This window comes from Mytilus galloprovincialis, chromosome 1 (assembly GCF_965363235.1).
Source record: "Mytilus galloprovincialis chromosome 1, xbMytGall1.hap1.1, whole genome shotgun sequence".
Taxonomy (NCBI): domain Eukaryota; kingdom Metazoa; phylum Mollusca; class Bivalvia; order Mytilida; family Mytilidae; genus Mytilus; species Mytilus galloprovincialis.
Genome location: NC_134838.1, coordinates 93,373,022 through 93,433,684, shown reverse-complemented (window position 1 = coordinate 93,433,684; position 60,663 = coordinate 93,373,022). Strand labels below are relative to the sequence as shown.

Here is a 60,663-nt window from a genome sequence, read left to right as displayed (position 1 = left end):
TTTCTATTTATCAAATGATTTTTTAATGATTCACAATTAAAAATAGATAGTTTCTCGGTCTCAACCGATTATTTACATTTCATAGATATCCTGTTTGTTACGTAACATAATTATTTATCTTTTTGTGTCCATGTAACCCGTAGATCCGACTGATTTTTCTTACATATCTAATGAGAAGATCTTTTGAATGATGTTTAATATCTTATTTTTTTATTATACAATAATGTCGTGAACTCTTGGTTATAATTGGTTCGTTTTAACAGCGGATGACCGTGAGGGCATCCCAGCGGTATTGCTATCGCCTAGATATCCATTACTTAATATTCGTTTTGGGTTTTTAACCGATCTATAAACAGATAGACATGATGAATACGTAGACAGCATCAAGTGCAAACTGACATTCCTTATTGCTTTTTAAAGAAGATAAATTATTAATATTAAAATGTTTTGTTATGCGTATATACATATGAGTAAAAAATCATTAACATCGATGCACACGCATGCAGTAGAATATCTCGAGAACCTTTGCAATTTAAAGGAACGATAACATAGCATGGATGATTAAACATTTTTTGTGGGAAAATACGAATGCCTTCTCAAATCCATTCTATTAGAAAAATCGAATTATTACAGAAGAGTGACGTGTCCACCATGCAGTTTCACTGCACTTTTATTAATATAGTAGAATAGAATGATATACAAAAGCATGAAAATTATATATAAATATAACTGTAATATACTGATTTGTATCACTACAATAAAAAGTCATTAATGTGAGGATGAATTCCCTGTCATTGATTTATCATCCACGCACGAACTTGTTATAGATTTTTTTTTTTATATCTGTACATTAATCTCACTTTCAGGTATAGAGATGTGATTTCTTTTCTCAGACAAGAGCTTGTAGGACAATCCACAAGAACTTGCGGTCATCCGATGTTCAGTACTTTAGTACTTTGAATATTCTCTTTCTATTATATATAGTCGACTACTTTAGTGTGTGTCCGAGAACAGTTCCTTTACAACAGTGGCTATCTTTAGGTATTTTTTGTTGTTTTGTCAGTTTCCTTCTCGGGTGTTCTATTGGATGTTTATGTGGTATTTATAATTTAAGATGACCCTTAGCTAGTCATATGCCAGAATTGTCCTATATATATTTAAAGATTATGCAGTGTCGTTGGGTAACTAATTTCATGTTTCTCTGATATTTTCAACTGCACATGTGTAAATGTGTAATTGAATTAATTTTTTTTTGTTTTACTATTTTTCTCATTTGCCCGATTCAGATTGCCAATTGATATAAAAGCTTGTCTTTATAGTATATTGTAGTTGAAAACGGTTTGTTGACTGCTATATATCTATATTGGTTTAATTGTGTTGTTTGGTTGTTGAGTCATTGATAGTAAACCTGCAACTTCTTTTACAAAAGCAGCTGGTAGTTCCATTTTACTGATATATTGTTAAAGATGTTTTTATACATTGTATATAGAATCATTTTCATAACAGCATGGACAACCAGAATACTTATGTTGGTAATTATACTGAATCGGTTACCTTTCACGGGTAAGTCATCGGCTATCGATAACAGTGATTTAACACTCACTCAGTCTGTCAGAGGCGTTCCAGTGCGGATTTGATTATTAAAAAAGAGTAAAGTACATGGAGGTGCACGAGACGAAAAAAAAAAGAAAGTTAAAGTTTTCAACATTTTAACCATCACACAAGGTTTAGTTCTTTGCTAATAATTCGTTATATTTGATTTAGGCGTTTAGAACCTATGGCGTCTCACCAGTTAAAATTTTCACAACACGAACGATGTGAGCGTTACAGACGAACGTTCACCTAATCTGATCCAGTCAATTGATAATCTGAGCCGGCAAAGAAATAGTCTTTTCAACGCTGTTATGAAAATGATTCTATTTTTCATGACATATAAATGAGATTTCATATCTTTACTTACTTGGTGTCAGTAAGCCATAGAATGCTATAGTTATCAAGACACTTATACTGTTATTAATCTCAAATAATATCCACAGTAGTTTTATGTACCATGGCATTTGATCTTTATTATCTGGAAAAAAAGATTTTGAACATAGGAGTTACAGACTTATATCGACCTGTAGAATCATGTAAGAAGAAGAAATGTGAGATAAATTGACGAATTGAATTGATTTCAATAAAATACTTAAGAATAACTATCGAATGAGCAGGAGGCTGCTTTGATGACCTGCTCTGAAACAGCAAATTGAAATATTTCAAACTATAAGGTACACGATGTCTTTATCTAACAAATATCCACCGGAAGACTATTTAGAATCCTGTTAGTTGTTTTTGGTGCCTATTCTCTTATCTAGAGTAGCAGAGTCCTTGTTTTTATATCAAGGAATCTCTAATATAATTTTGAACAAAAAATGATATAAGAGGTGTACAACGCCATACGGTTTATACTGGAAGTTTTTTTGGAATCAAATAACTTGTTTAAGATGAATTCAAGATATAAAGTGTGAGCAGAGGAACGTGTGCTTGTTTAAACCACTGAAATATCTACCACGTCCGGTCATTGAACATTCACTGATTTAGTATTTAATTAGCCATTTTTTTTGTTTTCCCAATGGCAAAATATGGCACAGGGGGGGGGATAAGACGAATGCTTTTTTTTTTTTTTAATTTCTCCATTCATATTTGTAACGTTTTCGCATGTATTTATCAATATAATTGTAATAAATCGAGCCTGTTTAGTCAAGAAAATTCAAACAATTGACAGAATCCTGCTTTCCTGTCTGTGACTATTTTAATTCGTATAAAATGGTGTCAAACTATTTAGCTACATATTTTATTGGTTTTATATGATTGTTTTAATAATTATAACAGCAATAAAAACCTACCTGACTTAGGAGATAAATGTACAATATCAGATCTCCTCACATGGACATATAAAGTAACAATAAAATCCACTAGATTATAAAATCCCACCAGCATATAGCCCCAGTTTGTCAAATATATGAAGTAATATGGATCACCGTCTCCACCATTTCTGTATGCATTGTACGGATCAAAAGAAAACCATACAATATGCCATACTAACCAAAATCCACTCCATATAGGATATAAGATTCGAGGACCGCACTATCAATGAAAAGAAAAAGATACACACATTGCATAAATTATCAATTTTTTTAATATTCTTTAATATATATTTTTTAATATTCTTTAATATGTATTTTTTTAACTTGGCCCCTGAAATGGAATAATAGAAACAAATTCAACGCTTTCAAAATTGTGTCTTAATTGAAATGTTAAACTTTGAATAGGTATTGTACAACAAAATTGGTAAGACTATATATCATCAATAAAATTAAACGAAAATGCTCACACATTTACATCTTTGTATATTTCATTGCGTGGTAGAATACATTTTAAAGTATAAGAATAATGTTTCATTTAATCATATTGGAAGACAGTACACTGATTTAAAGTTTGTATTTGTGATGTCTTTAAAAGAACTATGTTCGATTTATAAAATGAAAACTTAAATCTTTGTGGTCGTAATTTGCAAGTAGAAAGTAGAAGATTTTGGTGTCTTACATTTCTTGCAATAATAATCTATAAAAACAAAGGTCTATCCCTCGAGATAGACTGTAATACACACGAAGAAAAACAATGACTATTATTCTGAATCAGAGTACGTGGAGAACATATAAAATGTGTAAGGCCGATGTAATAGAGACTAATAATACGGAACCAATAGACGTTTGGCCTCAATGGTTATGTGACCGGAAAAACGAATGTGTATTTGAGGATTTTCAGGTCAATTTTCTAGTTTAGATATTAAACTATGTTTGCATCATCTATAATACACTATTTATAATTTTATAATGACACGATGATAAACTAAAATTAGCTTTTGCATTGAAGAACATGATATATAAATACATATGGATGGAGAGTTGTCTCATTGGCACTCATACCACATCTTCCTATATCTAACATAAAATAGATAAGTAACTACATACCTCTGCTAGAACAAACAGTTTAGGGGAATCATGATCAAATACAAAATTGCTACATTGAAATTCCTTCTTCAGATCGTCACATCTTGTCATCTTACTGAATAACCAAACCTGTAAAATACATGTACTTATGTACTTGCAAGGTTTATAAAACGATTTTTTAATATAGGTCAGGAATTTAAATGGTCAAAGAACGCTTCTACACCATGCATAAGTTGATCTTATCCAATTACATTCCATCTAAATAAAGTAATGAACTATTTAATACCGATATACTGATCAATAATTTTTTTACAAGATGGTCAATAAATTAATTTTGATCTTCCTTAAGACAAAAACTCATTTAAAAAAAATGACTTAGTTAGAAATTTCATTTTTGCGAAAAAGCGTACTTACAACTAGTGTAGCCTGTATTGAGTTGTTCGTTGCATTTATGTTTTTATTTATATAAGCTTTTAAAATTTGTACGTACATTTTGATTGCTGTATCTTTGACGCATATATATCCAATATCTGAATGTTCTGTTAGTTTGTTCTAAACATACAGAAGATATACTCCACTAAGCATCAAGAAACAGCAATCGATCAATCGAGCGTTTTATTCACCTGAGGAGCCTTAACAATGGACAATAAAATCAAAATGACTAAATAATTAAATCTCAACTATACAAAACATCTACAATGGAAAAAAACTAACTATACAGTACCAATATATAAAACAGTTAAAATGAAGGTATCTGTATAACACACTTTTCATATAACTTAACCAAAAGACACGCAATGTACGTCAAATTTCACACTCTTTCTTTCTTATTACAGCTTTCTTCATTTAGTATACACTTTCAAGGCTCCATTTTCTACGATGCCCTTTCTCTTTGTGATACCCAGCCAATGTATGTAAGTGAAAATGTTGAAATAAAAGGAAACATAACGTTCGTGTCTATTTCAATCAACTTGTAGAGTGACCCCCCCCCCCCTCCCCTTCCAAAAAACCTCAACCCAAAACAATGGATAACATCAATAATTGAAACATGCCCCTAAAAATAACGCAGCTGCACAAACGTGGCATGCGGAGTATTCAATATTAGTGTTATGCATAATGGAAAAAATAGTATTAACTTAAATATTATGTTTACATACCTAAAGTTCAATATAGTCGTTTAAAAATGCTATACTTATACATAATATTTTTTATAAATGAAAGTTTAATTGTTTGCAATCTCTTTCGAGGGAGAATTTGAGAACAGCTATTAGTATCAACGGTGTAAAAATTGGTATTTAACAATAAGAAATTTAAAAATTATGCGAATTGTTTCCTCTAAATGTGCAGCGATATATGATTACAGAGTATTTTGTACGTTATATAAATTATGCATATTACTTCGGAATTTATTATTTTATAATAAAAATAAACTATTGACAAACAGAAAGGTCTCACCTGTATGTTATAAAATGCAAAAGTCGAAAAATAGCAGTACTTTAACATGGAAAATATACAAAATCAAGGAAAATAAACCATGACTGAAGGTACAGGGCCAAGTAATTTTCTAGGTAATCATGTTATGTCGTTGTAATACAACTTCATACTAAATATAAAATGGTTTCCTTTAAACTGAGCTTTTCACAAACTTTAACATGTATTCGCAAAAGTTTTAAAGTCAATAAAACAGGACTGTGGGGGACAAGACCAACTTATCGCAATGTAAATAAGATGCGTTTAAGCTTTTACAACTCACAAATAATACCATTTACTTTTCATTGGTGGCTTTTCTTAAACTGACTTAATCACAAATTTTAATACTTTACTTAAAGCAATTTTAGCTTTAAGGTAAACAGACAATCAATAATGAAGTGGGGTCACATAATCTCGATGGAAATTATATGTCCCAATACTTATACAACTCCAAACCATAACCCAAAACTCAATCACGACCTTCTTTTATGGGCATGGAACCTTGTGATACAATTTCACAGAGGTCCATACACTTAAACACAAATTATTGTCCTTGTTCTTGATCCCTTTTCTTAAACGGTCAGGACAATAACCTCAATCCCAAACTCCATTATAGTAGGATAGAAATTGATTGTACAATCTAATTGAGATCCATATCCTCTTAATGAAGTTATTGTCTGAAAAACAAATGTTTTAGCACGACAACATCATACCATTATACGACCGCAAACACTAGAAACAGCACGCCAATGTTTCTTGAATCCGTCAATGTGAGACAAAACTAGCACCAAATTCTTATCATAACTTAGTTTAATTCTTCATTCTTGCAAAGTATTTTTACTATAGAATTTGCATCCTTTTCCATTTTACGTCTTTTATACAGCACCTATTGAGTAATAATAGAAAAGAATGCATATTCAAGGTGGTTGAAATATGTTTCTAGTATGCATGTTTCAGCAACCATTCATTTGAGCACTTCTAGAATTTATAAGATAGTTCAGATGAATAGTAATCCCCCCTGTCAACGCAAGTTTTTATACCTAACCTTGTCGCGCATCAATTACGCATATAATTTCTTACCATCAAAAACGAGGCTGGTACATTAAAAATACTCAAAAGTACAAAGCACATAGACAACTATAAGATACGAAACATAAAAATAAAAAGAAACAGATCTGTATTGCTCTATTTAGTGCTATGATACATGTAACTGTTCTAAACGACTGATTTCTAGTTGGGGATATTTATAACATTGGAAATAGTACGAGTCTATAACAGATATCTTTTATCGTTCTTTGTTTCTCTGTTTGGTTTACCAGACTGCATAACAATGTCAAAGTGTTTGTCGTTAGTTAATTCATCAAAATATATACCCATAAGCATATTAAAAAGTAAAATAACCGCGAAAATACCGAACTCCAATGAAAATTAAAAACGGAATGTCCCTTTTCAAATGGCAAAATCAAAAGCTAGAAAATGGTAGATAAAACCTGGTTGTATAGCTTGCTAAACCGCTCACTTGTATGACAGTCGCATATAAATCTTTCATATTGACAACAATGTGTGAGCAAAACAAACAGACATGATAGGCAAAAAATGTCAAAAATAGAGGTATAGCATGCAGCCAACATTGTGTTATTATCTTAAACACAATATCAACTAATAACTGTGTCAACAAAATAAAATAAAATGGCATAATAAAGACACTCTATAGACAAGACACATGAGAAAAATGAAAGACAAGAATACAAAAAATGACCATAGCACAATAACACAATAGCGGGAGTGTATACAAACCGAGCCACGCTTTAATGATATTAGACGTGTTAGGAAAGTTGACACTACTGCTGGCGCTCGTGTTGGATGGAAGATGAATACAATATGACGTGTGGACCATCTCAAAAAGTACAAAACAAAATATTTGTGTTACCTGTATAGATAGGAGTGTTTGATACCTCTGAGATTAATCTTAAATAATCATAGTTACTTAAGTACGCAGGAGAAGATCAAAATAAAAAATATATTTTAAGAACCAGTAATGGTTTAACGGATACTTTTTTGAATAATTAATATTAACTTTTAAATAATTTATCTTGATCTAATGTTTTGTAAACAAATAGTAAAAGGGTGTAGTTGTATAACTACGAAAGCCATAAAGGAACACTAAAAAAAATTACCCGTGATTTTTTGATTGACAATCCGTGATCTTAGATTGCTAATCTGTTATCTCGGATTGAAAATCCGTGATCTCGGATTGAAATTCGTGATCTCAGATTATTAATAGGTGATCTCGGATTGATAATCGGTGATCTCGGATTGATAATCTGGATTCATGAATTGCTCATCTGTGTTCATGAATTGCTAATCTGTGATCTCGGCGTGGTAATCCTGAACTGAATAACTATGACAATTGAATCATTTTTTTATACGACTTCCATTTACCGAAAGCTAGCTAAAAGTCATTTTAACAAACTATAAATAATTCAAGGTACATTAAAACAGTCGGATGAGGTTGGTATTTACTTTACGCTAGCGTTCAGTAACTGCAAGACTGAGTACTCTAATATCAGTACGTTGTGTCGACTTAAGAAATAAAAAGATATCAAGACATTCAAAATTAAAGAAGAAAAATAACTTTAGATTCAGTTGACATTGTTTCCCGCAGCTACAATAGTATACCCTATAACGGGCTTTCATCTATGTAAATACATTAAATTCGCCCTCTCCCACACACCCACATTGCCCAACCCCCATTGCTATCATGTTAAATAACATGTTCCTGCATTTTCGATTCAAATGGTTATTATGTTCTCGCTAACAAAATTGGAGGGGATCTTGTAACGATACCGTCTGTCTGTCCGTTTGTCAACTTTCGTCCGTAGCACCCTTGTTAACACTTTATATTCAATCGTTCCAGGATTTTGATCAAACTTGCTAATACTTAGTCCATATGAATATCTAGAATCCTATAAATTTTTGAGGTCAAACGTCAGGGATACTGTTAGACTTGTAATTTATTTTAACACTCTAGACTCGATTTTGACTTAACTTGGCATATACTTTGCCCTTATGACTATGATATTGAACCCAATTCATTTTCAAGTTCAGCCGGCAAAAGTCAATTGACCACAAATTGTTACACCATATAAGAGACATCAATTAAGGCACACACGCCGAGCGAACAAAATTTAGATAAAGGAACATCAGAGTTTCGTGTGTATGTTGAACACGTAATGAGACGTTTCAAGATAAACAGGGTCGTTTGGAACTTTTTGGAGACATGAAAGGAACGAACTAAATCAAATAGTTGAAATGTGTACCGGACTTGTCGAGATATGTTTTCGTATACAACCAATGCAACTGAATGCTGATGATAATAGGCACGTGACCAAATAATCCCAATTTGCATTTTAGAATAAATCATAGAGCATTCATCTTGTGTAAAAGGGGGAACTTGTATCTAGTTTCCAAAATATATTGTTTTATTCTTATTTTTATTTTTTAATCGTTCTAGAATGATAGTAAAACGATGGTTTATTTCCAATTCGCGGGGATAAGGCGGGACAAAAAACGTGTTCCTTTTTATTTTGCAGGAATTTGTTGATTTTGAAACTAGAATAAATATATATCCCCCCTTTTTCTCCACAAAAGGAAAAAAATTGCCTAATTGTTGTATCATATTTTGCATTCTTTAACCAAATAATTACAGTTACATAACTTGTTTTGTATGGTTATAATTATCTCTTCAATACTAGTACCCCACGTAATTTATTTAAAAATTCACATTTAGTTATTAATGTTGGGTCTTTAAAAAATGATTGAGTTGCTCACTATAAATAAAGTAATTCAGTGGTCATACAGGTAATAAAAAACTATATAGTATTTATACTTTTGGAGATGACCCCCACATCATATTGTATTCATCTTCCATCGAACACGAGCGCCAGCAGTAGTGTTGACTTTCCTAACACGTCTATTACAAACAATGGGGTAAATAAGCCAAAGCTAAAGACCGGTATAGATATTTCTGTTTAATTCTATTGTTATCTTACCACAATGTTAATTGTATCCCGATTATTAACCCTTTCAATGTAAATGAATATAAATAAAGACAAATATTAGTAAAGAACATCACTATCCTTATTTTCATAAAGAAAATAAATCTAAAAGGTACGTATTTCTTTATTTTGTTGTATAATATTTCCGACACGTCTGTCGCACCTATCAGAAGCCCCTATTTTTGTTTTTTAAATAACATAAATATCATCAATACCAGGAAAAATGTAGTATGTACTTACATGAGTTTCATTAATATCGGATATTCCTTATTCTAGTTAGAGTACTTTGCAGCTATCGTATACTAAGGTTATTCAAAGTATTCTAGATCACAAGTACAAAATATCACTATGTTTATAAAATTTCACAATTATGATAATAGATTTTAATCGGCTTTTATACATATCCTCGTTATAATCATATTACTACTTCATAACCATATAGAGTTTATGATCTTACTGATAACCACTGTCACCTGGGAAAACTTTTTAATTTATCGATTTATACAGTTAAAATGGGAGAGATCCGTTTGCGCCAAAAATGCGTCCTTTTGCGCCACAACTTTTTTTGTCCAATGCTACGTTTGCGCCACCTGTTTTAAAATTACATGGTATCATTTGCGCCAAAAATAAAACATACGATTGCGCCATTTATAGAAGAAAAATCACTTCCCTCCTCCTTTATTCGGACTTGGAACCGGCAGTTTACACGGCAAATATTTCCTTTTCTGAAACATACTTTCTTCTTACCGCCTTACTACTTCCCAATTTAATGTATGTAGTAGCTTGTAACTTCACTTTATTGTCCAAAAAGACAAACATTTAAAGATGAAATACATAAAACAGTTCATAATAATTCCTGTGGAATACTTCTGTTCTATTACTGATAGATAGAGTTTCAGCCCAAACGGATGGTGGGATCACAGCACTGTGTCATCAACATATGTGCATGGCTAAAAAAATTATCAGCAAAAGCTTCTATTTTCTTCTCTTTTTTTTGGCATATCTTGTATTAAATATTCAGCAAAGCAATAATGTTTCTTCTCTCTCTGTACATGGACTGTCTAATGCACTTCAAGTCTCCAGAAGCTCATTTTCATGGTGAAATATATCTCCGAACATATAATACTTTTTAAGCCAAACATAAGAATAAATATTAATCATTAATATTTATGATATACATGTGTACAGGTAAAGTGGCGCAAATGAGTTCCGAATATTGGCGCAATTGATACATTTGGAAAACAAAATTTTGGCGCAAATGATACCCCTGAAAAACGGTAATTGGCGCAAAAGGAGTGTTGCCGTTAAAATGTCCCATAAGAAACATAAACGATTAAACCTGCACTTTTTAAAGACTAAAAAATGGTGAATGACTAAGTGTTCAAAGATGACTTTGTCGTCAAGCCTTTTGCTCTGTCTGATAACTTTTATCTGAGGTGTAAAAAATAGAAAAATGTTTACTTTATCAAGTATCAAAAATATTTGTTGTTAAATGAAAACCAGCTTGGTTTCAAAAAGGGCTATTCCACTATACACAGTATATTTACTCTGCATATTTTATTTGAATTACTGAGACAAAAAAGAAAAAAACTTGTTTGTGCTTTTATTGATTTTACTAAAGCTTTCGATACAGTTTGAAGATCTGGTCTTTGGTCAAAACTCAGTATACATACAGGGAATTGGAAGATGTATAGACAACAACTGTTGAGCGATCTATTACCCCTATTTCGAGCCGAGTACAGATACAGCCGATATTTAAAGACACTAAACAGTTATTGTCTTTATCCTGCAATTAATTCTGTATTTTTTTTGTGTATTTTGAATGACACAAAATCTCACATTTTTTGCATTTATTTTCGATTTGAAATCTCTTGAAGCCCGCGTAGTAATATTAAAATCACACATTCAGCAAAAAAAAAAAAAAGAATTTCTAATGGTCAACAATAATACATCGCTCAAGGTGAATAATTATCTATTATAACATCACAACTTATTTCAACAGTAAACCATTGTCCAATTTGAAACAGAAGTGTTCGAGTTGTCCTACGCTTCCGCATTTTGAACTGAACTTTGCATTAACTTAATTAACATGCATGCTGAAATTGACATGGTTGATTTTGTTACACATTCATACACATTCAAGTTTTGAAATCGATGATTGTCGTCGTAGAAAATACTGCTGTTCATGTACTCGTCAACAGCAATACTCAAACGTAGTCCGGCAGTAAGCGGAGTTTTAAAGCGATATCTGTATAGTATACAGATACAGCATATCTGTATAGTATACAGATACAGCATATCTGTAGGGCTGTATCTGCATAGTAGTACACCCAATTGCAGGATAAATAACACTATTTTTAATATCATGTATACAAATGTGAAATCACGAATTTTTAGTGATGGGGAATATTCATACTACTTTCCATGTAATGTAGGTGTAAGACAGGGAGAAGATTTATCTCCCATATTTTTTTTTCTATTGATTTAAATGATTTAGAAAGCTTTTTTCAGAACAAAAATATAAATGGTTTGAAATCTTTATCTGATCAATTAGAGAACGAGCTAAATATGTATTTAAAACTGTTTGTTGTATTGTACGCAGACGACAGTGTACTTAAGTCAGAAACACAAGCAGATCTACAAAAACAATTAGCCGCTTTAAAGGAATAGTATGATTGATACATGGAAATTAAAAGTCAATGTTCCTAAAAGCAAAATAGTATTTTTTTTCAAAAGGTAGACCACTACAAAATGTTAGTTAGATATGCTGGTATTGAGTTAGATATTATTGAAGCATTTACACATATTGGTGTATTATTTTCTAGAACAGGAAGTTCACAAAAGTAAAAAAGGCGCACAAGTTGATAAAGCAACAAGGGCTATGTACGATATTCTAAAAAAGGGGAGATTACCCAACCTCACAAACATGTTTAACCCCGCCGCATTTTTGCATTTTTGTCCCAAGTCAGGAGCCTCTGGCCTTTGTTAGTCTTGTATTATTTTAATTTTAGTTTCTTGTGTACAATTTGGAAATTAGTATGGCGTTCATTATCACTGAACTAGTATATATTTGTTTAGGGGCCAGTTGAAGGACGCCTCCGGGTGCGGGAATTTCGCGCTACATTGAAGACCTGTTGGTGACCTTCTGCTGCTGTTTTTTCCTATGGTCGGGTTGTTGTCTCTTTGGCACATTCCCCATTTCCATTCTCAATTTTATTTTTTACAGAGTTTGTCTTTAGTGCCGTGTGGAGGCAGTAGAGTGCCTCCCCGTGCTTCAGGTTTATGCTCTTATAATATACTAGATTATGGAGTGTGTGTCCGAGCGAGAACTGCTCTAGTTCATTACTTTAAGAATATTCATCAAAAAGTAGTATTTCAATATTCAGCCCCATTCTACTATTTAGTCAGCCATCAGTCCTACCCTGATATACCCTATCTTTTTCGGGTAATTAATACTGATAGCGTTTGACATTTTTAGCCGAACAGATTTATCAATTTTACATAACTTAAATTATTGTATGCTGGTTCATATTCTGGACGCCAGTCTTTGCTCCTTTATAATATAATTCACTAACAAAAAAACAATTATGAAGCTTAGAAATGGAAAAATATTAAATACTAAACTTGTTCAAAGGGTATCTACACGTCTCAATCTTCAAAATCGGTTATCTAAAAATACTACCATCGCTAACATTTTTAACAATAAAAATCGTGGTTACCTTTCTATCGATAAGTGTCATGCCAAAAAATGACTTACATGTCCCCGTCTTTCCACCAACAATACGGTTAGGTCCACGTTTAATGGTCGCACATTTTCTTTGAATTTTGAAACTGATATAACTTGAAAAACAAACAGTATTATTTATTTACTCACATGAAACAAACCGGGATGTGGTATTCAGTACGTAGGAGAAACTGGACGATATTTATCTAAACGCACTCAAGAACATCTGTATCGTTTTAAAAGACCCAATAAATTCAAAAGTATCATTAACCAACACCTTAAGAAGCACAACCATCCTTTTAAATATTTAGCAGTTCAACCTTTAGAAGTAGTAAATAAGCAGCCTGGTGAATCTCATTCAAGGTTTGTACGATCACGGAAAATAATTGAATTAAATTGGATTAAAAAATTACAGACAGTCTACCCTATCGTCTTAATGATAATATCATGGGAATTGGTAATATATCTAGAACCGATTCCGTTAACATTTTGGATATAGTTTCTAAAACTGTTCGTAAAAACCGTTCTCACGGTCGTAGGACAAATCGCAATCAAAGAAAATTTCGGACCAATCATACCAATATTTCGGACCTAATTTCTATTTCAAAAAACAACGGCAGACATTATCTGTTAACAAAACTCTGTTCATTACCGGTTAATAAGTTAAATAAAATTTTGGAGGATTGCAACACAATTTCATATAGCAGTCCTAAGTATGAAATTGTTCAAATTATTATGGCATATTGTTATTCTAAACTATTTCCCAAAATTGATCGCCCTGAAGATCATAAAAAACATTTTATTAGAATAATGTATGTCAATAAAGGTTTTGATTTTGTAAATATTGCCGGTATATTTAACGACCATTCTGTTAAAGAACAAATTCCTGGATATTTTGACAATACTGAGCTACCTCTTATTTGTTATATTTACAAGAAATCTACCCGGAAATTTGTGTTTAATTATAGTCAAATGTGTAAAGATGTTAATATCAGTGAAAATACACCTACTTCATGTAATTGTAGTACCTCCGAATATATTTATGGACCCATTTCCCATGTTATAACAGGAGATCTTAACATCGTTCAAGACCGAGAGTTAAAATCATTCCTCAGTAAAGGACCTAAATATCGTCCCCCGTCAATTATTAATTGGAATGAGTGTCGTAATATCATCCACGACTCACTCCATACTTACTGTATGAAATGGATAAAACGGGGAAAAGCTGACAAAAAATCTTTGGACTCTTTTTTTAATTCAGTAATGAAGATAGTTGATATACGTATTCAACATTTTACTATTAACAATAACCACAAAAAACCTATTTCTTGTATCAAACATAAACTAAAAGAACTAGCCAAGAAATTTGTTTTTGTCCCAGCCGATAAAGCTGCTAATAATAATATTATTGTTAGACGTAAATTTTACATTGAGGTTCTGAAAAAAGAAATCATCAATTCACCAACATTCCAACTGACTCCATTTTCAGAAAACGACATCTGTAACAAACATAAACTTTTAGCTACCGCTTTACAAGCAGAGCCAAATACAATGAAAGTCCCAACTATGTACTGGCTTCCGAAGCTACACAAAACACCTTACAAATATAGATTTATTTCGTCTTCAAGCCATTGTTCCACTACTAAATTGTCTATTCTTCTTACCAGCACACTTGGTACAATTAAAAACCTGATAATAAATTGTTCAAATAAGGCCTTCGAAAATAGTGGAATTAATTACTTTTGGAGTGTCAAGAACTCGTTGGAAGTACTTGATAAATTGCATGCTTATATTGGTGATTTTAAATCTGTTCAAAGTTTTGATTTTTCTACCCTGTATACCACATTGCCTCACATTCTCATTAAGAAAAAATTCACACACCTAATTAAATGGGCATTTAAAAAGTCAGAATGTGAATATATATGTTCAAACTCTTTTAGGTCATTTTTTAGTAACAATAAACAAAAAAACTATGTCAATTGGACATGCTTTGATACTATATATGCCCTTGAATTTTTACTAGATAACATTTTTGTTCGCTTTGGGGATTCCGTATATCGTCAGATTATCGGAATTCCAATGGGGACTAACTGTGCACCACTTATTGCGGACCTGTTTTTGTATTGCTATGAGTTACAATTTATGACAAAAATAAGCAAAGACCCATCGAAACAACATCTGATAAACATATTTAATAATACTTTTAGATATTTGGATGATATTTTGGCTCTCAATAATGACGACTTCAGTATGTATATTAAAGAAATTTATCCTGTTGAACTTACTTTGAATAAAGCTAATACTAACAATGACCACTGCCCTTTCCTCGAACTTGATATCTATATCACTAACGGAAAGCTGAATACTAAAATTTATAATAAAAGAGATGATTTTTCATTTCCTATCGTTAATTATCCATTTTTAGATGGTGACGTTCCCTTGTCACCATCTTACGGTGTTTATATATCTCAACTTGTACGATTCGCTCGTGTATGTAACAATGTTTTAGATTTTAACGAGAGAAATTTATGTATTACTGAAAAATTATTACACCAGGGTTTTCGATATCACAAACTAGTCATAACATTTACTAAATTTTATCATCGGTATAAGGACATCATTCGTAAATATAGCTCAACATGCAGACTTCTTATACGTTCAGGTATTTCACATCCAATTTTTTATGAAAATATTCTTTATAAAGCACAAAGGTGTCAGTATTCACCTCAAAAACTAACAAAACCTTTGAATAGACTTATTAAGAAGGGATATAGTTACGATACTGTTGTCATGTCATTAAAGATTGCATATTTTGGCGTTAATATTGATTCACTTATAGGGTCTTTGCATCGGAACTAAACACATTTATTCAAAAACCAGTTGTTGGCATGACACGGGTTATGTTCTTCTCATATATGTTATGATGGTATCATACTAAACCCCTAACGGGAAGGATTGTGCCTGATGTTCATATGATGAAATCATAATCTTTCAGTCAGTTTAATTGAAGTCTGGAGCTGGTATGTCAGTTAACTGCTAGTAGTCTGTTGTTATTTATGTATTATTGTCATTTTGTTTATTTTCTTTGGTTACATCTTCTGACATCAGACTCGGACTTCTCTTGAAATGAATTTTAATGTGCGTATTGTTATACGTTTACTTTTCTACATTGGCTAGAGATATAGGGGGAGGGTTGAGATCTCACAAACATGTTTAACCCCGCCGCATTTTTGCGCCTGTCCTAAGTCAGGAGCCTCTGGCCTTTGTTAGTCTTGTATTATTTTAATATAAGTTTCTTGTGTACAATTTGGAAATTAGTATGGCGTTCATTATCACTGAACTAGTATATATTTGTTTAGGGGTCAGTTGAAGGACGCCTCCGGGTGCGGTAATTTCTCGCTACATTGAAGACCTGTTGGTGACCTTCTGCTGTTGTTTTTTTCTATGGTCTGGTTGTTGTCTCTTTGGCACATTCCCCATTTCCATTCTCAATTTTAAATATTAAATGTCAACTAGAATTATTTGACAAAGTAGTTAAGCCTATGTTATTATAGGGGTGTGAAGTCTGGGGAATGGGTAACACCTCTGTTATAGAATGTATTCATCTTAAATTTTGTAAATTACTGTTTAATCTTAAAAAATCCACGCCTGATTATATGATATATGGGGAACTTATAGACATGGTATGCCACTGTACAGAATTCTTCAAAAGCTCTAAATTATAAATTATTCAAAAATAGTATAAATTTCGAAACCTACTTTGATATTTTAGATGATAAAAATATTGCTTCTTTTTGTAGATTTCGAACTTTGAACACAAAAATTTCTATCGAAATTGGTAGATGGCAAAACTTTCAGAGAGAAAATCGTATTTGTACTTTATGCAATTCCAGTGATATTGGCGACGAGTTCCATTATATATTAGAATGCTCGGCAATAGACGATAGTAGACAACTGCTACTAAAGCATCATTTTAAAAACAGACCAAATATTTTAAAATTGCAAGGTTTAATGAATAGTAGCAACCCATCTGAACTAAGCAATCTGTGTAAGTTTATAAGAATTATAATTATTAAATTCCTAGAATCTCCTGGGTAAACACTTAATGTCTCTACATTTGTAGTTAAAATTTATACTATGTTAATTTATTTGTATATCACTCTGTACCATTGTACTTTTTTTTACGAGAATCCAAAGCTCAATCAAGTACAAACACGTTTATTTTACTCCAAGTTTCCTAAGAAATTTAGAAATGCCAAATTGTATGTGTGCAAGTCATGTTGACATATTTTTTTTGTGTTGTCTTTATGCATTTTAATTTCGGTCAAAAGTTGTTCCGCGATTGTGTTGTAAATTTTTATGAACGCTGAATCAAAATTAAATGTTCTTATCTTATCTCATTCAATACAGAATCAAAAATAAATATTAAAATTATTACCACAGAGTGATTAAACCCAGCTTTCTCCTGTTTGGTGCCTGATTTTACTGGTAAGATCAATAGTCAAATTGAAAGTGACAGTTTTCTCAAAAGTTCACATACATGTTTGAGTGACCTCATAGGATATAACAATGCCGGCCTAATTAACTTACAGTAAAGATAATCCAAATTCAATAATTATGCGCTTACATGACACTCTGTTTTAATTATTTTAGCTTAATTATTTAATTACAAATAATAAAATCGCATGACCTGTTTTTTACAATTTCTTTTTGTTCGAAGGAAATCAATATTTAAACATATTAATTTAAAATATAATGAAGAAATTTTTAAAGCCAATGTTTAAAAAAAAGACTTCTATTTTAACAAAATTATTTTTGTCTTAAGTTTTATTGGCAATTCACAATTTTACTATGACAATACAAAAACAGATGTGGTATAATTGGCAATAAGACAACTATTCACAAGAGACCAAAATGACACAGATATCTAAAACTATAAAGATCATTGTACGGCCTTCAAAAGTGAGCAAAGCCCATATCGCATTGTCAGCTATAAGAGAACCCGAAAGGAGTAGTCCGGTAAGGGCCAATTTTGGCATCAAATTTCACGTATCAAGACCTCTAAGTATGGAAACAGGATACATTAATAATGATTCATTTATTCAATCAACCAAACATCTTTGGAATAATCTTGATGATTCAACTCGTGTTGTTGAATCAATTAATAAATTAAAAACTGAACTTAAATACCGTTATCATCAGAGTAACATGTTTGTACCGAAGCAATATGGATTCGGAATTCGAAAACTGACCCAACTTCGTTGTTTTGCATCATCCTTACACTATGATCTATATAGGGTCAATATTATTTCTGATTCTTCTTGCCGCTGTGGTGTTAATCGTGAAGATACCTATATCATTTCTTTTTTAAATGTAACCTCGGGTAGTTGTCTTCTTTCTCTAGAGCAAAACCAGACCATTTTCAAAAATGTCTTCGAGTTTATTCAAAGTTCGGAAAGATTTCAAATTGTCTAGATAACAAACCATGATCGCACACACATCATCATCTAAGTAAAAGTAAAATTCTTCACCCTTTTTTTGTCCTTTCTTACGTTTTTTTTTTTTAATTTGTATTTTATTTTTTGTGTTTTTGTTTTCTAAATATTCATTTATTTACTTTTAATTTTCTCTGTATTATTGATTTCTTTCTCTCTCCAATTTTCCGTCTTTTGACATAAATCCATATTTATATATTATCTTTATATATTAAATTATATAAATATACCATTCTATACATGCATGCTCATAACAATATTTTTGTATTATATTTCTATACGTGTTAAATCTTTTAAACATTTTTTGATTCGAGCGTCACTGATGAGTTTTTTTGTAGAAGAAACGCACGTCTGGCGTTAATATAAAAATTTAATCCTGGTATCTATGATGAGTTTTCTTACATGCAAAAAAGTACCACATTATTAGCTAGACATACACATATTGTACTATAATTCTCTTGCAATGGTCAGTTTTCTCACTATATGACTTATAGTTAATGACTACATGTACGTGGTTATTGGATGGTAAAAAAGTGTGAAACAATATAGACAACTTCAAATACAAAAAGCTACTCCAGCAAAAAAAAAAAAAAAAACAAACACAAAAACACAAAAAAGACCCACAACACAAAATACAAAAACACAAAATGACAAAAACACAAGTAAATATTACAAAAATATTAGATCGTCGTTGTGATACTATGTTTGCAATTATAAACGAATACCCCTGATATTTTGAATTTGTGATATTTATCGTTTAGCTACTATTCCTAATTTCCAATTTATCGTCCATGGATGCACCTTCTCGTAGTCTATATCACAAATGAAAAATTTGTTTTTTTCTTCGCCCTTATTAAACTCTTGATCAACTTGCTGAGAATTTAGTTCTGAGATTTCTTTCACTCCACCAATTTCAGATTTTAGTACACTGTTACTGCGGCCTTCACTATTAACTTCGGTATTTGTTTCAGCGACACCATCAGAAACTGTTGATATGTTGGTTTCATTACCGATACTGTCATCGTCATCTGAATCAGTAGGTTTGTCTGAGATTTCACTCCCAATGTCCAGGTGGTACAAGTTTTTTACTTTTCGTTTTCTGCAGATCTTCATATGAATTATAGTTTTCGTAACATAAAATACATACAGTAATACATGTATCAGAGGTACTATAATTGCTGCAGTAACAAATAGTGCTGCAATAGTTTGACTTTCTCCGTTCCAGTCTAATTCTGAATATATTGCAGCATTGTTTGCCATTGGCTGATACACGACTGTAAATAATATGTAAATTCCAGCAAAAGACATAGGATATATTAAATGAAGTACTCGCACTGGTTTGGCACTTACAAATAGGTTGAGTACTACATAAACAGTATTAATTACATGGAACTCAATACTTGGAGCATCGTTAGCTACAAAACAATACAACTTTATATAATTCTATACATTAACGAAATGTTAGCTTGACTTCATATATCGTGGCTTCATATACCAGCATTACATGTTGTTTAAGAAAGTATATATAATCAACCATCGCAATGTACTGACACCATTTTTAACCAACCAATCTTAATAAATAATCCATTAAAACTATTCAAAATATCTACAAACATCCAATTATCATGTATACAAAAAATAAGTACAGTATGATAGGGTTGAGGAAAGCTTGATCAATCAGATTGACAAAAGGCCACAAAATAACTTGAAAAAAACCATAGACACAAAGTACCAATTTATGTATACTGGCAATGTATTGTAAATGATACCGCACCTTTTATAGATTGCAGTGATATATACATGTATTTTAATGTATTGGAAATGATATCGCACTTTTTTTTTTTTTTTTAACTATTTTGAAAAATGATATTGCTTGACAGCACACATACACACAAAACACAATTACAGCAACAAAAATTTTGTTCCTTTGCTTTCTGTGTGTTTTTTGCTGTTCATGTACTGATTTTGTGTCATCCATGATATCTTTGTTTTGTTCTATAATACAAATTTAATATAATTGCTCATCCAAGTTTGACGGTAGGAAAAACATCAAGGATAACTTGAGCACCTCAACTTTCTCTTATAAAGACCACTAGACGTCTTTTTGTGGTGTAAATTTGCTGTCTTTATGGCGTTAACTAAATAACTGATAAGATATACATTTTTAACACAAAAGTAAGTTAATTATAAGGCTTACTTGGTATTTGAATGCTGTAAAGTCCTATAGTAACTGTTATAGCGATTGTGTTACTAGTCTCGAAAAGAAACCAGCTAAACCGTATATACCAAGGCAGCCTATCATCTAAAATAAACAAATTAAACATAACCATGATTTCTTTAAATATCGTTTTCCTGGTCTATTCTGATATTGAAATAGTCCAGGGGAACATTTATCAGTTATTACAGTAATGAATTTTAATAATAACCAAAACACTAACTTTTTCTTTCCAGTAATCGCTTATAACATTAAATGAAGCATAGTTAAAAATGACTTGATTTTTCAACTGATGTTTATAGTTCGTTTTTTGAACCGTTATACAACTGTCCAGGTTAGGGGGAGGGTTGGGATCCCGCTAACATGTTTAACCCCGCCACATTATTTATGTATGTGCCTGTCCCAAGTCAGGAGCCTGTCATTCTGTGGTTGTCTTTTTTTTGTGTTACATATTTGTTTTTCGTTATTTTTTAGTACATAAATAAGGCCGTTAGTTTTCTCGTTTGATTTGTTTTACAGATGTCATTTCGGAGCCTTTTATTGCTGACTATGCGGTATGGGCGTTGATCATTTTTGAAGGCCGTACGTTGACCTATTATAGTTATTAATGTCTGTGTCATCTGGTCTCTTGTGGAGTGTTGTCTCATTGGTAATCGTTCCACATCTTCTTTTTTTTATATATATTTTTTATTATTTAAGGAATGACTGTAATATTTTTTCTGTCTATGAAGATTTGGTGCACACTGAATAACGCGAGTAGCGAGTTATTTAACAGTGTGCACCACATTTTTTATGTTATTTCGAATAGACAGAAAAAATATTACAGTCATTTCTTATAATTTAATTCTAAATTCCATTTTAAACCGTAGAAAACCATGAAAAAACGTTGATGACGTCACGGTCACATGACTAAATTATGTCTATGGGCTCATAACAAAATAAAGTCAGCCAATCAGAAGACGTGTTACATCCAAAATCAAATTATTGTAGAATGAATTAACATTAGGTGGAAATGGAGTTGATGATACACTGGATAGAAGAAATCAAAATAAATTATTACTTAATTACGTAAGGTGATAACATTTCTAATATTTACAAAACCCGGAGAAGTGTTAACATAGTCATGTTCTTGTTCGGATTTGACAAACTTCATTCCTATTCTTAGGCCCACTAAATATTTACAAAGGGACCCATCCTTATATTTCTATGGGTTTAAATCAACGGTTTACCTGTCTGTTACTAAGTTAAAACGCCATGTGAATGATTAAATATTGGTTTAAGATCTCATTTCTGTAAGAAACGCAATAGTAGCATTTTCACCTTTTCTGCTTGACAAATGTTATTCCATTATGGTGTTTTACGTTTGACGCCGGAAGCGTACCTATGACGCCAAACTGTTGATGTGCTAAAGTCTTGGATCATGTTACGCGGAATTTTCTATCTATTACATTATTCCATCGAAATATCTGCTACAAAGGTAATGGACCAGACTCAAGCTAGCGACCAATCAAGCTAGCGACCAAGTCTAGCGACCACTAAAGAACACAATGAGAATCAACTTGTCAAAGAATCATAATGTGGTATATGAGAAAACCACAAAACGACATAATGAAACAACGTTCTGTTAAAAATAAAATATGGCTACCAATACGGTTTATATTGTTTTTTACCTTTAAATAACTAGAAATATCCATCATATCAAGTCAGAAAGGACACTACAACATCAATGCCGTTTGTAGCCTAATGTTCTGACTAGTTTGCTTGCTAAATGTCTGCATTAATATAAATCAGTAAAGGGAGAACGTCCCAGAAAATCGTAAAAGTCAAAATATCGTAATACAATAGAAAAACAAAGGAGATAGGGTATCTTTAATCAGCAAATGCACAGCGCTAAATACACAAAAAAAACAAAGGAACAATCTTTTTAGCGACGATTTTTATTCCTCTACACAAACACATACTTTATGTTATTATATATGTATTTATAGAATGCAAAGTGCGCTCCTCTACGTATTTTACTCTATAGAGAAGGGCATATACTAAATTTTGAGTTCTTCTTTACGTTTTCTTCACCGAGATGGTAAACAAAAATCAAGGATTGCAAATAAACTATTAAAAACGGATCGTATATCCCCCATGACATAATAGTTATAATATACGAGTAATTTGCGGATACGAAATGAGAAATAAAAGTATACGAATTAAATTAGATAAAAAAAACAACAGTGTTTGTCTATGATGATTTGCTCGCACAATTATTTTCCATATTCAGAGAACCGTAAATAATTTTAAAAAGAACATATTTCAATAAACATGTGTACCTAGTTTCAACTTGCTCTGACTACAATGTCGTCTTTCAATCTAATACAGTATAAATGGATGGATACACGGAAAAACGAACGAACGAACGAACAAACCTACAGATCAGATACGGTCTTCACTGTTGTAGGCGTAGCATAGAATAACTATTTAATGTGAGTTGACTTAAACTCGTTCATGTGTACATTTTATAAGCTTTCAAATAAACGAAATAAGAAATATCTTATGTTCGAAAGAATTGCTTTCTATACATTTGGCATCCTTAAATGGTCCGAGTACACAGTTATCGTCCTTTGATTTTTCGTTGTCCACGAATATAGTCCTTAGTGTGGACAGTGTGTTATTTGCCATTTTGTTATACCCCTTCCAAATGTATTTCTTCATGTTTTATGCCTCAAATAGCAAGTTAGGGGGATTAAAGCACACTGTAAAAAAATGGGTCATGAATTTTAGAATAAGTAGTGATTTGGTCCAGTTAATTAGAAAAGGTTAAAAATAGCACATCGGAAGCTTTCAAAAGATTTAAGGACCCCCTTAACATAAATTGTCCATTTGGAGTTAGAGTTAGAGCCAAGGAATTTTTTTTTAATATTTGGATGTTAGTGAGAAAGTGTAGGTGGGATTCAATTCCCAGAAGCTTTTAACCCCCAAAAAATCATTTCAGTGGGCTCTGCTCTGATTTATTACCTTTTATTTAAGCCATGTCCGGTGGCGTACTTTATCGTATGGAGCTTGCGAGGCTTGCAGAAAGAATGTACGTTGGACACGAAAGAAACAACATCGCCACGTGTGGGAAAAAACTTTGCCGTAGGGAACTGTACAGAAAGACTGAAAAATGAGCCCATACCCATAACTGTATAGGTACCTCAGACTTTGGATGGCCAGTGAAGTCTTCAGGTGCACTTTCCTACCCAGGGATTGATACGAGTTGAAGATATGGATAATAGCTTTCAATCTAACCACCTGCGGTCAAGAACTTTGCCGTAGGGGGATGGGAGTAAAGCGACTGCTGCCACCACCCATAATGGACCAAAATGAGAAATTGCGTATGTTGTTGTCAGCTTCCGGTGCACTTTCCCACCTTACGCGTGGTGGCAGAAGTGGCTTCACTGCCACTCCCCTACGGCAAAATTCTTGACCGTAGGTGGTTAGATTGATAGCTTTTATCCATATCTTCAACTCGTATCAATTCCAGGGTGGGAAAGTGCACCTGAAGACTTCACTGCCCATCCAAAGTCTGAGGTACCTATACAGTAATGGGTATGGGCTCATGTTTTCACTCTTTCTGTACAGTTCCCTACAGCAAAGTTTTTACCCACACCTAGTGGGATTGAAAGCTTGTCCCTGACCCTTTTATTCATTAAAATGTCCGGGTGGGAAAGTGCACCAGAAATATTACATTAATTGCTGGACCTATGGCTGGTATAGCTATGAAAATACGGAAAGTCAAACAGAAAATAGCCCATTAAACCTGTAAAAATGACATTGATGTTTTTATAAACCATCTTTGAAGGCTAAATTAGTAGTCAGCTGTCTGAAAACAAATTTTATTGCACAAAAACTTTCATACATAAAAAATCCACAGGGGCCAAAATGCGAAACCAAACTCCTAACTGTGCATTGCTGTTTTCTGGTTCCCCAGAAATTCCAGAAAAAAACCAGGTACTGAGCCAACTATACAACGGGGGAAATATAACCTGTTTTTTATTAATTTTTCTGATTATTATTGAACACGGGTCTTTAGTGATCCTAAGTGAATACGCTTTCATTTGATACCAAAATGAACTAAATATTATACTTATTGACAAAGATTTATAAATATGCATAGTAACTATTTTGTTTGATATATGTACTACTTTGTATATTCTCTTGATCGGGCCGATATAGCAATTTATTATAAATGTAATAGGACTAGATTGTTTCCCTTTTCAGTTATCAATTATTTTCGACTGTTTTTTTTTTTTTATTTGCTTATCATATTATATTTTCATTTTATTCATTCGAATTGATATTCAATAGACAACTTATTACTCTTTTGTCTTCATCGGTCACTTTACTAATAACATGCTACATAATGTCTGAATAAAGGTTGAAACGAGAAAAAAAATAAAAGTTGTATCTTCACAGAAGGAATTTACTTAAGAGGTAAAACAGTAAAGTTGACCTTATAAAGTATAAAACATTATATAACTATTCTGTATGAATACTTGTGTATGCAAGATGTATGAGAAATATTTTTGAGAAACACTTTTTAAAGAACAACATTGTTGTACTAGAAACCGAAGGATTCATAACATTTATTTTCTAATTTTCGTGTTGAATTTTTATGTCATTATACTTAAAAAATTCTTGTGATATTTTTGAGTAATATGTAATATAGCTGTTGTATATAAATGTTGAATTAAAGATTTAAAAAAATGCATCTGGCTGAACGTAGTTTAAATGTTTTGACTTGATGAATGTTGCATTGAATAAATTTAGTTTTTTCTTTCTAATTACATTTTGATTTGTTTTACTGCTTTCAGTATTATCTGAAGTGCCTTGTACTATACCCATTATACTGTTTCGTGAACCACTCCCCTCAAACCTAAATGGTTTTGAGGAAATACTCAATATTTGACAATGCCAAGGATATAGAAACCCTTACATGATTTTTCTAGTTCCTTGTTCACTTAAACATTTTATTTATCTCACCGTAAGTTGACATTTGAACGTCTGTATTTTTTTTTATTCTGTTTTACAATACTTACGAATATGTCCCGAACCATATCAATATTTGGACCCTATGCGTGCGGTCATGACCATATACGTATACCCATATGGTCTGACCGTACGCGTATGATTGGACCATATCAGTATTATACTCGTTTTATACACCTTATCGCTATTTGTCCGCCATTGCTGGAAATCACACAGGTTCCCGTAAAATTTTGACGTCATAAAACAAAATGTCTGACGCCACAATGGAAAAGTGATTGTTGTTGACGTCAAAAGTTCAAGCGGACGGGTCAGCCGGGAATAGCGATAAGGTGTATTATCAACGGGTCGGACCATATGAGGTAGTTGGACCATAAAGGTTGTTTTTTTAAATATCCAATCTGGAAACAGTATATCTAGTTAAAACAAAAATCTCGATTTGAAATAAATGAATAATACCATGTAATATAAAGTCTTCAAAAACTGAATAACTGATTTAGAATCTTAGCCTCCAGCAAGCACGTGACTCATGTTTGTTTGTTGGAATCCAAAATAAAATTAAAACAAAATTAATAGGTGTTTCCTTTACAATGTTTTCTTTCCAATGCATATTAAGTATGTATTTTTTCTATCAATAGCGATACATCACGTATTAAATATTAGTAGAACGTTGTAGTATAATGTCATTTTGTGGTTTTCAGACATATCTCGAAATGGTTCTGTTACGTATTTATGCTCAGTGTTAACTTAAGTGGTCGATAGAATTGGTCGCTAGCTTGATTGGTCGCTAGAATTGGTCGCTAGCTTGAGTCTGGTAGGTAATGGTTATGTTTTCGTGTTATAATTGAGATAAAATAAGGGCAAAGATATCAGTGGTACAGGGACATTCAAACTCATAAATCAAAAATATACTGACAACGCCATGGCGACTACACAAGAAAAAGACACACAGACTGACAATAGTACACAAAACACAACATATAATAAAGACTAAGCAAAACGAACCCCATCGAAAACTGGGAGCGATAACTGTTTTGTATTTAATGAGAGACCTATAACTGAAACTCCCAAATATCGACTCACGGTTCGCAATTTGTCACAGCGGAACAATCGTTTGACGTACTAGGTATATCTTAAAACAAAATGCGAAGATGACATATTATATTTGAAAATAACGATCTTGTATAATCGTCCATTAAAATTTATTTATTTACTCACTGGCGTCATTTTTCTATAAGTAAACCACTAAATATATGTGAAAATTTCTATATAGTTCATTACATAATATTGGATGATACAATTTCCCGACTTTTCATGTTCCCTATGATATGATCTTTCTAATTTAAATTCCAAATTAAAGTTTTGACCCCAATGCACGGTCCACTGAACATAGACAATGATAATCCGTGTACTGGGGACACATTCTTGTTTCGCCTTATATTGGGCATACGTCGAACTGTATTTCTTTTATGCTATAATTCTAAAAAAAAGTATTGAAATGTGGATATATATTAGGGCTTCCGAGTTCCATAACCAATTTTACACCAGGATTTGGAGTAACTTTTTTCAGTCCTTTTTTTTTTATTATTAATTTGTCCTTCAAACTTTTTCGTTTTCAGTGACAAGTTTCTGTAGACGCAACATTTGTTTAATGTCATAACTTACTATAAGCCTGGTTTGAGTTCAGTTGTTATGTGATTTTTAACACTTACCTTTAAATCTACATTCTTTGTTTATAAGCTCTGGTCTTTTATAATGAACATAAACAGTTGATATGGCGTCCATCAAATTGGAAAACCCGAGGATTATGTATCCCCAGTTAGTAAAGTATAGCAAATACTTAGAAGTTTCCGATGACCCATCAACTCCATAAATAAAATAAGGTTCCAGAATAAACCACAACAAGTGGTAGAATAACCAAATTAGTGTCCATATTGGATACAGCAGTCTTGGACCACACTAAAACACAATAAAATTAAATGACACACTTCTATTATATAACCAGTATAGATTTAAAATACAAAGATATCAACATTTATTTAATAAAAAGAGTTTTATGTTCTCTAAAAAAATATTAGATATACATTATTAACATGCGATCAACGTTGAATCTAACGAAGAGGAAATTTACAAGAATCTGAATAGAATAATTTAAACAGTCTGAGCACTTATTAGGCCGATAAGCTACAGAAAAAATATTATTTATAAATTGATTTTTAAACATTAACCTCATTAGAACTTTAGTGCATGGATAGTTGTCTCATTGCAAACAAACAACATCTCTTTACTCTTATATTTTATATCTTTTGAAATTTGCATTCAAATTTGATGCTATTTCTTTCCAATATTTCATTTACATGAAATTAAATTTTGTCTTTCCTTAATATATAATGACAAAATCAATATAAAAAAAAATGAAAACAACACGTTATCAATTTCATGCTTTCTGGATTTACCTTCATCAGGTACATGTACGCTCAAATTCTGACTATTTGACAGGCAAGAATGTTTAAGTACCGAACACATGAAAAAGCTATAAACCAAAAAGGACCTAAAAAGGGAGTTTAAACCTTAGTTTCTGTATATTTTCAAAATTTATGAACGGGCAATTTTAGATAGTTTGTTATGAAACATGTCAATACCTAAGTACTGGCTACTGAGCTGATGATACTCTCGGGAACTGATAGTTCACCAGCAGAGGTAGCGACCCAGTGCTGTATAAAATGAAAACAACGTTATCAAATTCATGCAAAACGTAATCACTTGCTACCGATTTTATTCATAAAAAATATAAATTTTAGATGTGTAGGAATTGACCATATCTCTCCATGAGCGTCTAATTATGTTTACATCTCTGGCTTTCAAATGTCTAGGTTTGAGCGTTTCTGAAGGAAAATCCCGGAAAGAGCTGATGACGCACGACATTTATAAAGGAAATTGAGAATGGAAATGAGGAATGTGTCAAAAAGACAACAACCCGACCAAAGAGCAGCCAACAGCCGAAGGCCACCAAATGGTCTTCAATGCAGCGAGAAGCTCCCGCATGCTTCAGCTGACCCCTTAACAAAAATGTATACTAGTTCAGTGATAATGGACGTCATACTAAAATATACACAAGAAACTAAAATTAAAAATCATACAAGACTAACAAAGGTCAGATGCTCACACCTGAGTTGGGACAGGCTCAAAAATGCGGCGGGGTTAAACATGTTTATGAGATCTCAACCCTCCCCCTATACCTCTAGCAAATGTAGAAAAAAAACACACAACAATACGCACAGTAAAACTATAATATAAGTCTAAAATTAGTTATAAACCATTTGCAAAATGAATCGCAGAACCTCTTCAAAATCCTCCAATACCGTTCATGACAATACATCGAAAATGTTGTTCTGTGAAGCTTGCACTTCCCGATTAGAAATCGACCCACAAAACCCCTTTTATGTTGATATAGCATACACTACAACACGTGTTACTATAAGTATTTAACTTCGAAATATTTTTACGGAACTTTTATAAAGTCAACAAGAAATGGATTTTTTTTCATCATCAAAATTTCACAGAATGTCAGCGTTCCCCCTATTCTGTCATTGACTGCTATGCATTTGTATATTTAGTATTTCAAGCATTTCAATTTCTTTTGTTTTCAATTAATCTATCCCACAAAAAAAAATCAACAGGATTTAGTAACTTTTTAATAAGTTCAGATGAAGTATAACATGGACAAAACAAAAAAACCCACACGAGGAATCCCTTAAATGAGGGACTTCCCTTAGTCAAGGGGTCATTTTACTTCTGTGAAAAATAAAAATGAAAAATGTAGATTTTTATTTAACTTAAAAATGGGAAATTCTGACATTATATTTAGAACTACTTTTCTAAATGTAGGATCCAATTATTTTGAAAAATAAAGAAGATATACATGATATATAAAGCCTCGGTCACACCTTACCGGATAGCACGAACGGACGCCTAACGGATGAAAATAAAAGTTGTCCGTTGACAAAATTGTTATCCGTTGGGAGTCCGTTGATGTACTGACCGAATAAAACGGACGTGTAACGGATGCATAACGGACACACACCGGATATGCAACGTACGAGAAACGGACACGTACCGGACAGAACGGATGTCGTACGTACATCCAACGGACGAGTACCGCATAAAACGGACACCTAACGGACGCGTACGGGATAAAACGGATGAACAAGTTATACGGAAAAATCAAAGGCGACAATAATAATACATGTAAATCGCATATATATTCAAAATGTTTCTGTGTAACTGGTTTTGGTTTATTCTTCAAAATTCCGCCAAATGGCAGTGTCTGGCCTGATTAAGAACTGTTTGATTGTGAAGACGTGCCTATACTCTAAGATCGATTATGAATAATAAGAATTCATGAACCTTAAGAAATCTGACATACCAATAATTTGCATTTCTGACGCGAAATTTTCAATTTGCATTTATCCGTTTCAAATCCGTTCATCATCCGTTTTATCCGGTAGAAGTCCGTTTCTCATCCGTTCAACATCCGTTTTATCCGTTAAACGTCCGGTAGAAGTCCGTTGGTGAATTTATCTTCCAGACCTCCAACGGATGTATAACGGACACGTAACGAATACAAAACGGAAACGAAACGGACGAGTACCGTACAAAACGGACGTTCAAGGGACATTTTATCCGTTGGACGTCCGTTCAAAGTTTTTAACATGCTCAAAAATTTCTAACGGATATGAACGGATGTCTAACGGATAAGAACGGACGTCTAACGGACATGAACGGATTGAAAAAAAGTTATCCGTTAGGCGTCCGTTCGAGCTATCCGTTAAGATGTGACCGAGGCTTAGGCCGAGAACATACCAAAATTCTTTGACATGTGTTGACCATATTATACCAGATAGATCATAAGATGTACAATTCTTTGGGAAAAGTTTCTTCAAATAATATGAATATATTGTGCTCATTTTTACTTAAAAAGTGGTTTTTAATGTCCTTACATTGAGGGGATACCCCTAGGTGTTGTTCCCAACCTGATAAAGGTCTTTCTTTGTCCATAATTTTAAATTGGAAAAGTCAACAATAATTTAATATCCTTACACATGAAATTAATTCCTGGTCTTGCAGCTACATGTTCATCTTTTCTACTGATATATAATAACTAGAATCATGCAAATAAACTTAAAGTAAAAGGCATGTAGGCTCGTCTTACAAATATGACACTTTTTCTAGACCACAAAACAGCACACGCAAAATAGTCGTCGCAAAGAATTGTAACCTTTGAAATTGTTGTCGCGCACTAAAACCCCCATGGACACTTTCAAAAGTTGGCAGGTATGTATAAAGAAATAAACTTGAAACCTTTCAAATAATGTTACCTAATTTAATATACAAGTTATTCGTGCAATAGTCATGCAATTTAACTTTTAAAGATCCGATTACATGTATTATTAAAAATTTACAATCGCAATCTAAAACATGCGAACTATGGAACTGCTTAACGATTAAATAGTCACCTGAAAAGATTTGTTTTCCGTTTAATGGGATAATGGGAGAAAAACATATCACTTATAAGATAAAATTTAAAAAAAAAATTGAATTCGCCTACATAAAGTGTAATTTATTCTCTGCTTAATTGAATTAAAACGGTGTTGTCTGAGTAATTTCATGTTTTCATGTTGAAGAAACGGTTTGTTGAAATGGTATAAAATGCTTCCATCGACTAGTATATTATAAATTTATCCCAGTTTCCATACGAATAAAGTTAGCCTAGTCAGATTTTGTCATTAAACTCTGCACGATTAAAATTGAAAAGAAGTAGAAGTAACTGACGATTAAAAATACTGAAATGTACAAAAGACTTTGACCTTTTTTATATATATAAATACATTGTTACGCACCCACACTAATAATACTTTATACCTTAAAATATAGAATTTGATAAAAATGACGGAAGAAAAGACAACCCACTTACTTCGGTAACCACGAACAGACGAGGAGAATCATGGTCAAATCCAAATGACTGAAACTGAAATTCTTCTTTACAGACTTTCTTCAAATATGCCTTCTTCATGATACTTGTTCTGATTTTAAAAACAAATGGATGACCTATACGTATACAAAGATATATTGACGTTGATATAGTTCAATGCATGACATATGATATTCGTTATGCCAGGGTCAGATGTTGAATGTCTGATACTATTATGATACAATTTCAATACACATTGTTCTTTAACCAAACCTGTATTGTTATATCAATCTACAGTGCTTAATATGTTCTTTATAAAGTATATTTAATGAAGATAATCTGACGTCAAATTTTTTAAACCTCGCAATTGTTTCTGCGTTATTATCTTAACAGTATGTCTCAATGTACGTTTTCACGGAATTTGTTGATGTTTTGATAAACAGAAATATATTGACCTTGAATCATTGCTTTTTTTTTAAAGCTGTCTAACAAACAACGTGGAATGGCTATTTGGTCAAGCTTTTTTTTATTTATTTATTAAAGCGTTGATTTGAATTATTTGAATTTTACAATATCTTAAGAAAAAGATGGTATACCGCAAACATGAAGTGCAAAAATTTATACATCATATCCGGATTTCGGCAATTAATGTATCTTCAGTAATGTTAGGAATCGAAACGGTATTTGGAAGGCCATACAATTTACCTTAATTTAGGATAGAATCTTGAATTTCGAAGAGTCGAAACAGGAATTATTTGTCTTCGGGTTTATATGACGGATCATATAAACCTGAAGACAAATATAATACAAGCGTTAGCCTTTCAAAAAGGCTATTCGACTCTTAGCTGATGAAAATGGAAAGTGCTCTCGCTTTGTAGATTAATTCATTTACTAGAATAGCCACGTGCATCAATCAACAAATTTTACCACACACGTGAGGTCACACGTTATGAAGTAGTAATATATCGTTTAACGTTGTTGTTTACTCCAGAAGATTCGACTATTTATAGACAAGAGGCTGTCACAACGACAGCAAACCGGATTTATTAACATTTATTTGTGTCCTGGCAATATCACAAGAACCATTACCGATGAATGGTGAAAGTGAAAATCGTCAATATCAAATTTGACCTCCATTTTGTCATCAGTATCAACATATTAAAATTTGAAAAGCTTAGATTGAATGGTTCATGAGTAAATGCAACAACGTGAATGGAAACGCCATTTTACGATCTTTCAAGAACCATAACTCTTGAACGGTAAAAGTCGAAATCGTCATTATTGAACTTGACCTCTATTTTGTCATCAGTAACAATATATTAAAATTTCAAAGGCTTTGGTTGAATGGTTCATGAGAAAATGCACGGACACGACGGGAAACACCATTTTTCAATCTTTCAAGAACCATAACTCCTGAACGGTAAAAGTCAAAATCGTCATTATTGAACTTGACCTCCATTTTGTCATCAGTAACAGCATATTAAAATTTCGGAAGCTTTGGTAGAATAGTCCATGCGTAAATGCACGGACACGACTGGAAACTCCATTTTTCAATCTTTCAAGAACCATAACTCCTGAACGGTAAAAGTCAAAATCGCCATTATTGAACTTGACCTTCGTATAGTTGTCAGTAATAACATATTAAAATTTTAAAAGCTTTGGTTGAACGGTTCATGAGTTAATGCACGGACAACATTTGATTGCCGCCCGCCCGCCCGCCGTACATCCCCAAATCAATAACCGACATTTTTGTCACAAAAATCCGGTTAATAAAAGTTACCTGTGTAAAATCTAATTGCTAGAATAGAGAGGACAAATCCGATACTCTACGGGATTGAAGGACATTTACTAGGTTTGGATTGTCCTAACCAATCAATAAGGCCGTGTCTGTTTTTTTCTTTGTTTTGCGTCAACTGATTCTGAGAAAACCTACCAGACAGCAAGGAAAAAAAACACACACAAAGAAAATAACACAAGAGTCTGCTTAAGTTCTGGACTGATTAACAGTGACTTTAGATCAATACTGTCATATCTAAGTGAAAGAGCAAACATGACAAACAGGAAATTTAGCAATGTACAAACTTGATATGACTATATTCTGAGAAATGGCCTTGGTATTTCAAACATTTCCCATTTATACTGAAGCCTTTGAGAAGAGACATGTTTTGATCTGAGATGTGTCATGTTGTATTAAAACCTATGTATAATCAGTAATTCCCTGTATCAAATCAATAATGCTTTAAGCATGAATTATCTCCCATTTGCAGAGTTATCTTCCTATAATTGGAATACTTTATGTAAACTTTTTGGCAATATATTAATATTTTGTTCTGCATACTTTTTTTTCAGAAAATAAACTAATGAAATTATGTTTTATATCTTAATATCTTGTGGAATTAAAAATGTACATACTAATTTATCCTATCTTATCAGACAGTAGATATCATTTAAAGAAATTTATTAGAAATATTTGAAAAAACTACTATTTTTCATTTAAAAAAGTATAAAAATTTATTTCAATTATAAAATAAGATAACTGTGCAAATGGGAGGTAACTCTTGCTTCAAGCAAGTAAGGAACGCCTACTGTATTCTTCGGGGTTTGATCCAAATTTTAGCGGGTATCTAATAGGTGTTTTTGAAGACATAAGCACATCAAAGGCACTCTTTTGTTGATTTGAATTAGTTTTTTCACAAAATTTGTCAGTCAGCTCAAAGCTTACATATGCACCAAACATTTTAACAGCATCTATAGCCTTGAGAGATGTATTCATTTCAATTTTTTCCCCGTTAGAGCTAGATGAAACAACATTTTATCAGAGTTTTATCCCCTATGGTGATAGGTTCATTGAATCTTGTATTTAACGTGTCTCTTATGCTGGCTACGTAAAGGCTCTCTAGGATCTGAGAAAAAGTTTCTGTGCCGGCGAGCGGAAAGGCATATGGATCCAGAACGATCCTTTTATCTTTGAAAAGTGAAACACAAACGATCTCGCTCGCCGGCACATTTATACTGGCCATTTCTGCTGTCACATGTATCGAAGTCAAGATCGCTTAAACGCTTTAAATAAGGAGCGTACTTGTTATTTAAAGCGCAAAATAGATTTGAGTATAAGAATACACAAAAACACGGCTGGAAAAACCCGGAAAATACGGATTTTCTACTGACGAACAAAAAAAAGTTTGTGTTTGTTTTTGACACAAATTGGCCGAAAACCTACCCGCACGCGGACGCAAAACAAATAAAAAAACAACTATGGCCTAAACTTTGATTATTCACGTCTCGTAATATCTATCAATCAGGTAGCAAGAAAAATTCAACACACTAACTGTCCATCGTTCAATTCTTAATCTCGACTCCTAGGAGTCGATAACAAGCTCAAACGAAAACAACGTTCAAACCTATAATTGAGTTGGATAAAAACAGCATTTTTTTTACGTGTGTATGCAAAACAAATTTCTTGGTAGAGAGGTCTAAATATAGCACAAACAATATTTTTCAAAAGACCAAAAAAGTGAAAATGTATATTTTAACAAAACGCATTTGATTATAGCTAGGTCGAACAATAACCCGAATAATCCAGTCGTTATATTCCGACTCACTATCGATCGCTACATTAACTCCTGATTGGTCACATGATTCACAGGGCAGATTAAGGATTATTAGCGTATAGTGCGTTCAAGCCCTCGAGAGGACACTGACCGATAGACGTGGGCGCTGAATCATTCTAGTTAGTCGAACAACGGATGTTCTTAAAACCTGCTGACTGCTGAGGCGATTGCAAAATAAACGGATCACCAGATGCAACAAAGTGGATCTTAATTATTAATTTTGTACTACACAGAAAACAATAAAATTGCGGAAAAGATGGTGTACCGCAAACAATGAGGTGCATAAATTTGTACACCATATCCGGATTACGACAAAAAATGTCTCTTCAGTGATGTTAGGAATCGAAACAGTATTTGGAAGGCCATAACATTTATCTTAATTTAAGATAAACTCTTGAGTTTTGAAGAGTCGAAATAGAATGAACAGATCGTATAAATCCGAAGGCAAATATAATACAAGCCCTAACGAATAAAATATAAACAAATCTAAATTGAAAACAACGTTCAAACCTATGATTGCGTTGCATAAAAACCGCAGTTTTTATACGTGTGTATGCAAAACAAATTTCTTCGTAAAGGGGTCCTTAAAACATCACAAAGACATTTTTTTATAGACCAAAAAAGTGAAAAAGTATATTTTAACAAATATATGTAGGATATATAAGAATACATGAGAAGGTGTCTGGGTGCATTATATTATGTAATGATCAAACAGATTTAAAATAGTTTGTTGTTTGCTTTACGTCAAGAGACAAATATATATAGCCCGCGTGTTCAGGGCTACAACAAGTAAAAAATTAACCAACTACTTATTTTTGGCTAAATGGGTTATCTAGATCTAGAAAGAATAAATATCTAGAATGACATGACACTGTGAAGCCATGTTATATTTGTGAAACGCAGTAAGTATTAAACCTGCTATGTAAAAGGTGACACGAAGACCTTTTAAAGAGTAACCGACATATTTTATAAACAGAGTGAATATTTGTTTTGTAACATTCTCAAGTAAGGAGCATGTAAACCAGCGGTTTGTCGATGGTTGCCGTTTGTCAGATTAGTTTTTCATTCATTGTATGGTTGCTCTTTTGAACTTATTGATTATTTCACATTTTGTCATAAAAAGGCCTTTGTAGTTAACTTTATAAACCAAAAAAGTAAAACATAAATGCATCTGAAAAGCCACCAAAAGGTAAAGACTGGTACAAAAAAATTGGTCTAAAACAAATACGATGAAAAGTTGCTACAGATGGGCAAATGTCAACTGTGCTTCACTTTTTTTTTTTTTTTTTTAAAGTTGAATCAAACCTTCAAGAAGAAATGATAACACCAATTTGATCCCTTGTGCGACGGACCCACCCGCACCTATTTTTTTCAAAACAGATTTTTTTTAATTTTTTTTATATTCCCGCTTCCCGCATCCGGAATTGTAATCATGTCCATTTCCCGCACCGTTTTTTTTAAATATTATAAAAAGATATCAACATTTGTTTAATCACAGTCTAACCTGTATATAACGATTTTAAACATAAAAGCACCCCACTACACTGTAATTATCTGTGAGAATATTTGTTTCAGCATGAAACCTGGAGTGCTCCGATAAAAAGTTATAACAGCGGGTATTTCCGTGAAGAACATAAAATTAGTTTCTTTCCCCCTTACTTATATTCCCTATAAAAAATGTTCGTTGTTAGAATAAAGTACAAAGAACTTCTGAAGTTTTTGCCTTCAACTGCAATTATATTGTATGCTGGCAAAACAAAACTATCCATAGCCGCTGCATGTTTATGCACCTGTCCTGATTGATTCAGGAGCATGTCGTTCAGCAGTTATCGTTTGTTGATGTTGTTCATTGGTATTTTCCCGTTTGGATATATAAATTAGATCGTTGGTTTTCCTGTTTGAATTGTGTGCGCTAATAATTTTGGGGTCCTTTATAGCTTGCTGTTTGGTCTGTATCAAAGCCCTGTGTAAAAGGCCGTACTTTGACCTGTGTTTGTTATTATCCGGTTGAGAACAATCCTCCCTCAGACAAGGGGTCATTTTACTGATGTAGAAAAGAAAATAGAAATACCAAGGATTTGTATAGTTCTTCTATACAAAACCTTTGAACACTTAGAATTTTGTACTCAAAAAGAGGAGAGTTACATCATATTTTAAACAAATTTTTCTAAAAGAGCTTATTTTGAATAATATTAAACTGTTAAAGTAAATGTGTTAACATGGTTAAAGTCCAGGAATATTACTAAATTCTTGGACATGTTTTGACCATTTAATACCAGATAGATATATAGTTCTATGAGAAAATATGAGCCCTTTTGTACAAACAAATATATTATAACTTATATTGACCCCTCATAAAACATGTAAAAGGGATATTTATAACATTAAGGGGTTGCCCCCAAACTGATTATGATTTGGATGGAGAATTGTCTCATTGTCAGGCACACATACATAGACCAGATTTAATTATTTCTTGGTGAACAGGGAAAAAATACTTCAGAAAATAAAGAAATGTCAAAGTACTAGTGATAAATCAAGTTTTAATATTGTCAAAACCTATTATTTTATGTTTACAAAAAAAAAAATTATAATCGCTCGCCTTTACTTTTCAAGCTTCGCTTCAAAAATTTGCAAATTAAATATTTTTATATTAAAATTTACAAATCGCTCGCTCGCCCCAAATTTTGGAGTCCAAAAATCCGTAGAACAAGAAATTAAATTGGTGTGGCCTTACTTTTACAAAACAAACAAGTCTAATTAGGAAAAAGATTAAACAAGAATGTGTCCCCAGTATACTGATGCACCACTCGCACTATCATTTTCTATTTTCAGTGGACCGTGTAATTGGGGTAAAAACCCTTATTTGGCATTAAAATTAGAAAGAAAAATCCAAACCGAATTTGCCTAAGTCAAGAAAAGAGGTTCACACTCTCTTTGAAGGTTATCCTGTACAGACCTCAAAATTCGAAAATTTTCTTCAAGTCAACGACAGAGAAAATGGAATAATCATCTTTACATGTACAACCAATTTAGAATGCTTGTGTTATGTTGAAGAAATATTTATGGACGGAACACTTGAATTTTGCCCTAAATTTTTTAAGCAGCTCTATACCATTCATGGATTTAAAAATGGAACTATATTCCCCTTGTATTTATTCTGTTGACTGGGAGGTCTGAAGAAATATATCATCATGGTTTTATCAATCTAGTTGAAGTGTGTGATGATAAGAAATTTGACTTTGAAACCTAAGATGGTTCATGTAGACTTTGAAGACCGGGTTATGGTTGTTGTTAGATCCGCCCTCTTGAAGTGCTGCCGTTTCCATCTGTCCCAAGCCTGGTGGAGAAAAATTCAAGCATTAGAATCTCTAAAGAATACAAGGAATGTACAACTGAAATGGGAAAATGGTTGCGCAATTTTTCGGACTTTCTTTTCTTCCGGATTCAGATGTTGAAGACTCATTTGTTGAAGATATGATGACTGAAGCACCTAAAGAACCGAAATGTTCCAAATTTGCAGACTACCTGACAGAAAATTATGTTACAGTTGAATCAAGATTTACACCAATATTATGGGCTGAACAGCCATCTTACAGTAAGCGTACAACAAATGGTCCAGAATCCTTCCATGCTCACTACAATGCACAGTTTTACATGACTCATCCTGCCATTTTTATATTGCTGAAGAGCATTATTGAACAACAGTCAGTAAATTATATTAAGATTCGGCACATTGATGAACAGGCTCCCCAATCGAGAATTGAGAAGGAGAAACTCGATCATTTATTTGAGATGTGGGCTAAGTACCAATCAGGACAGATAACAAGAGCAACATTTGTTCACTCATTAGGCTTCAAATATCAAGCTAAAACTGACCTGCAATTGTGATGACAGTTCTTGATTTTATTTCTTAAGAATGTTTACTTTTAGCTGTACATAAACTTTTAAACATATATCAACAATGTGCTATGACATGAAGGTGCTATGAAATAATTTTTAAACTTTTAACCATAAAGAATGACTTTAACTCTGCCAGATCAAACCTGCCGGTCCCAAGCCCGGATAAAAGAGGAGGGAAGTCATATATATATATATATATATATATATATATATATATATATATATATATATATATATATATATATATATATATATATATATAAAAAGCGCAAATGTCCTATGTAAAAAGCGCAAATGACTTTGTCCATTTTTAAAAAGTGCAAATGTCCTATGTTTTGAAGCGCAAGTGTCAAAAAAAAGCGCAAATGTCCTATGAAAAAGCGCCAACTTTCCGTGCCGGAGATCATATCATAGGGAACATGTGTTCTAAGTTTCAAGTTGATTGGACTTCAACTTCATCAAAAACTAACTTGACCAAAAACTTTAACCCGAAACGGGACAGACGGACGACCGGACGGACGCATAGACCAGAAAACATAATGCCCCTCTTCTATCGTAGGTGGGGGATACGAACAACTTCTAAATGTGTGCCCTTTATGAATATTACTGTACAAAGCTTAGTATGAAACACCATTAGTTATTGTAGTCCTTATGGTTGAATCACATTTCCACAAGAAGTTCATAATTTAAAAAAAAAATCCACTACAGTACAACCTTTTGATCCCTTTCCATGCTTTAAATATCTTAAATTAGATATTTTTTATTTCGTCTGAAAAATCTTATCTGTTTTCAATGAAAACACGTGAATATGGAACAAAATGTACTCATCATTAAAAGAAGACAACTAAATGTCACCACCAAGGAAAGGAAAATCAAATAAATGAGAAGAAAAGTCGTACAGTTTATCATAATAATAAAGTTTTGTAAGATTGCAGATTGACAATAGAAATTCCGATATCAAAGTCTTGAAAAAAAGGTACAATGTCCTATTGCATCTGTAGTCAGATTGATACAAAGAGGACGGACTAGGTTAGAAGAAATTTGCGTGCTCGCGGATGAATCTACATCGTGAAAGCTAGAAAATAATTGGAGACGAGTCACCAGAAAGACGCCGTTTGAAATCCTGAGTAGTTATGTGTTTTTCACTAAAAAATAGAACCCAAACCTTGATCACATCAGATATTTTGTCTCTTAAGTAGACAGAACTGTATAGCTACAGTTATGATATATGTGTCCTCAAACAGAACATTGTTCCATAACAAGTTAATATCTAATTAAGTCATCCAAGGGAAAGAATACAAAGGTTATCAAAATGTTTTATTATAAAGAAATAGATGGCAGTGAATACAGCTTTCATTTACAAGTAAGTTCAAAGAAATACCCTGAAAAGTTCAAAGAAAATGGCAGACGAACACTTCGAAGGAAATGTCAAAATTATAAAATCGAATTGGAGAGGCTGTCGTCTAAGTGTCAATACGACAATTTCCAAAACTGCATCAATATATTATTTTCCAACCATTGTCGACACTGTAAGAAGTGTGAAAAAAAAAATAACAATAAGAAAGCCCAAAAAGTTGTTCCTGAACTATGTCCAGTGTCTTGTGGAAAAAGAATGATGGGAAAGATTGGTATTGATTAAGGTGGACCATTCTTGAAAAAGGAAAGACGATCCAAACCAACTGATGGCTATAGATCAGGAGATGTCAACGAGGCGGTCTTAGGATGTTCTAAGGACACGTCTTAGTTCTAAGTCAAGTTAACGAAACTCTCCTAAATTAAGACATTTCCTAAATTTGGTCCTAAAGAAGTTAGGATATATAAATAGGTGTCTTAGGATGGTCTTTGGATAGTCCTATAAGTTACAATGTCTTAAGTTAAAATAAAAAAATATGGCCGCTGTGTATGTTCATGTTAGAAGACAAGCGAATAACATTCGCCAAAAACAGAGCGTTTAGGGACAGAGACAATCCATTGAATTATTTGCACGATGCTGATATTGTTCGTAAATATACGTTTCTACACCAATGATTCTAGAACTTTGTGGAATGTTTTAAAGTGAGCTAGATAGGCCGACTCAAAGGTCCCATGCAATTCCTGTATCATTACAAATAATGGTAGCTGTAAGACTGTATGCAACTGTGAGCTTTCAACTGGTTAATGCTGATTTCCATCATATTTTAAGAGCAAGTGTTTCGTATATTGCACGTGACGTCACACAATGTATGAAAAATGTTTGCAATCAATACATTTCGATGCTAAGAGATCAAGAATCTCTTCATGCTTTAAAGCAAGGTTTTTATGACATTTCAAGTTTTCCAAATGCTATTGGTGCTGTTGATGGTACTCATGTGCGTTTCAAAAGCCAGCTTTTGATGGACACTAACACGTTAAGCAGAAATAATTACCACTCATTTAATGTAATAGGAGTTGGTGACTCTAACTTGAAGTCTTTAAACATAGTGGAAAAGTGGACTGGTAGTACGCATGCCTCATTTGCGTTGCCCTAATCAAAGCTATATGAAAAGTTTGAAGGTGACAAGCGATGGATGGCTTCTTGGGGACAGTTGTTATCTCCTTCGACCATGGCTCATAACACCAGTCATAAACCCAACAACAAGACAGGAACAACGTTTCAACAGTTATGAGAACAAGATGTGCTGTTGAGAGGAGTTTTGGAGTGTTGAAATCTCGGTTCCGATGTACCGATAACACTGCAGGAACATTGTTGTATAGCTTGTTGTATAGCTCAGTTAGATGTTATGGTATTACATTAGCTATTGTTCAGCACAACATATGTATTGACAATAGAATTCCATTGCCTCCAGAAAACGATAAGCCAAGTGATCGTGGAAACACTGGTGGGCAACAATTATATATTTTCGATTTATGAGTTTGACTGTCCTTTTTGTATCTTTCGTCCCTCTTTTATAAAAGATTGATTAATAACAGATTATACAATTAATAAAAACATATTCTTATCCTTCTGTTTTTAATCCCTACTGTGTTGTTCATTGCATTTATTCTTGTTTTCTGATACACGGATGACTGTCCCACTGACATAACCAATTCAATTTCATTTGATGGTACAAAACTATTACCATTTATAGGTAGACTGTCCCACTGACATAACCAATTCAATTTCATTTGATGGTACAAAACTATTACCATTTATAGGTAGACTGTCCCACTGACATAAGCAATTGAATTTCATTTGATGGTACAAAACTATTACCATTTATAGGTAAAGAAGAAAGGACGGAGAAAGATTCTTAAGGGACACTCAAACTCAAAAGTCGAATACTAACTGACAAAGACTTTGCATTTTTTTTAGAGAAAGACCTAGATAATCATCAATATACAAAACACAATATAAAAAAAAAACAAAGATGGAGCGACACGAACCCCTATATCCATTTGCCGTGGCCCTGTACTTATACATCTCGTCAACGGTTATGGGATATTTTAGGATATTTTTCTTTCACTTTTGCTAATGTGCTTGGTCTTTTTGCCATTTTGTGTTTCTTTGTTACATATTTATTTTTTATAGTGATTAATATAATAACACAACGTTGAATGCTGTACTACAATTTTTGACATTTTTACCTATTTTGTCAGTTTGTTTTGTTCACACATCGTGTCCGTCATAAAAATGAGAGGTTTAGCTAGCTATAAAACCAGGGTTAGTCCACCATATACTACATAATAAAGTGCCTGTACCAAGTCAGGAATATGACAGTTGCTATCAATTCCTTTGATGTATTTGAGATTTTGATTTTGCCTTTTGATTAGTGACTTTCCGTTTTGCATTTTCCTCTGTGTTTTTTGTGATTTTACTTTTTTGAAGGTTTTCAATAGAAATTCTGATATAGTATTTTGAAAAGGTACATTGGGCTCCTGTATCTGTAGTATGGTAGAAACCCCATTAGACACGAAGAGGACGGAATAGGAGAGAAGAAGTTTGTGTGCTCGCGGAGGAATCTACATCGTGACAGAGAATAATTGCAGACGAGTCGTCAAAGAGACGAAGAGTGAAATCCTGAGTTGTTATTGTGTTTCAACTTAAATCTAGAACCCGAACCTAGATTATCACATCAGGTATTGGTTAAGTATTTTGTCTCTTTTAAGTGGAAATAAATATTACAGCTACATTGATGATATGCGTCCTCCCATAGGACAATATTCCATAACATTTCATATAAAAAGGACAGGTGTCCTCAAAGGGAAAGAATACAAAGGTCATCACTTTTGTTTTATTCTAAATGAAATTTAATCAATTAAGAAAAGGGTATTAGAAATCGATGAATTTCAACTTAAAGAAATAGATGGCAGTGAATACCGACACGTTTAAGTTCAAAGAAAATGTCCAGGTAATTCGATGAAAATGTAAGACTAACACTTCGACGAAAATGTAAGGCTAACACTTCGAAGAAAATGTCATAATTATTAAATCAATTACAAAGACAGGAGACAAAAAATTATAGACCAGCTAGTGGTTCATTGTGATAAGCTAGATACTGTATTGTTTCTGTGTTACGATGAAAATGGCTTTCATCAGTTTCCAAAATAGCATTAAAATATTATTTGCCAAACATTTTAGACACTGTTAGGAAGTACATAGCAGCTTGTGATAAATGAAAAAAAAAAAAAAATACAAGAAGAAAGCTAAAAAAATTGTTTCTGGACTATTTCCAGTGTCTTGTGGAAAAAGAATATTGGGAAAAATTGGTATTAAATATTAAGTTGGACCATTCTTTAACAAGGAAAGACAACCCCTATCAACTAATGGCTATAGATTAGTATGTTTATTGTTTATTGCGTTCAAAAGTACATTTATTGTTTATTGCGTTAAAAAAATGTCGGCTCTAATTGGTCAATTTGGCCTAGGGCATAACAGATGACAGACTGTTTCCTCACATATATATATTTAGTGAACATATTTTGAAATCGAGATGGGGCCCTAGAGTAATCACTAGTACGTCCATCTGTCTGTCTATCTATTTGTCTGTTATAAGTATTTGTCTGTTATTATTTCTTATAAGAATGGAAACTTATAGAATCCCATGGACATATGAACCAGAGTACAGCTTGGTGAGGTAAAGGCACACAAGAATGTGGTGAAGTTAAACATTAAGTCATAGGGAAAGTTATTAAAACATGGACACTTTTTCACAGTTTAGAACGTAATATCATATTCAAGGTAAGTTTTGTCCGGAACAGTTTAAAATAAAATAAATATTGTCTATGAACAGTATTAACTATGGTAAACAATGCCATTTATTAAGTTGGGGGCATTATTAACACCTATACAATCGTTCAGACTAGACCGAAATCTGCAAACCACTCAGTTGAATATTAATTTGGGATGTTTAAAATAATGTCGACAAAAAATAATTCAGACTGTGCAGGCACAAATGATAGGGATGAAAAGAAAGTGGAAAAATGAATTGGAATCAAAGAAGGCCACAATGTCCAAAATAAAAATACAATGTTCAATGTAGGTCAGACCTCGACCAATTAGAAGACAGATAGTTCCAACTAGGAGTGCTATCATTGTAATGAGATGGAAAAAAACATTGCTAAGTGTTTTCCTAATGGCTAATGCAACACCAAAGGATGATTTAAATTCACAAGGATCGGTCAAATAGGTGTTGGTCCGTCCTGCACTGTTGATAATCGCCAAAAATTAAGGAATCAATTTCAACTGAACACAATTTAAAGGCTCCGTTGAATAATATATCTCTAAATTAAAATACACGAGAATTGATTTTACTATATAAAAGAAAATTTCATTAACCTTAGTTATACAACTGTTACAATGTTCCGATGTCATACTTGCCAGAAGGAGTACAACTATAAGAAGAATTTTTCTCGGCATATGTTGGAAATCACAAGTCTGATTATGAACATTGGAACTGTAGCATGTGCTTCGGTCAGTTTATAAGGGCTAAAATATATATAACCGACATCTTCAGAAAATACATGGTTTGGATAAAGTTAAACCAATTAGAATGGCAATCTACAAGAGGTGGTAAGACTCAACAGCAATCAATTTATGAAGATGATACTATTTTTGATCTAATCGACGAGCAGGATTTCATTGACTTATCACAAACATTCGATGTGGATGAGATAATACATGATGAAAACAACAATGAACACTAAGATGATAGTATAGGTCAACAATGCGATGTACCTGCAGCTGACAGACAATCAACCAACGAAGAACTGCATAGAAACAGACATCAATAACCTAAATGACTGCATTTAAGACGTTAGTTTTATAACAATCAGTGGTGACGAATTGAAAGAGGATTACACAATCAATCACACATGTTCAAACAATCCTAATATCAATGAGGAAAAGAACTCACTATGTAAATGGATATGAAACAGAAAAGTGTGTAACACCTACCGTTGATCGGAGAATGTCATGATACACTCCCCGTAAATGAGTGATTTGCGAAATTGGACTTGAATAGTGCGCTTTGGCAGGTAAAAATGGCAAAGGAAAATCCGCCTTCACAACAAAATACGTTTAAACGTGCTTTGGATGAGGTATTGTGGGGTCTTACTTCACAAATTTTACCAGGTATAGTCACATCAAGAATATAAGAGTGTTGCTTGAAAGTATCCACGAGAACGAAATTAACTTTAAACCTTAAAAATGTAATATGGGAAGTTAGAACTTTACTTTAGGCAGAAAAGTCAACCAACAAGTCATGGTAATCGGTGATGGGTATGTTAAAGACCGTTGAAGTGATGACAAAGCATGGGAAAACACTAAGTAACAACCAAAAGGTAGATCAGTTTCTGGGTGTTGTTGATTGTTATCGTAATGTTATAAAAATGTTCCTAAAACGGCTAAACCATTGGCTGAGATTAAAGAAAAGAAAACTGTTAATATGGGAGCAAAACCAACAAGAGGCAAAAAAAAAAAGTGTGATGCAATTAACACTATAGTAAAAGTTATCAGTTTGACTGATCATTCAATTCCATATCAAAACTAATCATAAAAGCAGAAGGTATATAAAAACGTTTACATAAGCTTAAATCCTAACAAAGCAGCAGGACCAGATGAAATTGAATCAAAATTTTTAAAAAGAACTTTCACATGAAATTGCACCAATACTTACCATTACTAGTATCTTTTGAGAAGTCATTAACACTGGTGTTGTTCCAGATGACTGAAAAACTGCCAATGTCTCTCCTGTATACAAAAAAAAAGCCAAATTATAACTCTCAAAACCACCGCCCTATATCTCTCATATGTATGTGTAGCAAACTTTTCATACACATAGTAGTTAAACACATTACGAAACATGCATATAATCAAAACATCTTATATCCTCTACAGCATGGATTTTGCAGATGTCGATCCTTTGTAACACAACTACTGGAATGTATTGATGATGTCTGACTTACCATGGAAAACGTATAAACAAACATATATTTGGTCATGGATTTTTCTAAAGCATTCGATAGAGTTTCACATTCTCTTCTAATTATTAAGATTCACCATTAAGGGATACAGAGGGAATAAAATTACTGGATGCAAAGTTTTCTAAGCAATCGTAAACAAACAGTAGTTCTAGAGGGAAAACAAATTGAGTATGTTACAGTTGAGTCAGGAGTTCCACAGGGTTCAGTTCTTGGACCAAGTCTCTTCCAGTATTATATAAACGACATTCCAACTGGTCTAACATCTACAGTACTTTAAACAACAAACGACAAAATACTTAGTTCATTTGGCAAAAAATCTAATTCTGATACATCCATATTACTAAAAGATCATGACAAACTGGCATCGTGGGAAACAATGTGGAAAACGGCATACCACCCAGATAAGTGTAAAGTAATTTTAGTCACCAGAAATAAAAAAAAAAAAGTAATCACATTTAATTTCAAATTACATAATAACTGTTTAGAACATGTGACAACAGCAAAATATTTGGGGGTAACCATCAGCTCAAACCTTAAATAGGATGTACACATACACAACATATGCAAGAACGCTAATAGCACCTTATGCTTTCTAAAGAGGAACCTGAACATAAGCTCAAAATTAGAAGGAGCACAAATATAAGAAAAACCTGTGGACATATGATGAAAAAACTGATTATGAGCATTTGAACTGTAGCATGTGCAAAAGTCAGTTTATAAGGCGATAATACCTATACCGACATCTTCAGAAAAAAACATGGTTTTGATGAAGTTAAATCAATTAGAATAGCAATGGAATCTATTAGAAGTGACAACCATCATGTTATGACGATATCAGTGAGGATGATACTAAAAGTGACAACCATCATGTTATGACGATATCAGTGAGGATGATACTAGAAGTGACAACCATCATGTTATGACGATATCAGTGAGGATGATACTAGTTTTGATCTAATCGAGGAGCTGGATTTTAGTGACGCATCTCAAACATTCAATGTTGATCTCGTAATATTGAAAATGTCTGAAACAGATGATACGTTCATTTTCTCTTGATGTTTTAGAAAATAATGTGGAGTGTTTAAATTTGAAATGATTAATCCTGTAACTTGTATATTACAGTAATAACATTCACGTTGATATGCATTTCACAATTTTTTAGTTGGCATTTCATTTAAATGTATGACAAAGACTTGCACGATGAAGATTGCACATTCAGATGTAGGTCTACGCGATAATAACCCCCCCCAAAAAATAATATAGTAAATCGTAAAATTTAGTCGGATAACTAGTTTAAAGTTACTGTTTAAAAACATGTATACTAATAATAATAATACTTTTAGATATTTGGATGATATTTTGGCTCTCAATAATGACGACTTCAGTATGTATATTAAAGAAATTTATCCTGTTGAACTTACTTTAAATAAAGCTAATAGTAACAATGACCACTGCCCTTTCCTCGATCTTGATATCTATATCACTAACGGAAAGCTGAATACTAAAATTTATGATAAAAGAGATGATTTTTCATTTCCTATCGTTAATTATCCATTTTTAGATGGTGACGTTCCCTTGTCACCATCTTACGGTGTTTATATATCTCAACTTGTACGATTCGCTCGTGTATGTAACAATGTTTTAGATTTTAACGAGAGAAATTTTATGTATTACTGAAAAATTATTACACCAGGGTTTTCGATATCACAAACTAGTCAAAACATTTACTAAATTTTATCATCGGTATAAAGACATCATTCGTAAATATAGCTCAACATGCAGACTTCTTATACGTTCAGGTATTTCACATCCAATTTTTTATGGAAATATTCTTTATAAAGCACAAAGGTGTCAGTATTCACCTCAAAAACTAACAAAACCTTTGAATAGACTTATTAAGAAGGGATATAGTTACGATACTGTTGTCAGGTCATTAAAGATTGCATATTTTGGCGTTAATATTGATTCACTTATAGGGTCTTTGCATCGGAACTAAACACATTTATTCAAAAACCAGTTGTTGGCATGACACGGGTTATGTTCTTCTCATATATGTTATGATGGTATGATACTAAACCCCTAACGGGAAGGATTGTGCCTGATGTTCATATGATGAAATCATAATCTTTCAGTCAGTTTAATTGAAGTCTGGAGCTGGCATGCCAGTTAACTGCTAGTAGTCTGTTGTTATTATGTATTATTGTCATTTTGTTTATTTTCTTTGGTTACATCTTCTGACATCAGACTCGGACTTCTCTTGAACTGAAGTCAGGAGCCTCTGGCCTTTGTTAGTCTTGTATTATTTTAATTTTAGTTTCTTGTGTACAATTTGGAAATTAGTATGGCGTTCATCATCACTGAACTAGTATATATTTGTTTAGGGGCCAGTTGAAGGACGCCTCCGGGTGCGGGAATTTCTCGCTACATTGAAGACCTGTTGGTGACCTTCTGCTGTTGTTTTTTTCTATGGTCGGGTTGTTGTCTCTTTGGCACATTCCCCATTTCCATTCTCAATTTTATACTAATAATGTTTACTTAAGGTGGTTCCTAACACTACAGGGAGATAACTCTGTAAAATCAGCTGAACGTTTTAATTACGTTGTGTTTTAAGGGAATATTAAGCTTCTCAATGATCAAAATATATGTTTGTCAAATTGCTATATAACCAGTGTAATTTTTCTGATAAAACGGTTGGTTCAAATTTTTCGAAATTTTCATATTTTTGTCAAAGGGTCAAAGTAAATACTTTGTCAAAATTTTATGAAAATTAAACGCGCCAAATTAATTTTAGTGAAGATGTTAGGTACCACCTTAAGATCTTGTCCCGAGCTGATAGACAAGTTGTCTAAGTTCTAATTAATTTTATGTGTTTGTTATTAACAATAGCAATCAATAAACTGTCAAATTAATTACCACGACGATAATTTGAAAATTTAAAGTTCACATTCACCTTAAGAGCATACAAATGCAGGCGGGACAAGGCTCTGTATTAGGTCCCCTTTTATTCCCTATTTATGTATATAACAAAGCTATTAATTTGATAAGTCTAACTCGATTGTTTTCTGATTACACGTCTTAACTTATTCAAGATATAGCACCTGTCCTAAGTCATGAACCTGATGTTCAGTAGTAGCCTGGAGTTGATGTGGTTCATAAGTGTTTCTCGGTTTTCGTTTTTTCTATAGATTTGACCGTTGGTTTTCCCGTTTGAATGGTTTTACACTAGTCATTTTATGCCCATTAAAGCTTACTGTGTGGTGTGAACCAAGGCTCTGTGTTGAAGACCGTTCTTTATCCTATAATAGTTTTACTTTTACTTATTGCGACTTGGATGGAAAGTTGTCTCATTGGCACTCATACCACATCTTCTTTTATCTACTTACACAATACAGCACGTCTGAAACCGTAACTTTGAACAAATCTCAACATGGTCAACAGATAAGCTAATGCATTTTGACAATAAATGTTAATCCTTATAAGACAAAGGCTATGATAGTCACCTGTAATACTTCCCAAGATGATATTTAAATAGAATTTCAAAATCAAGCAATTCTATGGGAAATAAAGCTATGATTTCTACAACAATGAATTCATAAATGGATTAAGTTGACGTTACTCCATGAAAGTTTTAGACTTCAGAATTTAATTAACCGCTGTTTTATGTATATCTTTAACGGTCTCCATGAATACTGCCATTCTCTATTTGTAGAAGTTATAATCTCTTCCTCTTTTTTGCAATGGTTAAATCATAAGTATTATTTTTTCATCTGATTTATACTTGTTATTAGCAACACAGGTTCCACTAGTGGATCAAGACGTTCTAGTCCTAATAGACCTTTTCAACATCTCTCGACACCAACTAATGACACCTACAGTTTACAGGTAAAATGGATGGGTCGTCTCAAAAACAAAACCTTCATGATTATCATTACGTAACATACTGTCTTGACTATATAGCTTCATAATATATATCAACAAAATAGATAAATAAATATATGTATCTGTCATATAATATTTTTATTTTGTATGTATTTACACGACATTTCATGTTGAATTTATTAAAACAAATACAGCAACCAGTCTGCATCCTGATACGCTTTCTCTTCAATTTTATGATTATGTGAGTCTTTTACCAAATATTTGCCTCATGAAAATAAAGATTAATTTGTTGGTGTAAAAGCTTTGATGAAATTTTTCAAAATTTATAAAAAGGTAAATACTGGACTGTCCGTATGTCCGAATCACACTTGTGAACACGACCAAATTGTTTTTTTTCAACCGGTCTTCACCTTAGTTGATGTACATATTCAATTTCTGGATGGATAATCACATATAGATTTTTTGAAGGTCTAAGGAAAATTTCACATCTATTTTTTTTTTATCAACGGCGGACTTCTCCGCTTCAAGATATTTATTAAAGTTGATGTTTTCATGATGAATGTTGAAAAATAAATATAATTAACTTTTCGTTTAAATGTTACAACATCTAAGCAGTACAATTTTATTTTTACATACATGCGTATGGAATTCATATTTCAAGTTGTTAGTTAATACTTTAGAGCTCGTAGACATGGCAAAAAACAATATGGTCAGTGCTAAGCAGGGGCTTGGAGACCAACGGCTGAGGTCCCGAAAACAACATACCTTGTCCCTTCGTCATAGTGTTCTTCCCCTGTTCCTGAAAATGAACTTTTGGTTTCTTACAAGAAGTTGATCAAATTTCGTTGATTTTATATTTATATACTGTCATTGCTGTGTTTTGTTTTGTTTTCACCGGGTCAGAAATTGTTTCTCTATATCCAATTTGCGGAACAAAGTTTTGTACCTTTTTCATTTTTTTTTTATACTTAAGATTTTTTTTTATCTCATCTATGACCATACATTAGGGATGATTTGGATCAAAATACGAAGAAATGGTCGGCTGCATTTCCCGGAGGACTGTGCTCTCCTAAGAGACATAGTTTATCCAAATCGTCATCCTTTAGTTACACCATTTACAACACCTTAAATTAATCGTGAGCTATAACATTTGAGAAAAAAAGCAGCAAATTTGATAGCGTGATTGGTGAATACAGAATTCAAGAGGAACACCAAATTGGTGAATTAAAAATATACAAAGTATTGGGTACATTATGGAGGCACCCAAGGACAAAACTAATAGACATTGTGCCACCCTTGTCAACAGACATAATAAATTGTTTAATTAAATTGTAACCACAATTAAGCATGCTTTGTTCTTTTCATTTTCCAAATTCTACCAGGACAGCTAGAAGCTCAACGTCTCAAAAGATGAAATGTGACTTAAAGTGCATCATTCGCCTTATATAAATATATATTTATAATAAACTATAAAAAAAATCCATGTTATTTGGACTCTGTAGGAAAGTTGTATCATTGTCAATGAAAGTAATAAAATCAATAATGATTTCATTTTTTTTTTAATTTTTGAGACGACCCTTCACATTTTACCTGTCGTAGTTGTTCTCAACTGTAGGTGTCGAGAGATGTTGAAAAGGTCTATTACTCTAGCGATTACGTTCACTACTATTCCTGTTTATAGGGGAGTTTTCAACTTTTGATTTAATGTTGCATATTGTGTTATTTCAGGAAGCCTATTACAAGACCCAAATTTCTACCCCTATCCAACACCCCTCTTTTCTAGACGGATACATTTTCAAACAAGATACATTTTCTGTTTTGCTCATGCTTAAGTTTTCTATGTTGTGTTTTGTGTACTGTTGTTTGTCTTTTAGTGGATTTTTTATTGACATTGTCAGTTTATTTTCAGTTTCTGAGTTTAGATATTACATTGGTATTTTTCGAATCTATTTTGATATCTTTCATCCAGGTCGACTTAACTACTTTTTGAATAATAGACTTGTTATGTTTCTGCATACTAGTATACATGAAACATTTACCACTGGGCGGGGCGCTCAACCAGCATTGATCAAGCATTTTCAAACTCGAAGTCGGTAAAGATTGTAAGAGTTTGATATTTTAAGTAAGCTATCAGCTATTACTTCTGGTGCACTATTGTGCGACCCCAGATTGAGATGGTAGGCACTTTATTTTTAGTATTATACGTAGTTTTTATTGGACATTAGTTGTCTTTTATTCCTCGAGTTTTTGTTCTGATAACTTACCAATGTTTACATCAAACAAAAGATGATCCCTGTTTCTTAATTATTTAGACAGAAAACTGTTGTGGCTTTGCGAATGAAGACTTCATAATTCTAGATTACAATTATTAAGAGCTTATTGATTCAAGTTAAATTAGTGAATAAAATCTGCAACGATTAACAACATGGAGTATCGGTGTCCTCAACCTATGCGAACAGTTGATAAATATATATTCAACATGTGCCTACATTGTCCATCATTTGTTAGTGTGTATGCAACAAATGTAGACGGCTGTGATATACCTGATTATAAAGAAGAAAGTGTAGAAAGCATAAGAAAGTGGGACAGTGATAAATTAATAAACCAAGGTAAAATAAAAGATCTGTTGTATAATTTAACAGAACCAAGGGTAGACGTAAATGTTAATATACATGTTAAGAAACTATGTGAAATTTTTATAGAAAGTGCAAAAGCTACATTTAGCTATTGTTGGTATCGTTGATGAATAAACCCTGGTTTCACCGAGAATGTAAATTTACGAGACAAAAGTATCGTAAATTTAGACGAAATTAAAAAAAAAGTCGAGCTGCAATCAATAGATCAAATTTGGCTGGATCAGAAACAGAAAACAGTGGACAAGAATGATAGATTATACCTGCAGAATCTTTTAAAAAATTGGAAGAATTGAGAACAAAATATTCTATATAGAGACAGTTGGAAATTACTTAACTAGGGAAAGCATAAAAACAACCGGATATCCCAATCATAGAGAAATTATTCGATTTCTTTAAGGATCTTCATGCTTCTGCGATAGATGATAATGGAGTTTATTTACCACCTCTCGCTGAAGACCAGAATATAACATATATACAAATCACAGTTGATTCCGAGTATCGAGCCGAACATGGTTTATAGTAAAGAAGATAAATTAAGAAAACAAAAATATCAAGGTAGGAAATTCTCATGTTTACTCGTATGACCACATTTACATATCAATAGTTAAATGGATTATTGCTCAAAAAAATAAAGAATAAGGTTAAAAATTATATGTATATGTTATATATAATATAGCAATCAATATACAATGATGATATAACAGAATGCTGACAAAAAAAAAAAAAATGCTCGCACCAAAAAAAAGGAATACAAAACTTTAATAGATATACTAAAAAAATCAATGTTCATATTTACTGCTTAGTTAATGAAGAAACAGTCTTTAACGATAAAAAAAATAATCATAAATTATGATACCAGGCTTATAATGTTGTACGCCAGAAGCGAGTTTCGTACATGAAATATTCGTTGGTGAATCTAAATTATTAAATTAACGGTACCAATTTTCTTGCACCAGATGCGCATTTCGACAATACATGTCTCTTCAGTGATGCTCGTGGTCAAAATATTTGAAATCCAAAGCTTATATAAAAGATATGAAAAATTGGCGTTTGAACATATTCTTGAATTGACTCCTTTTAGAGTTTGCTTAATCTCGCTCACAATTGCATGACAGACACTTCAGGACAATTTTGGACTCTCCTAGTCGACAAAAATCCCTAACCTAAGCATGCAATTCTATTGAAATCACGCTATGTTTTCCTTAAAAACAAACTAATTTATTTTAAATTGAAGAATTGCTGATGTACCTGTTTCCATAATCAGGCAGGATTTTTCATCAAGTCATAAAGGGAAATATTCAAAAATATTGTCGAAATCTGAGATTTTATACAAAGTTTGATTTAGAATGTTGCAATGTATCAATAAAGTCAACAGTAGTATGCCGCTGTTCGCAAGTCATACATCGAATCGATTAAGAGAAAACAAATCAAGGTTTCAAGCAAAAACTGAGGGAAACGCATACAATATAACAGAAAAACGACGAAACAACAGAAACACTAAAGTGCAACAAAAACAAACGACAATGCAAACAAACACAGAAACGAACTATAAGATAACCATTGCAATTTTCCTGGCTTGGTACAGGACATTTTAAGAAAAAATGGTGAATTAAACCAAATTTGTGGCTAGCCAAACCTCCCGCTTTTATGGCAATGTTAAATACACTAATACGACAACATTACATGACAGGACTACAATACAAAATAAATGGAAGAACATTCAGGATAGAAAAATATACAAATTAACAATAAAATAAAACATTATGCATTCCAATTGTTATTAAAGGTACATAGCTTATAATGTAATACGCCAGGCGCGTGTTTCGTCTACATAAGACTTATCAATGAAGCTCAGGTCAAAAAAGTTAAGAAACCAAACAAAAATGAAAAGGCTGATGACCCACAATTCCAAAAAGGTGTGCCAAAAACGGCGAAGGTTATCAGCCTGGGATACGAAAATCCTTAGTATTTAGAATAATTCATACTTTTGAAAACAGTAAATTTATAAAAATGACCATATAATTGATATACATGTCAACACCGAAGTGGTGATTTACAACAGAATAAAGACGAAAACGTAAAACAACTAGTCGGCACACATAAACATCACAGCCGAAGCACGCATTGTACGTCACCCGACTAGATCGATGAACAAAAGAGGCGTCACAGGTAAATTTCTAAAAAAAACTCCAAAATTAGTATAGATTTCAAGATTAGCTTTGTAATAATGATATTTGATGTTTTATATTTAATAACAATAAAAACTACAATACTGTTATACTAGAATTGTGTTAGTAATTAGAATACATTGTATTACTTAGCTATGTCGGTATTTCTTCTAAATCAAACTGTAAAACAAATGCATCGTGTAAGTTTGGTTGCTCAAAACTAAAATCTTAGAAATGAACTTGGTGATTTATTATCTTTACCTCACACACGAATAGAAAAGAAAAAAAGTTTTTACAACTACAAACTATAAGACATTTAACAAAATCTGATAAGTATCACAAATACAACATCAAAACTAAATAAATGAAGGTCGAATAACAAATACCGTGACACATCTTATAGCATAGCAAATTCACAGTCAGCAAAACAGTCGCAATCTGTAATAGGTCATGTTCGGTACTTTTAAAAAAGAGCAGATGATGCCGTTACTGGTAAACCACAATCTAAGACGTTGTAAAAATGGCCTTAGTTAGTTTATGCAAAAACACATCTTATGGATCAACCAATTCGTGATGGTGTCCATAAAATTTACGGAGTGTCATTTTTAATCTTTCCTCCTCATAACTTTGTTGGAGCAGTTTCGGTGTATTAAAGGAGCACACTTCTGTATATGAAGTTCGTAGGTGAAAATGCACGAGCATAACGTATCAACTGAATTATATAAACGAAGGGCAGAGGTTATATTACTGCTGAGAAATGGGAAAATGGTAATCTGGAAGTTGAAATCGTTCCGTTTGTTTAATGTGGTCTTGTCCACCTTTGTAAATATTGATGGAAAGATCAAGGTATGAAGCAGTCCTTCTAGTATCATTAGTATCCTTAATTTCAAGTTCACTAGGATATATGAAATGTAAGTATTGGCTGAAATATGGGTTATTCAGTGATAGGACATCATCAATATATCTGAAAGTAAAATTAAAGAATTTCGCAAGGTGTTCTATTTTGACTTTTAGAAGGTTCTGAATGAATTCTGCTTCATACGACTACAAAAATATGTTGTCCAGTAGGGGTGCACAATAAGTACACATTGGAATACCGACTGTCTGTTGGAATATCAATCCTCCAAACTCAACAAATATATTGTCGATCATTAAGTCCAGCATTTTGATAATCATCTTGTGTATATTTTCTGGTAGTTTCAGTGTGGTTCTTCAAAAAATAAGAATAATTATCACCCAATACAAAAAATTTGTATCTAAGATTTCACAAATGCTCTAGGTAATGTTGCTATCCCATGGAAAATACATATAAACACAACGTATATCAAATATATATAAACAGTGAATTAAAATAAAATTACTATTGATGCATTTCGTTCATTTGCAATGACTATCATCCTTTTATTATTATGCTTATTCCTGTTGAAATAGAGGTAAATTTGAGACAATAAGTATTTACCTATAATGCGAATACAATCAAAATGTTTTAACGACAACACTCGTGATATTTAAGTACATACCACGCTGATATTGTAGTTTTGTTTGGATGATATGCGATTACTACCCTCACACTTTTCTTTGATAAATGTACGTAACTTGTAGAGGCCAAAGAATGTCACATGAATTATAGGTACTCCTACAAATACCAAAACAACACAATAAACAACAGCAGTTTCAGGCTTTGTCCAGTCAATAAAACTATACGCAGGAGGGTTTCCAAGGACGAGTTGGTCCACTACCAAAAACACTGAATAAATTATTCCGTATATGCTTGGATACACAAAATGTAATATTCGAACGGGCTTAGCACACACAAAAAAGTTCAGGATAACATACACTGAATTTATTGCATGATACTGAATACTCAGAGGGGTAAAGTCTGAAAAAAAATAAAACATAAAAATTAGTAAGAGCTTTAAAAAATAGGCAGATGTAGTATGAACACACAGCCACATAAAGTTAACCCTTAAACGTAGTGACACGAAATTAAATTTCTCTACGATGCATATTTCATTATTTCATGGATCGCGAAACTGAAGTCATATGATTTTTTTTAATCGTTTATTGTTTACCTTTGCTTTTTCTTAGTGAACTGAAGAAATAAGTGTTACTCTTCTTGAACATTCTAGTTCACCCTTGTATGTATAAAGGTTCGTGTTACTGTTCTCGACCATTCTAGTTCACCCTTGTATGTATAGAGGTTCGTGTTACTGTTTTCGACCATTCTAGTTCACCCTTGTATGTATAGAGGTTCGTGTTACTGTTCTCGACCATTCTAGTTCACCCTTGTATGTATAGAGGTTCGTGTTACTGTTCTCGACCATTCTAGTTCACCCTTGTATGTATAGAGGTTCGTGTTACTGTTCTCGACCATTCTAGTTCACCCTTGTATGTATAGAGGTTCGTGTTACTGTTCTCGACCATTCTAGTTCACCCTTGTATGTATAGAGGTTCGTGTTACTGTTCTCGACCATTCTTGTTCACCCTTGTATGTATAGAGGTTCGTGTTACTGTTCTCGACCATTCTAGTTCACCTTTGTATGTATAGAGGTTCGTGTTACTGTTCTCGACCATTCTAGTTCACCCTGGTATGTATAGAGGTTCGTGTTACTGTTCTCAACCATTCTAGTTCACTCTTGTATATATAGAGGTTCGTGTTACTTTTCTTGACCATTCTAGTTCACCCTTGTATGTATAAAGGTTCGTGTTACTCAATCTCATTTTACTGTGCATCATTTTGTGAAATACATGTGTTTTTGTCTGTTCGTTTTCTATTCATAGTCATCGTTTGTCTGTTATTTTTTCAATAGTGTTTGGTTTCCTCTTCGGTGCGTTCTTCATTTTTTTATGTTTACTACGCGTGTTGAAATCGGGCTTAAAATAGTATTGTCTTTTAAAATTGAACGTTTGAGTCGTGTGGCGACTAAGCTGAATCCAACTTTATTAAGATGATAGACGTACATGAATATTGACGTTTCATGTGGAGCAGGATCTGCTTACCCTTCCGGAGACCTGAGATCACCCCTAGTTTTTGGTGGGGTTCGTCGTGTAGCTTATTCTTTAGTTTTCTATGTTGTGTCATGTGTACTATTGTTTGTCTGTTTGTCTTTTTCATTTTTAGCCATAGCGTTGTCAGTTTATTTTCGATTTATGAGTTTGACTGTCCCTCTGGTATCTTTCGTCCCTCTTTTCAGTTTCCAGACAAAAAAGGTATGTTCGAAAGTTTCCCGTGACATAATTTATTAATTCAGTAGTGCACACTAGTTGATCTTCAGCTAACCGTGTTGACTACGTTCATCTTGTTGGTTTGCTGGTTACATAAATAGTACACAAAAAACAACATTCATATCATAATTCATTGAAGAGAATTATTTTACTTTCTCATAGGGCCAGTGCAGGTTTTATTATTGTCGGCGTTTAATCTAATCACATTAGTTCTTCGCACACACGCGACATATAAGCAGCGAGTTGCATGTGAACTAATTTTAGTTAGATCGGTCGGCGTTCATTCTCAGCTTGTTTGTAAACATATATAACATTTGTGCCATTTCGACTAGATGAGGCATTCTTCTTAAAAAGAATGGGCTAATGACCCAAACCGCCTTCCAACTTGGCAATTACTATATTACTTCAAATAGAAACATTGGTTTTATATTATATAAACTAGTACTATTCAAGCATGATCGCCATCTAAATTGTTCAGAGGGGAATTTAATAATAGCTATGTTTGTTAGTCATTTCATACCGAAGCAATGGCTACTGATCTGTTTAAACCCTGGCACAATCTACTAGCAGCGAAATAAATCATGTCCTAAATGACACACTTTTAGAAAGTGTCTCCTTTATAAAAGGGAAAACAGATTTGATAAATCTAATAAATATAATGCAAGATTTGGTGTTGTATGCGTAATGTCTTGTAGCAAACCTTACTTGCAAATTTAAGACAAGGTCAAATTATTCATAAATATATTAGGTCGGTTCTGTAAAGTGGGTCAACTGGGAACATGCATTTTGAAGAGGGTGGACATTTTGCCTTGTAACAAGCAAGTCTATAAGGTGTTTTTGAATTTCGTAATATGATTAAATAAATCAACAGTAAAAAAGTTCTGAAAATCATGTGAAGAAGCAATTTCTTCTATCTTTCTTAGGATTCCTCTTTCATTGTGGTTGGCTGCGCGAATAAACATCAAAGAAAAAATAATTGTAAAATACCTACTTGGAGTTAAAAGGCTGTAGAAAAGTATCGTTATTAATAGTGCTGCTGTGTTCTGCATCTCAAAGAATAACCAGCTTAGTTGTAAATACCAAGGAGTTTTAATTGTTTCACCTACAAAAATGAAATGCGTACAGAAATTATTGGTGTATTATTTCACTGTAAATACTAGAATAAAAATAAAGGGACGCGCGATTCAAATATTTAAAAGTCAAAATAAAGAACGAAGATGAAGAGTGTTGCGTTCCAACATTCCGAAAAAGGTTTTGCCAAATACCGCATAGGTAATAAACTTCCTCAATATTCTGAAAATAATATTGCTAAATGTGCAATTGCTAAAACATCATATTTAACGTACATGTACATAATTGCATGATTTGACTGTACGTGTTAATTTTAAGTTATGATATTCAGAAATGAGAATCATGCATGTTTGATGATTTATTACAGGAATGTTTATATATCGAGACTTGTCTTTTTTGTTTTATGTTTTACCTTGATTGTCGCAGGAAATATCAGTTCTACAATAAGCAAACAATGTAGTAACGGTATCAATAAAGTTAGACAACAGGAGAAGTATAAATGTCCAGTTTGTCAGCTTGGAAAAATAAACTGGATCGCCATTATTGTCTCCTTCAAACTTAGTATAAATATCGTAGGATATCCATCCTAAATGGTACATCAACCAACATGTAGTCCAAATCGGATATAAAATTCTGGGACCAAACTGAAAATATAAATGAATTTTTGTATAGGTATTTTTATTATATATATATATATATAAGGCATACTGAACTAAGCACATCTCGAGCAAATATAGGTAACCTCGATCCAAGACGACTGTACTTGGACATATTGTAGAGGCATGTGTTTGA

General features: G+C 32.8%; 1 protein-coding gene and 1 long non-coding RNA gene across 2 annotated transcripts in view; both read right to left on the bottom strand.

Moving 5' to 3' along the window:
• Window positions 1–1,960: 1,960 nt before the first annotated feature.
• LOC143045132 (uncharacterized) lies at window positions 1,961–32,074 on the bottom strand. The gene is made up of 6 exons (XR_012968876.1): window positions 31,945–32,074; window positions 27,683–27,929; window positions 20,937–21,041; window positions 4,014–4,121; window positions 2,886–3,126; window positions 1,961–2,071 (listed from the first exon to the last, which is right to left on the bottom strand). It is a non-coding gene; the product is annotated as an uncharacterized LOC143045132 (long non-coding RNA).
• A 24,881-nt stretch (window positions 32,075–56,955) lies between these two features.
• The window catches only part of LOC143045108 (protein rolling stone-like), a 19,990-nt gene continuing 16,282 nt past the window's right edge, over window positions 56,956–60,663 (bottom strand). Inside the window, exons 3-5 of the mRNA XM_076217425.1 lie at window positions 60,284–60,515; window positions 59,792–59,902; window positions 56,956–57,454 (exon numbers count right to left, since the gene is read on the bottom strand). Of these exons, the coding sequence (XP_076073540.1) occupies window positions 57,084–57,454; window positions 59,792–59,902; window positions 60,284–60,515 (714 nt within the window). The 3' untranslated portion in view covers window positions 56,956–57,083. The remainder of the gene's footprint in view (window positions 57,455–59,791; window positions 59,903–60,283; window positions 60,516–60,663) is intronic.